Source organism: Myotis lucifugus, unplaced genomic scaffold, assembly GCF_000147115.1.
Source record: "Myotis lucifugus unplaced genomic scaffold, Myoluc2.0 scaffold_4, whole genome shotgun sequence".
Classification (NCBI taxonomy): Eukaryota; Metazoa; Chordata; class Mammalia; order Chiroptera; family Vespertilionidae; genus Myotis; species Myotis lucifugus.
In genome coordinates this window covers 19,148,456-19,220,544 of record NW_005871052.1, presented here as the reverse complement: position 1 = coordinate 19,220,544, position 72,089 = coordinate 19,148,456, and the positions used below count along the sequence as shown (strand labels likewise).

The window sequence follows — 72,089 nt, the reverse complement described above, 5'->3', positions numbered from 1 at the left end:
GGAGGAATTGACCTCCAGGCTAATTGGCAGTGAGAATCAGCTGTGTCTGCAGTGGGAGAACTTCTGTGTTGAAGACACCCTTCTGGGGAAAGGCTTGCTTCAGTGGGGCTTTGGTGCTCACTGAGTCTTCCCCCTGAGTGTGTCCCTTATGGATCTGAGGAGTTGTAATCTGGATGGTCCCACTCTGACCACTGGGTACACTGGTTCTTGGATCTAAGGAGGTGCTAATGAAGCCTCTTCCTGAGGTTACCCAGCAGGAGCTAGGAAGAGATATGCAGATTCCCCTTCCTTTTTTGGGGGGTTTGGGGGTGCCCAGATGAGGCCCAGCTGTGAAGCAATGCAAGCTGCTGTGGGGCCTTGGGCCTTTTCTTGGAAGTTCTGGGTCTGTCTGGCCCAGCTGCAATTTGTTAGGTAATTGTCAGGTTGCAAAGGACCCGGGCATTCATATGCAAAAGCCTTTGCAGCAGTGTGGATGGGGCGGGGTCTCGGAATCAACAGGGCTGAGCAAGCAGCTATGGCTGTTTCTCAGCCCTGCCCTAAGGGGCCGCGTGTCTCAGTGTCCCGGTAATTGCTGCCAGCACCTCTGAGGGAAAGCCGTCCTCAAGTTCCAAGTTCTGCCTGCTGACAGACCGTCCAGTTTCTCCCCCTATGAGCCCTGGGACCCCAGAGATTTCCCGGAACCGGAGTTCAGAGCAGTCGGGAGCTTGTGACTCCCTCCCGATTCAAAAAGACAGCCGCATCCTCAGGTGCCAGCCCCTTTCCCCACGCGCTGGAGCCTCCGTACCTCTGCATTTTACTTTCGTAGCTCCTCTGAGTCTGTGTGCTCTTCTCTTTCCTTCTAGTTGTAGAATTTCCACTCAGCCAGCCTTCCTGTGGTTCTGGATGATGACCGTTCTGTCTTTTAGTTGTATTTTTGAAGTTGTCGGAGGCAGCAATTTCCGGTGTTTACCTATGCCGCCATCTTCCTCTCTTTGTTTCTTGATGAGTCTGGCTAAGGTTCATCAATCTTGTTTATCTTTTCAAGAATCAGCTCTTGGTTTAACTTTGGTTTTTATTTTTATTTTTTGTTCTTTTAAGTCACTATGTCATTTATTTCCACTCTGAAATAAATTATTATTTCCTTCCTTCTACTTACTCTGGGCTTTTCTTGTTCTCTTTCTAATTCTTTAAGTTGTAGCATTAGATAGTTTCTTAGAAATTTTTCTTGTTTCTTGAGGTAGGTTTGTAGTGCTCTGAACTTCCCTCTTAGGGGTGCTTTCACTCTATATTTAGGTTTTAAGTTCTTTTGTGTTCATTTTTTCCAGAAAGTTTTTGATTTCTTCCTTGATCTCACTAGTAACCCATTCATTGTTTAATGTACATGTTTTTTAGCCTCTGTGTGTTTGTATGTTTTTATCATAGTAGATTTCTAGTTTCATGCTATTGTGATCTGAGATATTTGATATGATTTCAATCATCTTGAATTTGCAGAAATTTCGTTTGTATCCTATATGTGGTCTATCTTTGAGACTGTCCTATGTGCTCTTGAGAAGAATGTATGTTTTGCAGCTTTGGGGTGAAATGTTCTGTAAATGTTAGCTAAATCCATTTGATCTATTGTGTTGTTTAGGGTTGCTGTTTCCTTGTTGAGTTTTTTGTCTATAAGATCTAATCAGTGATGTCAGTGGGTATTGAAGTCCCTATTATGATTGTATTGCTGTAAATCTCTCCCTTTAAATCCTCTGGAAGTTTTTTTTTTCTAAATATGTTTTTATTGATTTCAGAGAGGAAGGGAGAGGGAGAGAGAGATATAAACATCAATGATGAGAGAGAATCATTGATTGGCTGCCTCCTGCACGCCCCACACTGGGGATCAAGCCCACAACCCGGGATGTGCCCCCACTGGGAATTGAACCATTACCTCCTGGTTCATAGGTCAATGCTCAACCACTGAGCCATGCCAGCTGGGCCTCCAGAAGTTTTCTTAATATGTTTGGGTGCTGCTATATTAGGTACATATATGTTTACCAGGATTATATCCTTTATTGTATCGATCTCTTTAGTATTATGAAATGGCCTTCATTGTCTCTTGTTATGGCCTACATTTTGAAGTCTATTTCGTCAGATATGTGTATTGCTATCCCAGCTTTCTTTTTTTCATTTCTATTTGCATGAACATTTTTTTTATATCCCTTCACTTTCATCATGCGTGAGTCATTAGTTATGTGGGTCTCTTGTAGACAACATACATATGGGTCAGGTATTTTTATTTCATTCAGATACCTTATGTCTTTTGATTGGAGCACTTAAATAATTTACATTTATCGTTATTATTGATGGGTACTATTTGTTGCCATTTTTATTTTTTACCTCCCACTTCCCTCTTTCCTCTATTTCTTCTTCTTACCACAGTCCCTTTAGCATTTCTTGAAGTGCTGGTTTGGTGGTAATAAACTGATTTAGCCTTTTTTTTGTCTGCAAAGTTCTTTATTTTACCTTCAAATTTAAGTGCTAGCCTTGCTGGATAGAGTAGTCTTAAATTCAGTCCTTTACTTTAAAAAAAATAATTAATTTATTCTTAATTTTGTGAATCTTTATTGTTGAAAGTATTATATATGTACCCATTTTCCCCCATTGTCTTCTCCCACCCCTCCTCTGCTCCCAACTCTAGGCCTTCACCACCCTATTGTCTGTGTCCATGAGTTATGCACATACACATATGAGTTCATTAGTTGATCTCACCCCCCACCACCATAACCACTATCTCCTGCCTTTCCTCTGAGGTTTGACAGTCTGTTCAATGCTTCTATGTCTCTGGGTCTATTTTTGTTCATAAGTTTATGTTGTTCATTAGATTACACATATGAGTGAGATCATGTGATACATATCTTCTCTGATTGGCTTATTTTGCTTATCATATTGCTCTCCAAGTCCATCTATGCTGTGGCAAATGGTAAGAGTTCTTTTTTTTTTCACAGTATCGTAGTATTCCATTGTATAGATGTACCACAATTACTTTTTTAAAAAAATATATATTTTATTGATTTTTTACAGAGAGGAGGGGAGAGGGATAGAGAGTTAGAAACATCGATGAGAGAGAAACATCGATCAGCTGCCTCCTGCATGCTCCCTACTGGGGATGTGCCTGCAACCAAGGTACATGCCCTTGACCAGAAAGGAACCTGGGACCCTGGAGTCCACAGGCCTACGCTCTATCCGCTGAGCCAAATCAGTTAGGGCAGAATTTCTTAATCCATTCATTGGCTGATGGGCACTTAGGCTGTTTCCAAATCTTACCTATTGTAGATTGTGCTGCTATGAACACAAGGGTGTGTATATTCTTTATGATTTCTTGGAACAGTGGTCGGCAAACCACGGCTCGCGAGCCACATGTGGCTCTTTGGCCCCTTGAGTGTGGCTCTTCCACAAAATACCACGTGCATGCGTGCACGTACAGTGCGACTGAAACTTCGTGGCCCATGCGCAGAAGTCGGTTTTCGGCCTGGGCAAGTCTATTTTGAAAAAGTGGTGTTAGAAGAAGTGGGGGGGTGTCGGTCGGTTGGGCTATGGGAGACGCAGCGCAGGCAGGCCGCGGGATATGCAGCGCGGGGGAGGTACATTGTTTTGAGGTACTTCTGCTGAAGTCGACCCCTTCCAACTCTCCCATCCACACTCCTCTATCTGAAACAAGTATACAAGACGAGTGTGGATGGGAGAATTGGAAGGGGTCGACCTCAGCAAACGTACCTCAATCAGATTGAGGACGTTTTTAGCAAAGGCCAGCTTAGGAGTACCCTAATTAAGTTAATAACAATGTACCTACCTATATAGTTTAAGTTTAAAAAATTTGGCTCTCAAAAAAATTTCAATCGTTGTACTGTTGATATTTGGCTCTGTTGACTAATGAGTTTGCCGACCACTGTCTTAGAATATATTCCTAGAAGTGTGTTCACTGGGTCAAATGGGAGTTTCATTTTCGACAAAAATATATAGATATCTGTACAGAAAAATCTGTAGGAATGTGTGCCAAAGTAAAAATACTTGTCTCTAAGACATTGGAACTGTAGAGATTTTTTTTGGCCTTGCTTCTATGTTTTTTTTTTTAATTTTTCAATTGTGAAAATATATAGCATCTAACAAGTAAAAAACGGTTGTCCTGGCTCAGTTGGAGAATCATCCCATACACCAAAAAGTTTACGGGTTCAATTCCCAGTCAGGGCACATACCTAGGTTGCAGGTTTTATCCCTCGTTGTGAAGCAACTGAATGATCTCTCTCTCTCTCTCTCTCTCTCTCTCTCTCTGTCTTGTTTTCTCCTTCCCGCCATTCCTTTCTCTTTGTAAATCAGTAAACATATCATCAGGTAAGGATTTAAAAAGTAGGAAAATGTTATTATATTTTTAAACAGCTTTATTGCGATATGATTGACATACAATAAACATCCCATACCAGTATTTAAAGTGAAAAAATGTGATTTTTAAAAATAATTTAAATTATATATTATTTAAAGTATTACATTAGCCTCCTTTTCCCCTCATTGACCTCTCCTCAGCCACCCCCACCCCTCAGGACATGCCCCTCCCCCTCCCCCCCCATCTGTGTCCATTGGGTATGCTCATCTGCATGCATAAAAGTCCTTTGATTGATCCTCTTATCCTCTCACCCCCGCCTTCCCTCATAGGTTGGACAGTCTGATTGATGCTTCTCTGTCTCTGGATATGTTTTTGCTCACCAGTTTATGTTGTTCATTATATTCCACAAATGAGTGAGATCATGTGATATTTATCTTTCTCTGACTGGCTTATTTCACTTAGCATAATGCTTTCCAGTTCCATCAATGCTATTGCAAATGGTAACAATTCCTTCTTTTTCTCAGCAGTGTAGTATCCCATTGTGTAGATGTACCACAGCTTTCTAATCCACTCATCTGCTGATGGGCATTTAAGCTGTTTCCAAATCTTAGCTATTGTAAATTGTGCTGCTATGAACATAGGGGTGCATATATCCTTTCTGATTGATATTTCTAGTTTCTTGGGATTACTAGGTCAAATGAAAGTTCCATTTTTAATTTTTTGAGGAAACTCCATACTGTTCTCCACAGTGGCTGCACCAGTCTGCATTCCCACCAGCAGTGCACGAGGATTCCTTTTTCTCCACATTCTCGCCAACACTTGTCGTTTGTTGATTTGTTGATGATAGCCATTCTGACAGATGTGAGATGGTACCTCATTGTTGTTTTGATTTGCAACTCTCTGATGATTAGTGACTTTGAGCATGTTTTCATATGCCTCTTGGCCTTCTCTATGTCTTCTTTCAAAAAGTGTCTATTTAGGTCCTTTGCCCATTTTTTGATTGGATTGTTTATCTTCCTTTTGTTAAGTTGTATGAGTTCCCTATAAATTTTGGAGATTAAACCTTTATCGGAGATAACATTGGCAAATAGGTTCTCCCATTCAGTGGGCTTTCTTGTTGTTTTGTTGATGGTTTCTTTTTTTATTTTTTTAAAAATATATTTTATTGATTTCAGAGAAGAAGGGAGAGAGAGAGAGAGATAGAAACATCAATAATGAGAGAGAATCATTGACTGGCTGCCTCCTGCACACCCCCTACTGGGGATCGAGCCCACAACCTGGGCATGTGCCCTTCACCAGAATCGATCCTGGGACTCTTCAGTCCCCAGGCCGACCCTCTATCCACTGAGCCAAACCAGCTGGGGCGTTGATGGTTTCTTTTGCTGTGAAGAATCTTTTTATTATGATATAGTCCCATTTGTTTATTTTCTCCTTAGTTTCCATTGCTCTAGGAGCTATATCGGTAAAGATATTGCTACGAAAAATGTCTGCTATACCCCAATAATGAAGTCACAGAAAAGAAACAAAACAAAACAATCTCATTTATTATTGGAACAAATTCTCCAATAATTCATCTGGAATAAAAATAGACCCTGAATAGCTGCAGCAATCCTGAGAAAGAAGAACAAAGTTGGAAGGATCACAATACCAGATATCAAGCTATACTACAAAGCCATTGTTCTCAAAACTGCCTGGTACTGGCATGAGAACAGATATACAGACCAATGGAACAAAACAGAGAACCCAGAAAATCAACCCAAGCCATTAGGCTCAATTAATATTTGACAAAGGAGGCAAGAGCATACAATGGAGACAAGACAGTCTCTTCAATAAGTGGTGTTGGGAAAATTGGACAGATACATGCAAAAAATGAAACTAGACCACCAACTTACACCATACACAAAAATAAACTCAAAATGAATAAAGGTCTTAAACGTAAGGTGGGAAACCATAAAAATCCTAAAAGAAGCTATAAGCAGCAAAATAGCAGACATTTGTGATGTTCTGATATATGTATATCATGAAGCCATCACTGTATTCAAGATAATGAACATATCTATCATCCTCAAATGTCCTCTCTCTATCCACAGGCAACCATTGCTCTTCTTTCTGTTTCTACAGATTACTTTTCATTTTTAGAATTTTATGTAAATGAAATAATAGGTAGCTATTTTTTAGTCTGGTTCTTTCCCTTACCATATTTTTTTTAGATGCATCCAAATTGTTGCATATATCAATAGTTTTTTTTATTGCTGAGCACTATTTCTTGGCATCAGTGTGCCAGAATGTGTTCACCCATTTACATATTGATGAACACTTCTGTTGTTTCTATTTTTTAACTTACAAATATAGTTGCTATAAAATTCATGTACACGTCTTGACATATACTTTCATTTCTTCTTGGATTGCTGAGTAATTGTAAATGTGCACACCTGTCAGAATATCTACCATTAATAAATCACCAAAAAGTCATGGCAAGCATGTGGAGAAAAAGGAACCCTAGTACACTGCTGGTGTGAGGGCAGATTGGTGCAACCACTATGAAAAACAATGTGGAGAGTGATCAAAAATATTTAAATGGAACTGCATTTGACCCAGTGATTCCACTTCCAGAATAAGTCCTAAGTAACCTGAAACACAAATCAGAAAGAATATATGTACACCTATGTTCATATCAGCATTAGTTACAAGATCTAAGATTTGGAAACAGCCCAAGTGCCCATCAGTAGATGAGTGGATTAAAAAGCAGTGGTACATTTGCACCACATGGAATACTATACAGCTATAAAAAGAAGGATCTATTACCCATTGTGACAGCATGGAGGGCCCTGGAGATGATTATGCTAAGTGAAATAAGCCATTCAGATAAAGACAAGTATCACATAATCTCACTTATATGTGGAATCTAATGAACAAAATAAACTGATGAATAAAATAGAACCAGTGGCATGGAAACATGGAACAGAATGAAAAATCTCAGAGGGAAGGGGGGAGGGGGTGTGGAAGAGATTACCCAAAGAACTTATATACATATATGCATTGCCCATGAACACAGACAATAGAGTGAAGTTCAGGGGTGGGGCGGGAACTGGGTGGTGGTGGCAGGGGGAGGAAGGGGGAGAAAGGGGAAGACATTTGTAATACTCTCAACAATAAAAATTAAAAAAAATAAAGCTGAGCAATAAAGTTAATTATCCTCTTTAAAAAGATAATTAAAACACCAGCCCCCTAGCCTGGTAGATCATTTGGTTAGGGTCTCACCTTATATGCCAATCTTCTGGGTTCGATCTCCTGTCAGGGCACATTCAAGAAGCAAACAAATGAATGCATAAATAAGTGAAAAAACAAAATTCTCTCTCTCTCTCTCTCTCTCTCTCTCTCTCTCTCTCTCTCTCTCTCATAAATAAAAATGTAAAAACCCACAAGCTACAGACTGGGGGATATATTTTTCAATCATCTATATAATAAAAGCCTAAGCGACCGTTATGACAGAATGACCAGTCACTATGATGTGCACTGACCACCAGGGGAAGACGCTTAATGCAGGAGCTGCCCCCTGGTAGTCAGTGCACTCCCACGGGGGAGCAGCCGCTCAGCCAGAAGCCGGGCTCATGGCTGGCAAGCACAGTGGCAGTGGTGGGAGCCCCTCTGCCGCAGCACTAAGGAGCAGTGAGCCAAGCAGTAAGAAGCCAGGGGTCCCAGATTGGAACCCGGCAATTGGACATCCCCTGAGCAGTCCCAGACTGCAAGAGAGTGCAGGCCCGGCTGAGGGATCCCCCCCCCCCCGCAACCCGAGTGCATGAATTTCATGCACCAGGCCTCTAGTGTATCTTATAAAGGAGAACTGATATACTCTGTGTATGTGTTTGTATTCTCAAAACTCAAAAATAAGAAAATGAAGAAGCAGTTGAAAACAGACCAAAGGTTTAAACTGATGTTTCACCAAAGAAATTATATAAATTGTAAACAAATATATGAAAAGATATTTATCATCAATAGTCATTAGGGAAAGTTAAATCCCAATGAGATGTCACTACCCACATATTTTAATAAACATTTAATATTTTAAAAATTGACCAACTATAGTTGAGAGTTTGGAACAACTGGGACCCTAAGTTCCAGTTTCACACCTCCTGCGATTGTAAAATGGTGCAGTCACATTGGAAAACACTTTGGAAGTTCCTCAAATGGTTAAACAAGAAGAACTGTGCATAGTCCTTTTAGGATCATGGAACTCTGTTTATGAGGTAATGGTTTAAATACAGTCAAGTTGCAGGATACAAAATCAAGGCTCAATAATCCATTGCCTCCCTGTATACTAACAACAAAACTTCAGAAAACGAAATGAGAAAAAAATACACACAACAATTCCTTTTGCAATTGTAACCAAAATAATAAAATACCTAGGGATAAACTTAAAGAACGTGAAAGACCTATATAATGAAAATTACAAAGCATTATTAAAAGAGATTGGAAAAGACACAATAAAATGGGAAAATATCCTGTGCTCATGGATTGGAAAAATCAACATAGTTAAAATGGCCATATTACCCAAAACAATATACAGATTCAATGCAATCCCCATCAAAATCCCAATGTCATTTTTAAAAATAAATAGAATGAAAAAGCATTGGATTTGTATGAAACCACATAAGGCCCTGAATAGCCAAAGCAATCCTGAGGGAGGGGCGAGGATGGGAGAAGGCTGGAAGAGGTTTATGGGGGTGGGAGGAAGGAGGACCTATGTAACACTTTCAACAATAAAGATTTAAAAAAAAAAGAATGAAGCTGGAGGTATCACACTACTTAACCTCAAGTTATACTACAGAGCTACGATAATCAGAATAGTATGGTATTGGCAGAGAAACAGACACACATATCAATGGAACAGAATAGGGAGCCAGCTATAAAACCACATGTATATGGAAAGATAATTTTCAACAAAAGAGCCAGAAATACACAACGGAGTCTCTTTAATAAATGGTGCTGGGATAACTGGAAAGCCACATGCAATTGAATGAAACTGGGTAACAATTTGTCCCATGTACAAAAATTAATTCAAAGTGGATCAAAGACCTAAATATAAGACTGTAAACAATAAGTTACATAGAAGAAAATATACGTATCAAACTTATGGACCTTGGCCATAGAGAACATTTTTATGAACTTGGCCCCAAAGGCAAAGGAAGTAAAGACAAAAATAAATGAATGGGACTATATCTAAAAAGCTTCTGCACAGCAAAAGGAACTGACAACAAAACAGACAGCCAACCAGATGGGAGATGATATTTGCAAACATTAGCTTCAACAAAGGTTTAATTTCCAAAATATATATAAAAAAAACTCATAAAACTCAGCAACAAACAAACAACCCAATCGAAAAGTGGGCAGAGGACCTGAAAATACACCCCTCTCCCAAGAAGACATATGAATAGCTGATAGATAGATGAAAAGATGTTAAACCTCATTGTCAATTATGGAAATGCAAATCAAAACTATAATGAGATACCACCCCATACCTATTAGAGTGGCCATTATCAACAAGACAAGCAATAACAAGTGTTGGAGAGATTATGGAAAAAAGGGAACCCTCATTCACTGCTGTTTCGAATGTAGACTGGTACAACCACTATGAAAAGCAGTCTGGAAATTCCTCAAAAAATTGAGAATAGAGCTACCATATGACCCCGCAATTCTTTTCCTGGGTATATACCAGAAAACATTGAAATTATGTATTTGCAAAGATATATACACCCCTATATTCATTGCAGTTTTATTCATGGTGGCCAAAACATGGAAACAACCAAAGTGTCCTGCAATAGAGGACTGGATAAAGGAGATGTAGTACATATATACACAATGGGATACTACTCAGCCATAAGACAGGATGAAATAGTGCTATTTGCAACAACATGGATAGATCTTGAAAACATTATGCTAAGTGAAATAAGTCAGACAGAAAAAGCTAAGAATCATATGATTTCACTCATATATGGGATGTAAAACTGAATCTCATGAACACAAACAGCAGTGTGGTGGTTGCCAGAGGGAAACAGGTGGGGCAGAGAATGGGATCCTAAGATATGGTGACAGGAGAAGATTTGACTTTGGGGGTGGGCGCATGGTGAAATATACAGCTCTTGTAACATAGAAACCCACACCTGAAACCTATATGATCATGTCACCCCAATAAATTCAATAAAAATATAAAACAAAATAAAAAAGAGGTAGTGGTTTAGAACAGAAAATTTTCTAATATATCTGTAACTCAGATGAGAAGATAAATATCATAAACAATTAAAAAACATAGCCCAATGGGCACAGACACCAGGCGGGTGAGGGCATGAGTGGGGAGGGATGGAGGGGCAATGGCGGGATAAGGACACATATGTAATACCTTAATCATTAAAGGAAAAAATAAAATAAAGTAAACAAAGGAAAAAAAAACATAGAAGGAGAGCTTGGGTAGAGCCCAGATTTCTTGGGTGACAATTCAGTGAATCTCACTACTGTACTTTATCCACTGACAAGAAACACATTTCCTTGCTGTACTCACGGAGCAAAGACACACCAGCCAGATGAGGGGCCTTGGTTCTTTGAAAGTAGAAGATTAAACATGGTATCCTATCTAATAAAAGAGTAATATGCAAATTAACTGTCACTCTGGGACAAAGATGGTGGCGCCCATAGCAGCTGGGCAGGACGCTGGCAGCATCACCCCGGCAAAGTGAGCCCAGCAGGCAAGGGGGGCCACAGGCAGCACCCAGCAGGGCCTGCTGGGCAGTGGCGGCGGAAACTGGGAAGCAGGCAATCAGGCCACAGGCAGCACCCAGCAGGGCCTGCTGGGTGGTTGCCACAGCAACCGGAGAGCAGGCAATTGCACCTGCAGGCAGCACCCAGCAGGGCCTACTGGGCGGTGGTGGCTGCAACCAGGGAGCAGGCAAGCGGGGCCTGCAGGCAGCACCCAACAGGACCTGCTTGGCAGTGGAGGCAGCAACCCGTTGGCAGCACCCAGCAAGGCCTGCTGGGCGGTTGCCACGGTGACCCGCGAGCAAGCAAGGGGGGCCCATAGGCAGCACCCAGCAGGGCCTACTTGCCCATCCCCATGGTGTGGAGCAGGCAGGCCCTGCAGAGAGCAGAGAACCACGGGGAGTGGGCCCAAGCTGTCAGTAGCACATCCCCTGAGGGCTCCCAAATTGGAGAGGGTGCAGGTCAGGCTGAGGGACCTCCCCGCCCGCCCTACCACTACCACCCCCGTGCATGAATTTCATGCACTGGGCCTCTAGTTTTGATATATTTCTGTTTATTGGCTAATATAAAATATTTCCAGAGCATCAGAAACAAAGCATGTCTATCAGTAGCCACACATGCATAAGGATCAATATTTAACCAAGTCTTTATAAATAGTCAACTTACAAAGGAAGAGTAATTAAGATTTATGTAAAATTCCAAAGATCTTGTTAGTGAGGCTGGAAGGGATTTAGAGGCATGAGAGATTATCTTCCCAGTATAGTACAGTATAGTAGTGTGGTATGTTGGGGAGAGAGTGCTGCAGTATTGACACTCTTACCTAGCCTGGGTCTGAGAACATTGGAGGGGAAAGTTGCTCTCCCAGACTTATCCCTGCAAAGATTCAAATCAAGGTGTATAGACCGGCGGGGGGCGGGGGCGGGGGAGGAAGAAACCAAAAAAACAAACTCATCCCCAGGAAACACTTCCACTCTCTCACAAACAAAAACAACTTTCTTTTGCTAGTTCAAATATAGACAACTCAACTATTATCTAGGCTCCGGGCTATGTTGAAAACATTTCTATTAAGTGTCTTTTGTGTTTCCACTGACCAATAACTTCTAAGTAGAAAAGACACATAAAACCAAGATGCTGAAACAAATGGAAAGAAAATCTTTTAAAGCACTCTCCAGGAGCAACCTCCTAAGTGTGACGTTTGCCATGCCAAACAACAATTTTAAAGGAGAAATACATGCTTTACCTCATCTCTAGCTAAGATACCTTAAAAAGCAAATAAAACTTGATTCCCATATTCTAATTGCAAACTCCAGTTTTTGAGCTTCAGAAATAAAGTTAGAACCACAGTGATTCTCGGTATGGTTTGAGATGGGCATACAATGTTCATAACATAAGGACCTTGCTCCTGGCTGACATAACTGCAAACTGAGGTAGTCCCAGCAAACAAGGCTGGTGTCTTCATTGCTACAGCAAAAGTAAGTGCTAAGAAGCTATTTTGGTCTGGGTATTCCAGCCAGGAAGTTTGTTGTCTTGAGTGGGATTCATACTGAACTGTGCAGTGATTGTGCTTATGGACTTTCCATTGGGGGATTTTGCTACATGTCTGCTGGCATTTCTGTAATGATGCTCTGTGAGACCCTGTTTAAGTATACACCGGATGATTCATGGCCGCTCTAAGCATGAGCTAATCAGGGGTGCTCAAGGTTAGATACTTTATGCTGGTGCAAGGTAGCCATAAGCCTCACAGTGTGCAGATGCGCCTTTCTGTAGCAAAATACTGATATTATTGTTTGACAAAATGCCTTCTTTGTTTGAGCATGTACTAGTATATAAGCTGTCACTGACCAGACTGCTATGGCTGCTTTTGTATGGAATTAAGCATGTCCCATTTGCCTGTCTGTACATGCCTGTTTTTCTGATTTCCCTTACCGAGGAGGGTCAAGCCCCTGGTTGAAGAGCTAGCACCCAACTGTTGGCGTAGTCGGAGTTGGCAAGATTCTGGGAGCTTAGGGAGTTAGGAAAGCAGAGCCAGCAGAGGCCTGGGGAGCCACTTCCAGAGTGGCTCTTAAGGCTTTGAAATGATGATACAGAGAGCCTGCAGCTGTCTCCAGCCCGAGAAGTTAGCCTCCATAACAACCCACCCCTCCTTGTGGCAGCGACTGCAAATTAGTCACCGTTTGGGAGTAGGACAGGGAGATCACTCCCTGATGGACTGGTTAATGGCAGCGTCTCCAAGCATTTGGCAGGATGCAGGAGAATTGCCTGAGACTGTGAGTAAATGGACTACATATGTATATATTGTGCAAGTGATATGGAAATGGGCATGAGACAAGCCATATTTAACTTGAATACTTGTGGCCCTGATGACGAGCATCTTACAACGCATATGACAGACTTGATTCTTGTTGCCACTCCTCCGGTGGCATTTGGCTCGCTGGCAGCTATTCTGACCCTTTTTGTAGACCACTGTATACATGAGGTCACTATAGCCATGGCCAGCTTGGAGGACATGGAGGTCAAGTGACGAGAAAAGGGAGTAGCAAGACCCGTGACTGTGCAGAAGCCTAAGGTACAGTGGTCTTGGGATCTGGAAGAGCAGAGGGGGCGGAGCCTGTGAAAATATCCCACAAGCAAATGTGGGTAGACTTGCTGGCTGCAGGAGTTCAGAAAGAAAAGATAGATCAGCAGCCTAATGATGTGCTACTGGCTTTTGGAAACAATTATCAGTAGGACAGTGTTTCCAGAAGCTGCTGATCAGAGGCAGTTCCCTGAGACCGGTGGGCTTCCAAGATTACTTAGACTCCCCCAGGTAGGAGGAATATAATCTTCTAGACTGAGAAAAAGGCCAAGAGACCCAGTTAGGGGGATACCTGGAGGACCGGAGGCCTCATGTTGAAAATATTTACTGATCCCAGTGCAACGTGTGTTGGCACTGGTGGACATGGGTGCTGGCTGCAGCTTGTTGTACAGCAATCTGGACAGATATATGCCCGATGACCTATATAGACGGGTACAGAGCAGGACTGTCCATATATGGCAGGCAACTTTGACACTGGGTATTGGTCGCCTCCCCCCGAAGGCCTACACTGTGTATATCTCTCCCATACCTGAATACATCTTGGGGATGGATGTATTTACTAGGTGAAGGGTTAACTATTGCAATGATCCAGGGCGAGTTTTGCCTGTGGGTGCATGTGGTAAAGCCCACCACAAGAGGGCACCCGCATCACGCAGCTATGGCTCTGCCTAACACCCCCCTCCCTCCCCCCACCCTGCACCCCCCAACTCCCAGTGGTGCGAGTATGGCAGTATGGCAGTAATGGCAGTATAGCCTCCTGGGAGGGCATAAGGAGATCAGACGATTTTGCAGCTGGAGAAGGCAAAGATCATCCGGCCCACACACAGCCCCTACAATGCTTCAATATGGCCTGTAAAGAAACCAGTGGGCACCTGGCAAATGACTGTGGGTTACAGAGAACTGAATAAAGTGACTCCCCCATTACATTCCACAGTACCAACTGTAACGGACTCGATGGACTATTTGACTTTGTTGTTAGTGCAATATCACTATGTGGTGGATTTGGCTAATGCTTTCTTTTCCATAGATATAGCCTTGGAGAGCCAGTAGCAGTTTGCCTTACGTGGAAGGCCTACAGTGGACTTTTATTGTTCTCTCTCAAGGATATGTGCACAGCCCCACTATCTGTCATGGTCTGGTGGCCCAAGAGTTAGCCTCCTGGGGCAAGCCTCCCACAGTGACAATGTTTCACTATATTGATGACATCATGCTAACTTCTAATTCTCTTGCAGATTTGAATGCAGCTTCCAGTACTCTTGGGGATGGGTGGTGAATGACTGCAAGGTCCAGGGACCTGGCTTGTCTATCAAATTCTTGGGAGTTGTCTGGTCGGGTAAGACCAAGGTGATACCCGAAGCAGTCATTGACAAAATGCAGGCTTTTCCCCATCCTACAACAGTGAAAGTTACAGATGTCTTTTGGGGTATTGGAGATTATTAATTCCCCACCTGACACAATTGTTGTCACCCTTGTACCAGTTGTGTAGGAAGGGAGCTATGTGGGACTGAACTCCAGAAGATAAGGAGGCCTTTCTCGCTGCTAAGAGGGTGGTGGCCCAAGCCCAGATATTACAGGTTGTAGACCCAACACAACCATTCCAGCTGGACATGATTGTGGTCTGTGGCAACAGCATGGGCAGAGAAGGGTGCCCATTGGGTTCTGGTATCAGCTGTGGAAGGGGGCTGAGAGTCAGTACTCCCTCATTGAGAAGCAGTTGACAGCCACTTATGCGGCCTTGCAGGCCTGTGAGGTAATCACGGCACAAAGTAAGGTGCTCGTAAAGATTGCCTATCCTATAGCTAGTTGGCTTAGGTCCTAGGTGACCATGCCCATGTTGGGAGTGGTACACACCCCAACTTTAGCAAAGAGGGGTGCCTATTTAGAACAGAGGCAGCATTGAGTACCAGCCCTCTGTCACAGGAATTGCAAACCCTGTTGGGCCCTATGACATATGAGACCCTGTCAAGGGAGGAGGCTCTTATGGAGGAGAAGCTACTCCTTAGCCTGTTCCATGAGGGGGGACCACCCTTCCCAGAGATCATGTGGTACATGAATGGGTCATGTAGGGGGAATCCTGCTACATGGATGGCAGTGGCTGTCCATTTGGATACAGATGAACTGTGGTTTGACTCTGATATTGGGTAAAGTAGCCAATGGGCTGAACTAAGAGCAGTCTGGATGGTTTTGACAAAGGAACCTGGCCATTAGGCAATTGGTACAGACATCTGGCCTGTCTTTAAAGGCTTCATTTGATGGTTGCCACAATGGCACAAGCAGCAGTGGCTGATAGTACATTGTCCAGTATGGGGACAGGAAATGTGGAAGGATATATGGGAAGTAGGTACTTCCAAAGAAGCAATAATATATCATTTGAGTGGCCATAGACTGCTGTTAGCTCCTGGGAATGATGAGGCATATGCCTTGGCAAGGGTCTGGGAGGTAGTACCTTCCCCTGAGGATCAGGCTTGGTGGCTCCATCAGAAATTGGAGCATGTGGGACCACAAACAATGATGCAGGTGGCTAAGAAATGGAGCCTGGCCCTATCCATGGGGGAAGCCCTCGCTGCAGTACAAGGTTGTCCCCGCTGTGCTCAGGCACACCCCCGTCAATATGGCCTCCTCAAAGGAGGACCTCCCCCTGCAATATTGGCAGTGAATTTCATTGGGCCTCTCCCTCCAGACCAGGGTTTTAAGTATGTCCTGATGGCTGTGGATACTGCCACTGACCTCCTCTTCGCTTACCCTGCAAAGGAAGCTGCCCAACAGACAGTTGTCCAGGGCTTGGAACACTTGGGGGCCACTTATGGGCCACCCCTTAGCATAGCAACTGATAACGGAACCCATTTCATAGGGAAAGAGGTACAGAGCTGGGCCAAGGCCCAGGACATAGCTTGGCAGTTTCACGTTCCATATTGTCCCCAAGCTGCTGGGATGATTGAGCCTGTTAAAAGACAAGCTCCATCTATGGGTGGACCCACCTAGCCTAAAAGGTTGGGCTAGACCAGTGATGGCGAACCTATGACACGCGTGTCAGAGATGACATGCGAACTCATTTTTTTGGTTGATTTTTCTTTGTTAAATGGCATTTAAATATATAAAATAAATATCAAAAATATAAGTCTTTGTTTTACTATGGTTGCAAATATCAAAAAACTTCTATATGTGACACGGCACCAGAGTTAAGTTAGGGTTTTTCAAAATGCTGACATGCCAAGCTCAAAAGGTTTGCCATCACTGGGCTAGACGTTTGGATACAGCCATCCGATTGCTGAAGGAGTAGCCCAGGAAGACAGGTGCCTCCCCTTTAGAGTTAATGATGCAGAGGTATCCTCAGATGCTGCACATGCAGGTGAAAACAACACATGAACTGTTGCACCCTAAGGTACACCCACCTGGAACTTTGCTGCTGCCTACACCTGCCCACCTGGCAGAGGGGGAAGAGGCAGTGTGGACCTGGCCATGGACTGTTACTGGGGAAGGGCCCTGGGTAGCCCTTCTATCCCCTTGGGGAAGTGAGTATGATTACAAGTTACAGTTGCACCCCTTAATCCAGCCCTGTCCTCTAACTGTGCAAATCCAAACCGGTAAGCACAGGAAAGGAACATTGTTAAAGCGGACTTATGCTATTGCTCTCTGGCCAGTGCCCAGATTTCCCATTGCTTCCCCTGTGATGCCGGGCCCCTATGAAGGGGGAGATCTTGTTTGGTATCACCAGCCAGGTTGTCCTCTGATTCTAGCCACAGTGCCATCTAGAGGAGACACAGTTGCTTGTATCTTGCCAGAAGGCCCTGATCTCCATATGATGGTCTCAGTTTCTCTTTTGTCTCTTCGACCAGGGTGAACTTGGCTAACAGCGTAGTGTTGTGGGCACACACCTATGCTCGAGTACACAATGTCTCCCATTGTTGGGTGTACACAGAAATTCCCCCAGGATCAGCCGGAGGATTCCCATGGCGCATCCACCCTGCTACCACTGCCAATTGGACATGGCTAGCTGACCAGGACTTCGGCAACGCCTCCTGGGACCCAGTGCACCAAGTTACAGAGACTCTGATCCAGCAGGACCACGGCAATACCCGCCCCTTTATTGGTTATGCAGTGTGGAATGTTTGGGGGTGGCTGTTAGGAGAGCAAATAGAATTAAGAGAGCTTGCAGACAGGTGTGTGGAGCAGCAGCAATGCAGTAAGGATCACACTGTTGGCTGGCTGCCTCCAGACTTGTGCCGTAATGTAGCTACTAATGTCGAGGTCCAGAAACCCTGGAATGGAAAGCATTATAATGGCACAAAGCTTGTAGATATGATAATGCCAGGATACTTATGGAAGGTATGGCTGGCCCTACCTTCTAGAAAATTGGTCAGGTCGATATACCTGGGGAAGGCCCTACATCCGTGGGTAAATTCTTAAGACTTTAGGAAAGATTCCCCATAACTGGGGCTCAGTTTGCCACCAGTGGCATTATGTTAAACAGATTCCCTGGTGGTTTGCCCCTTAGTTGTGTTCCTTCCTATAGGAGAAACAATTAGGGTAGAATTAGAAGTGATAGTTTTAGCCAAGCATACAGCTAAAACTTTGAATCAGACCTGGCAAGCCCTTACTTTAATGATGGATGAAACCACGCAGATGCGTGGTACTGCAGAATAGAGTGGCACTAGATTTGTTAACTGCTGCACGGGGTGGGGGGTAGGGGCGGTAGGGACTTGTGCTGTCCTACGTGTAGAATGCTGTACATATATACCTAACAATCAAGAGAATGTAACCAGTGCCCTGGAAGAGATAGACAAGGAAGTACAGGCTACACAAGCCCTGTCCCATGACCCCCTCCAAGCTTGGTGGGATGGACTGTCAGAAGCATGGCACTGGGCATTTGTGAGTATTGCTATTGGAGCCAGAGTACTGCTTATATCATGCTGTAGTTTGTATTGCTGTTGTGGGCTCTGTACCCAAGGTGCTAGCATATGGACTAGCACCCCCATAGTAACCATAGAAACCATCCAGTGTAAGGGGCGGAGTGTGGGGCCCTGTCTAAGTATACACCAGATGATTCAAGGCCGCTCTAAGCATGAGCTAATCAGGGGCACTCAAGGTTAGATACTTTATGCTGGTGCAAGGTTGCCGCAAGTCTTACACTGCGCAGACACACCTTTCTGTAGTTATTGTTTGGCAAAGTGCCTTCTTTGTTTGAGCTTGTTTGAGCATATATATAAGCTGTCACTGACCAGCTTGCTATGGCTGCTTTTGTGTGGAATAAAGCATGTCCCATTTGCCTGCCTGTACATGCCTGTTTTTCCAATTTCCCTCACCGAGGAGGGTCAAGTCCCTGGCTGAAGAGCTAGCACCCGACATGCCCCCAGTTCCACTATTATAACTCTACCATCTTAACATAGTTGTTAGGGGAGGTCTTGAGCAATGGAGAAAGCTCTGTGCTAGGAATCAGGACACCTGGGCCAGACTGACCTCTGGCCTGACAAGCCATGTATCTAATATGAGCTGGATTCCTCTTCTTTAAAAGGGATATAGTAACCCTTGATTCCAGGGATTGTGTGTATGAAATGAGACTATGTGTATAAGAGAGCTTTTAAATTATAAAGTCTAGAGCAGGCAGTGAAAAGGGAAGGCTGACTGTGTCATTTTATCATTATATTATTGTTATTATTACTGTGTTACAATCACTATTTTTTCCCATAGAGCAGCAGTATTAGATTTGGGCTTGAACCACTGCCAGGAACATTGTGATATTTGAACACCTAGGCCTGCTCAAGTTGAATCATCTGTTTGGATACTAGTTTTTACCCTATCAGAAGGTGTATACATGACTAATTAAAACCAGTGACATAAGAATAAACCCTTGGCTGACACATATTTGCTAATACATATGTGAGACCAGGCTGCTTGATGCAGACTTGTAATTCAGTTGTTTCTAATCCCCAGTCAAGTACAATGGGCATTTCAACTTTCTCTTGGGGTGTTTTTATCACCCTGAACAATGGGTTGCCCCAAGGATCCCTAATCAGCATTTATAGAGAAACCGTCCCCAAAGATGCATTTAATATGATCATTAAAGCAGAGGTCTTGCTTAGAGAGCATTTCTTTTCCAGGGCCAGGACCTTGTGATGGCCCATGTACTTAATTAACCAATGGGTAACTTGTGGGAAAGGAACTAGCTATACAGGCTTCAGAAAATCAACCAAATAATAAAAAGAATACAGCCTCCATAGAGCTTGTTTTTCCCTGGTATTGGGATGTATAGGTAGGAGCTAAAGCCAAAACACTTCAGAAATAATAAAATAGAAAGTGGTAGTGGAGAACTGGGATCCAATTAACATGTCAATATAAATAAGAAGTGGAGCTCCTTTCTTCACCCCACTCACTGCCCCTAAATGGATTAGGGGGTATCTTTGGGGGACGGTGAAAAGGTAGTTTGCAGAAATCATGCCCTGGTGGGAAGGTCACCTTGGCTCAGAATTGTTCTGTAAGGTTCCAAGAGAGCAAAATCAGCCCTGTTCCCTGCTGGAGGTAGAGAGTTATAGCACTTCAAAGAAAGGGTTGAGGTCCAGGAGATCCACAAGGAAGTTGATTGCCCTGCCCTATGCTGCAGTGCAGGACCATTGCTCTTTAAACATGCATAAGACCTTCTAGCTGACCCAGGGAGTACAGTGTGTCTAGACCAGGGGTGGTCAAAGTTTTTGACTCGAGGGCCACAATGGGTTCTTAAACTGGACTGGAGGGCCGGAACAAAAGCATGGATGGAGTGTTTGTGTGAACTAATATAAATTCAAAGTAAACATCATTACATAAAAGGGTACGGTCTTTTTTTTTTTTTAGTTTTATTCATTTCAAACGGGCCGGATCCGGCCTGTGGGCCGTAGTTTGCCCACGGCTGGTCTAGACTCTAGAGGGACCTGAAAGAAGACAGAGGAAACCTTATAGGTTATACAAGGTAAGAGATACAGGGAGAGAAAAAGCAAAAACAAAATAAAACAAAACAAAACAAAAAACAGAAACCAAACCAAAACAAAACAAAAAACAAAGAAAGCAAAGTCCTTTCCATCCCGCAGGTGACATGATGTGCTATCTTTCAATGGAAGACTTCCTCATCAACACTTAACTATGGGTCAGCTGCTTTTCCTGGTAGTGGGGATTAACTATCTAATCAATATCCTAAGTCTCTTTCCTATTTTTGTGTGCTCCTCAGTGATGTTTTGAGAGTTATTTAGACAGTAAAGAAAAATAACCAGTGCCCTCCAACACCCCTGCCTATCCCTATGCCATACCAAGAGCAGTGTGTGCTCTACTCTTCCTTCCTAGTCTCTACTATCAGCTATGGAATCCATACTTTTCTCTAGGGGTGGGTATGTGGGGCAGGCTGCCTCTCCCAAATATGAACTGCTTTGCATAAGTTACTATTCATATCTGGACCTCAGTTTCCTGTTCTTTAAAATAGGCAAAATGTATGAATAAACTTTTTAAAAAATATATTTTATTGATTTTTTACAGAGAGGAAGGGAGAGGGATAGAGAGTGAGAAACATCAATGAAAGAGAAACATCGATCAGCTGCCTCCTGCACACCCCCTACTGGGGATGTGCCCGCAACCAAGGTACATGCCCTTTACTGGAATTGAACCTAGGACCTTTCAGTCCGCAGGCCAACACTCTATCCACTGAGCCAAACCGGTCAGGGCTGAATAAAGTTTTACAGATTGTAAAGCACTGAAGTATTATAATTGACAGATTTGCTTAAATAACAGCTGGGAGAGACTTTTAGAGAATGGATAATTTCCCCCTATGTACTTACAAATAAAGTTAAAGTCTCAAGTCTTCCTCAAACCAAGATCGGAGACTCTTAAATTGAATTGAGGAGTGTAGGAGGGTAGGAGTCAAGTTGGATGAATGCTCCTACTGGCTCCAGCCTTTATCTTTTCTTTTCACACCCCAGGGGCAAAGAAGAGAGATAGAAAAGTAGAAAGAGTATTATCTAACCTTGCAGCCCTTCTTTTTGACCTCTTGTGAGTCAGCACTGAACAGAAAGTCTCCTAGCTTCCCACTGGGGTCAGATCTTGCAGAGAATGTACATCCAGGTTGACTGCAAGATGTGTGGGAGAGCTGGTGGGAAAGAGTAAGGATAGGCTTGGTATGATGGGAAAATACATTACTTTATTCCAGTGGTTCTCAACCTTCCTAATGCTGCGACCCTTTAATACAGTTCCTCATGTTGTGGTGACCCCCAACCATAAAATTATTTTCGTTGCTACTTCATAACTGTAATTTTGCTACTGTTATGAATCGTAATGTAAATAGCTAATATGCAGGATGTATTTTCATTGTTCACGATCCACAGGTTGAGAACCGCTGCTTCACATTTAGGCATAACAACCTTATTTGTCTCCACCATCCTTCTTTCCAAAGAGAGTTGTTTTCTGGAACAGATATGCCAGAAAACCAAAATACTCCTACTCCAAAACACTGTCTTCCAGAAAATGAAGATTTCAAGGTATCGGAGATTCCCCTAGCTTTGCTATTTACCCCTACATCACTAAGTAGTTAAGGCCAGTCATTTTTCATCTTTCACCTGTAAACTGGGAATTGTAACCCTTGCCTTGCCCACCTTATTGTCAGTGTAAAGATCTAATAAGATGATGGCTGTGAAGGTACATTGCAAACTGTAAAGTGCAGCATCCATATACATGTAGTAAATTGCAGTCTTCCCATCCCAGGATAACAATCCCCTCTCTCCAGTGATGTTTTCTTACAAATTAAGTCACATCCAGCATTCTGGACTATATAGGCTGCTCCCAAACAACGGAGATGGTTGCTTCATTCAATTGAACACATTTTCCTTCCAAATATGATCCATTGTGAGGGAGTGGGCATCAGTCCAATAACCCATTACAGACATAAGGTTGACTTAGAAAAACAATCCATGGTGCCTACATCTGAGCCCTGAAGTTCTCTATGAAATAAGTCATGGGAAAAGAGTTCCATTATTTTATTCTTAGAAGCATGTAAAACTGGTGATGAGGGATTTGAAATTGATTGTTTTTCTCTAAACCAAGAAAACATTAATGGTCTTTTTAAAAAATTCCTCACTTGAGGATATTTTTTGCATTGCTTTCTAGAGAAAATAGAAGGGAGAGGGGGAGGGGGAGACAGAGAAATATCTATGTGAGAGACACATCCATTGGTTGCCTCCCACACATGCCCCAAGTGGAGCTGGGGATTGAACCTGAAACCCAGGTATGTGCCCTTAACTGGGAATTGAACCTATGACCATTTGGTGTGCAGGCTGACACTCCAACCACTTGACCACATCAGCCAGGGCACCCTACAATCAGGCTTCATTGAGAGGCTTAGGTTCTCAGTGTCCCCCCTAGATCTCAGGAACTTCACTGTAACCCCCCAAATTAAAGCTCTGAGCTCTGAATTTGGCCCAGGGAATCAAGAAACTCAACCTTAACCTTTAAAAGACCAGTCACCAGGAAGGAACAAAAGAGGCAAGAGTTGAAGATAAGTAAAAATAAAAGGAACTACTATTTTAAAGATAAAAAAGACACTTAGTTGAGTTAACTCCCCACTAAAGAAGAGTAGATACCTATATATGGGATGGAAGACTCTGGCAAATGAGCTAACTCCAAAGCTGTCACAGTAACAGAAATCTAGAAGATGAATGGGGAATCAAAATGCCAGGCCTCTCCCAAGATACATGTAGGTGTGTGTGTGTGTGTGTGTGTGTGTGTGTGTGTGTGTGTGTGTGTTAGGGAGAGGGTCAGTGCAGAGGATCTAAAAGGGGAAGGATTTGATTTTTGTCCATAAAGTGCTAGGTAGATGTATCAATAGAGTACTGAGAGGCCATTCCTTCAGGTCCACCTGATCAAAGATGTACTCAGTAAAACTCTACACCATTAATTCTCAACACCTTCCCTCTTCTCTATAATCAAGCTGAGCTAGGAACATGTTTGGTAGACCCATGGCTGTGGAATCCAGCTCTCCAGTCTAGCTAGAATAGTTAAGCAAGAAATGCTGTAGATCAGTCTTGGGAAAATGGTGAAGAATCAATTCTCTGGTAGGAGGGGATAAGATATACCCCATCTGTAGAGTACTAGCTGTTGAGGACACCACATTCCAGGCCCTGCTGCTGTGGTATAGAAATAAGGCAGGAGAGTCCAGGGAGAATGACTGGGCAAGGCTGCCAGGAGCCCAAGAGACCTAGGGAAGGAGCAGAGCAAGTTAGAAAACTGTGGGTGCAATCTTGCTAGCTTCCTCCCCAAATAAAAACTATCTAGCATGGTTTAGGCCAATAGTTTAGGCTTCAATAACAGAAATACGTCACCTAGCTGGGAGATGATAGTCTATTCTACACTGGTGAGACCATTCCTTTTGAAACTGGGTTCAGCTCTAAGTTGCACATACTTTAGAGGAACCCAAAGTGGTACTTTCCAGAGAGGAGATGTTATCTCCAGACTTTATCAGGGCTATCACAAGGCAGAGAAAGCAAATGAGTTCTGTGCAGTCCAAGGAACAGAACCAGGACCCAATAGTGGTTACTACAGGAGACAGAAAGTTTTTCTTCCTGTTGAGTTCAAATCCACCAATCATAGTTGCAATACACATTGAGCAGTGAGTGGTACTCTTACTGACACTGAAAATATGTGAGTAAGGATGACAAAGAAACTTGGTGGAATATTATAAAAGGGACTCATGCATGGATTGGAGGTCTTGAAGGATAGGTTGGACTTGACTGTTTTGATAGTAGTTTTGGCATTCATTCACATATCGTTCACATTTTCTCAGGTAGGATGTAGGGAGGAGCATGTGATTGAAGGACCTGGACAATATCTTAGGTGGAGAAATGTGGAATGGGTAGTGAAAGGTAGCTAGTTAGTTGAAAAGTAGGAATATACCCACCATCCTGCCTCACACTGCCTCATGCTCCTTAAGCCTTTGAGAAAGCAACATTGTTTATGGAATAGTTGCATTGACAGAGTTGGAAAAGCTCTGTATTGTAGCCCCAAAACAGGGCTTAAGTTTAGTTCTGCAACAGATTTGCTCTATGACTGATTTTGAGCAAATCACTTTCCCTTTCTGTGTCTCAGTCACTGCTTCTATAAAATAAGGCTAACAAACCCCAACCTGCTTACAATAAAGGGATGTTTTAAATATGAGTTTAGTGGATATGAATGACTGTGTAGATTGTGGCTGGGAGTGGGGAAAGGAAAGAAAAACTAACATAGTTTAAACATCTCTAATGCATCAAATACTATAAAAGGCACTTGCACATGCATTTCTCATTCAACACTCACAGAAGATATGAGGTGACTGATCTAAATTTTACAGATTAAGGACCTGCAGCTCAGAAAGGTAAAGAGATTTATACAGGTTCACATAGCTATTAGTGGATGTAGGTAGATTTGAAATATAGGGCTCCCAGATGTCAGGCCTGTATATTTTTCTACTGTGTCATGGTTCTTGTTTACATGGAGGAAGATCACTGAATCACTATTAGATAGTGGGACCTAAGAATCCTTGCAACAGGCCAGAATAAAGAGACAGGTGTCACATCAACCTAGTCAGTTCCTTGAAGGCCCAGAAATGTGATATCTGATTTGCTCAAATGATTAGTATTATCACTGTTGCTCTAACATCCATCAGTGATCCTAGCTTGCTGTTCCTCTACTGCTAGCCCTACTGAACAATAGTATTCAAGAGGATAATTCTTCTGGGGTGGTCCCAAACTTCTGGTCTTTCTTCCCCATCTTTCCAGCTCACCTCAGTAGAGAGTTAAGGGCTGGGAACTTCAAGAGGCACATTGAGTTCCAGCCTCTCTCCAGAGCTTTCAGCTGTGTCCCCCTGCCAAGGTCTCAGCTCCAGTATAGGAGGCAGAGCTGGAAAACTTTTGCAGGTCCAGCTCTGTGCATTCGATGGGAGTGTGGACCCAGTGGGAGTGTCTTTCTGAGGCGCAGGAGGCCATGGTAAAAGATTCCTGGGTGGGGAAGCCACGAGTTGAGCTGCGGTCATCATCCAGGATGGGGTTAAATAGCTGGGTCTCAAAGATGCTTTCACTCAGTGGGGACTCAGGATTGGTCTCTTGGCCAGGTGGCATAGGGAAGAGAGATTCCTCCTCCGCTGCCTCGTCAGCCTCAAACTGCAGCGAACCTCCTGTAACTCGAAGCAGAAAGCCACTGGGTCACCCAAAGGCAGGAGCTCCTTTCAGAAGGCACCTGGTCCTGAATACAAGATAAAAAGGGTCTGGGAGCTAGCACTCTCCTTCCTCTTCCTGGGGACCAGATCACCTAACACCAGTCTGAGGTGACATTTGAGAAACATACTTAAATTGGGGTATCATATTGAGGCTACCTGGTAGTGAAGCAGGGTATATTATAATACTATAGTGAGTGAAATAAGTCAGTCAGAAAAAGACAAATATCACAGGATCTCACTTATTTGTGGAATCTAATGAACAAAATAAACAGATCAACAAAATAGGTCCAGAGGCATGGAGGCATGGAACGACTGACATATCTCAGAGGGAAGGGGGGGTGGGTCAAGAAAAGATAAACTAAATAATTCATATACATTGCCCATGGACACAGACAATAGTGTGGTGAAGGGGTAGAGGAGTAGGGGCTTGGTGGAGGGGGAAAGAGGGGGAGAAGGGGGATGTCTGCAATACTGTCAACAATAAAAAATATATATATTTGATAAAAGACTCATTTATCCAGAGAAAGAGTAAACCTTTGTGGGAAGCAGGGTTTTGACACCCAACACCATGATCTTCACCCTCTGGTGTTATGCCTGTGTGTATGTTATATGGCAAAGGCACTTAAGATAGCATTAAGAACATGGGCCTTAAAATAGGGACATTACCCTGGATTACCCAAGTGGACCAAAAGTAATTACATGTGTCCTTAAAAGTAGAAGAGGGGGCCAGAAGAAACAGAGAGAATATCAGAAAGATGAGTCATCCAAAGAACTCAACTCGTCATTGCTAGTTTTGAAAATGGAACAGGGTCATAATGGAGAGAATGTGGGTGACCTCTAGAAACTTGGAATGACTCTCAGCTGACAGTCAACATATAAATGGGACCTCAGCCTTATAAATGCAAGGAACGGAATTCTTCCATCTTCCTGAATGATCAAGGAAACACAGTCTCCTCTGGAGCTTCCAGAAAGGAACACAGCCCTCCCTACACCTTTATTTCAGTCTTGTGAGATTCTAAGTAGAGATTTAACTGAGCCTGCAAAACTTCTGATCTATGGAAATAGAGAGATAATAAATGGGTATCATTTTAAGCCATCAAATTTGTGGTAATTTGTTATGTCAGTGATGGAAAAGTAATATATCCTTCATACCTAAGTCTGATTTGACATCAGATTACAAACTGTGAGCCTATGTGTATTTTCTTGACCTTCACATTGTAGTTGTGATTTTCACTTTTTATTAGAACTCATTGTCAGAGCTTAAAACTATTTCATTTAAAAAATCCAGATATTTTGCTCTTTTGAAAAATCCAGGAGATCTTGAAATATTGAATATCCCCATATGGTAACAAATAACTGGATCTGAGTAGTAAATTCCCCTTTAGACAGGAGATGAATTCTTCAGTTTGCCACAGTCACTACTACTCTCTACTGCACCTTATATTGGATCTAATTCACATGTTAATCTCACCTATACAACCACAGTATGCTTGTAAGTCAGTGACTCCTGATAAGCACCCATCCCAATCAAAAAATTGTCTAATCCTCTTTTCCATATGGAGACCCTAAGGGAGCTGCCTGCCCTCAGTTCTTCACAGAAGGGTACTACATTATGTTGAGGATAGAGAAAAAGCATAAAAAGTTACCTATTTCTTCTCTCGGAGTCAAGAAAAGGGAGACAGGCAGATCTCAGATGGTGCCTCATCTTTCTGGGCTCTGTGGCCCAAATGCTTCATTGTCTATGTTTTGTGCCCAAGGACTGGGCAACAGCTCCTATTTGAGAAACTAACCTCCAAAGTCAAATACAGAATGGTCTACCCTGAATCACAATTTCCAATGAGTAGAAGAGAGAGAAATAGAGTTTAATAAGGGTTATAAATCGACAACAGTGTTCCTCTTGTGTCCCTGAAGCCCTAGATTAACCTCAATTTAAGCCAGGGGTACAGCAAAACACATCTGTTAGGCTTTTTGAAGATCATATGACAGGCTCTAGAGTCAAACTGACCAAGGTAGGTCTATATAAGAGGGATCTTCTCATACAAATAAAGAGAGGTAAAAGTTGTATTGCTTTGGGCCCTGCATCCAATTGACTAAAGAGGAGTCTTAAGGACCCCAATATCCTGTAAATCTTACTAAATCAATAGCAGTTTGCAGATAGCATTAAGAACATTCAGTAGCCTGTGTTCCTGTTTTAGTATCTCTCCATAGCTTTCAGTTCCCTTGATGACACATAAACTGTACTTAGCCTCAGTATCCTTGGCTGGAGTTTTAATACCCTGCCTGGTCCTGGCCAGCCATCATCCTACATCCCCTATCTTTGCCATCAGTGATCTGGACATTCTTTCTCCATTTTTTTGGCTAATGGTTGAAGTTGTAATGAAAAAATATCACAATGTTACCACTGATTTAAATATGCCCTTCCATTTACAATTTCACATGGCTATCTCCTATGGGCTGCCAGATCTTTTTGGATATCATTATTGTCTGGGGCAAAAACGTCTAGATTTGCCAACTCCTCTGTACTCTGAGCTCTCAGCTACCAACATTTGGGTTATAACTATACTAATAACAGTTATCTGAGACTTCACCCACTCTTATTACAATCATATCTCAAATCCAGCCAGCTTCCCTTCGTTCCTGACATGTTCCCGAGTCTATACCTATTAGTGGAAATGAAAAATTGTAAAATAACTTAAAAAACCAAGTAATCTAATTCTACCTGTCATTTTAAAGATTAGGGAGAAAGAGGCCTAAAGAAGTTAGATGACTTGCCTATAGTTATACAGTGATTCAGACGTAGACTTAGAATCTAGGTCTGCAGAATTGATTTTAATGGTTTTCCCATGCTGTTTTGTTCCTTTATGAAGCTCTGTATCTTAATGAAGCAGGTCCCGTGAATGCTCAGGGTTGGTCTCAGTCATCTCTGAAGTCCCGTGCTTTCTACTGCCAGCCCCCGATAGTCTACCTCTGGGGTTTTCCAGCACAGTATGCAAGGTCTACTAGCTCCCAGTCCCAGTTCCTGGTGATCATAACCTTGATTCATGTAATACTTGAAGCAGCTACACTTACCATTCTGGCGATGTCTGTTGAAGAACTGCTTGCAGTAGAGGAAGAAGAGCCCCAGGAATGCCAGAGTAAACACCATGAGCACACTGCTCACCAGTACAAGTGTGGCCTCCTGAGGGGGCACTGTGGGTACATCTGCCTTCACTAAGCTCAACCGGAAGGCACCTGTGAAACAAGAAATTGGGGGAAGTCAATCAGTGTAGGCAGTCAACAGTCACCCTAACACTGGGCCTGGACTTCCTCAGGCCATCCATCTCTCCCTAAGGCCTTTCCCTTTTAGGGCTGATAAGCTGGTTTTACTCTTTTGTGGATCAGGCAAAAATGTAAAGAATAAAGCAGAGATATTAGCATATACTACTAATATGGTATAAATTAGTACAAATATTTAAAGATGTACATAACCTACGGTCTTTCTATGTCACCTCTAGTTATATAACCTAGGAAAATGGAAACAAAGTGTTCATCCATGGGCACAGGATAAACAAATCATGATATAATCCTATGATATAATATTATATAGTATTTAAAATAACATACATGTATGGATTCATATAAATAATCCAGAGGAGAAAACAAATCAGAGAAAGAAAGTGTGTAACTTGATGTCATTTATATAAAACACTATAAAATAGAAATAACAGCATATATAGTTGATAAATATGTATATACTAGAGGCCTGGTGCACAAAATTTGTGCACTCGGGGGGGGGGGTCCCTCAGCCTGGCCTGTGCCCTCTCGCAGTCCTAGAGCCCCGTGATCAATCACCCCAAGGAGGGAAGCCCTGCCCACCCACCTCAGTGCCATAGGCTGGGTAGCTTGGGCTTCCCTCTGCAGGGCGACTATGGAGAGATAGTAGGAACCCCAACCAATCACATCGCACCTGCCTTGGCTGGCCTGGTGCCAGTGCATGTCATAGCTGGTCGTCCAGACAGTTGTTCTGCTGTTTGACTGTTCAATCGATTTGCATATTACGCCTTTATTATTATAGATGTTACAAAAGAATATAAGTATTAAAACATGGGTAGAGAAATTGGAGCATCATAGTGCTCACCAATTATTCACATGCTTCCCTACATTTCCCATTCACTCTTATACTAAGGCCATCAGAGTACTTCTGGCCAATGAATGTGTGTCACTTGCAGACTGAAGTAATTAAAAGCAAGTATGCCTTCTCAATCTCTTTTCATGTCCCATTAACCTGGAAGTCACATGATGTAGATGATATAGTCACAAGATGGAGGAAGGCCTTTGCATAGTGAAAAACAAACTTTTATTGTATTAAGTCACTCAGATTGTGGAGTTTGTTACTGTAACATAGCCTACCAGCAAGATACATACAATTTCATGATAGTGGTTGCCTCTGGGGAAGTTAGTAGATAATAGAACTCAGAGAGGATGAAAAGGGGAATTCCATTAAACCTGTGGAGTCTTCATTCTTTTAAAAATATCTGAAGTAAATATGCAAAATGTCAAGATTTATGGATGTTGTGTTACTGAGCATTTTATATTTTCTACATTTTAAATATTTCTACATATTTAAACTATTTTATTATTTAAAAAGTCATCAATAATTTAAAAAGAATACATGAGTAGATATATAGATGGTAGATATATGAAAATGATAGGCAGATGGACAGATAAATTGATGGTGATATAAGCATAGACTAGATCCTAGTACTTCATTTAGCCTTTACTAGTCCTAAGCACTAGGGACTATTATAAACCTCATATCATCATCATCCACAAGTATACACATGTTATAATTTATAAGCTACTTTCTAAATCCATTATTTCATTAGATATAGATAGCCATCCAATAAAATATGAAAAATAATGATTGTCCTAACATATTTTTTTTCAGATGAGGGTCAACAAATTTCAATGATTTGCAGAGGGTTACACATATAATACATTGGAAAACCAGGATTCAAATCTGATTCCCTTGCCAATCTACCCTATAGGAAGAAGTATGAGGGGGTAGCAGAAGTCTTTACTACCCTGTCTTACTGCCACCCAATGGGTTGGGGAAGGAAAAAGAGAAGAGAACTGGATACAAACATTGAACCTCAGAGGTGGGGGTCTGCTTCGTGCACGGGATGCACTCTCGGTCCTGCAGGCCTCCAATGCGTGTCTTTTGGTAGAACCTGTGGTCAGAGCAAGAAAGAGTTTCAAGGTGCTCAAACAATCAATGCCCTTGGATTTGTCCTTCCTGAGACCATAGGCAGCTTTTAAGAGTCTTGCGATCCTGAAAGCCAGCACCCACCATCACCCCTCATGAATTATCTGTCTCTATGTCTTATTCAGACTCAGAGTCCCAGATACTCCACTTTTCCCTCCAATTCACCACACCCTATAGCCAAAAAGGGAATTAATATCACAAGAGAGGAGAGCACTGCTTTCACACCAACTGCTTCCTAATTTCTTTTATGTCTACAGTGAGATTTACCTTGAATGTTGGGCCTAAGCTAAACATACCAGCATGATAATAAAGTTGTTAAATACTCATCTGTGGCTGACCATGTGATAGGCACTTTATAGTGGGATCTTGGCAAGACACTGTTTTGCATTAGTGGGTGCTTACACTCGTCATGAAATGGACAGTTAGACTACTTTATCTAGGCTCCGAGAGACCTCCAAGGGCTGGAGAAGGCCCAGAACAACTTCACTTCATAGAGCAGGCTCACCTTGGAAGACAGTCCCCACAGACAGCATTAGAGGTAGCTGTGCAATTGTCCTTTTGGACACGATTGATGACAGCACAGGTGATGCAAATATGACATCTATGATGGCCCCAGCTACTTTTGTATCTGCGTGGAGGGCAGGCTGTGCAGTATGCATCTCCACCCTCTCCATAACCACAATCCTGCAGAGAAATGGGAGTCACTAACATTGCTGTACAGGAACTTGGATAGAGGATCAGCTATGGGACAAGTGGGTATTGTACAGAGTTTACAAACTGCAAGTTGCAACCCATTACCAAGTCATGAAATCAGTTTACTAGGTTACAAACAGCACTAAAAATTTGAAATAAGGCAAAATAAAATAATGATATAAAGTACCACAGTGCATAGCATACACTAAAGCTAGGTACTTATATCAGTCATCATAGGCTATGTCATGCTATGGCAAAAAGCAAACTCCAAATTTCAGTGTCTTAAAAAAAAAAAACACACCACAAAAGTTTATTTTTCACTCACACTATTTGCCTACCAGAAGTTTCCTGGGGCTCTGCTTTACATTATTCTCATTGGGTCACCTGGGTGACAGAGGTTTCATCTTTGTGCTGCCATGATTGGAGCATCAGGGAAAAGAGAACATGATTCTTCCCATGTCATGTTGCTCACATATCCTTGACCACACATATCACCTGATTATTAGTAATTATGAAAGTAAAATAAAGTGAAATTCTACAATATTCTAGAAAGCAAGGAGCTGGAGAGATTTGACGAATAGCTGTAGTCACTATCTACCTCAGTATTGCTTTGTAAAATTTTACAGATAAAATCTATATAAGTATGTGTTGGCTTGTGATGAAAAATTTATTTATTACTCTTGGCAATGGTAAAAAATGTCTGAATGCCAATGGTATAGAGGAGAGATGAGCTTCCCAGCTGGCTCTTGGCTGAGGTCTGGTATTGACTCAGTGTGACTCTGGCTGACCCTTCTCAGTTTTGGGGAGTCATAGGAAATTCAAATAGATGGTCTATGAATGTTCTTCTAGCTATGACATTTTAACCTAGGAACAAGGTTCCAGCCTGATATGCCATATCTCTTTCTCAAAGACACAATTCTAATTATCAATGGATATGAACTATTTGGTAGTTCTGGCAGAAACTGGCTTGTTCACCACTGCAGTTAGATGGGCCATATGCCTAGTTTTTAGCCAATGGATTAAAATGACGTGTGTCTCTCCCAGGCCTGCTCCCCAAATGCTTGATACTTAATATATCCTTCATTTTCTTTATACTTTGATTTTCTGGTACATAGGGATACACAGGGAGATGGTGAAATCGATATATTAAAAATGACAGGATGCCAAGACAGTGGAAGAGGCGGCAGCTCCAAGCTTTCATTCCTTCACAGAAACATAGAAAAGCAAGCAGAAACTGTCAGAATCAATGTTGTCATAACTCTTGGAAACAGTCAAAAGGTTTATGTAATGAAACAAATGCTGAATCAAGAAAAAGGCAACTTATAAATGATAGGAATTTTTTGTGCCATTTTTACTTTCCCTTACCACAGCCCTCTCCACAGAGTATTACCAGTCCTAAGGTGGAGGCAGTCTTTACGTGGCATCAGCCTATGTTCCTAGTGTGAGATATTTATTCCTAGTTTTCAAGTGAGTTCAGCAAAGCTTATTCACAAAGTATTGTGTATGTCTGCTCCAATGTGTCTGGGGGCCACCTGAAGGACTGAGACATGGCGATCACCTCTATTTCACTCAATTCAGAATGCAGACTGACAAAGGGGTGGGCATTTGTTTTAAAAAAGTCACAAAGCAAACTAACAAACCACAGATGCCTGAGGTAACAAATAATGAGTGAACACACACAATAGACTGCCTAATCATAGGAGCTAAAACTAGGGAAGATTCTTTAGGAAATTAAGAAAGTACCCATATATATGGGGTGATTTAGAAAGGCACATGCATGCCTAGGGCAAGACACATGCGTAGAAAAGACCAGAGAAGACCCAAAGTTTATACACTGTTAAGGGCTTCTGGCAAAACACTCCAGCATCTTTAATTATGTCGGCTGAAACTCAGAGCGCAGGCAGAGCCATGCCCTGGGGGCGGACCTAATCAAGAGATTGGAACACCACTCAGTTTGACCTTCCCGCCCAGTGTTAAGGGGGTGGATCTCATGATGTCCCCAGGAACTCAAGGCTCACCCAGATGTGATGTAACTTCCTGTTATTCGAGTATAAATAAATCTGCTTGTGGTGCTGATGCTCTCTGCGTCTGTCCCTCCATCAGAGGGCAGACGCCACACCCAGGCCCAGCTTTCACTCTATTTCTGTCTCAGTCTTATGTTTTTTCATTTTTCCTTAAACCTCGTCGCGTTCTATTCAAGATTCATCAACCCCCGTGTTCTCTCTTTCTGTGCTGGTCTCAGGAAGAGAGAAACCCCCTCCAGTAACACACTGGACTAATCCATAGGGTAAGTGCAAGTTTGGCTAAGTGTTGAAGGAGTGCTTCAGCACAGAGCCAATCTCCAAAAACTGGGAATTGTGTGTGTGTGTTTACGTTGTTGATGTTGTTTAATTTTTTAACTCTTGACACTCATGAAATCTATGTCAAAATATTAGCTGAACATAATCTAAAGGAACAGAGACTTCAGTGACTACATATGGCAGTCTGCAAAAATAGTTTGAAAAACACCTCAGCAATAGACTACTATATTAACAAATAACACTTTTTTAAAAGAGTGTTGTGCTAAGGAAAATAAGCCAGTAACAGAAAGACAAATAACATATGATTTCACTTATATGTGGAATCTAATGAATAAACAAACAGACAAAATAAAAAAAGACTTATAGATAAAAAGAACAGACTGACAGCTTACGGGGGGGGGGTGGGTATTGGGTAAAAAAGGTGAAGAGATTAAGCAAAAAAAAACATATTCATAGACACAGACAACAGTATGATGATTACCGAAGGAAAGGGCGGTGGGGAGAGATAATATCAAAATAGCAGAAATTGGTTTTAACATATCAATAATTACCTTAAATATAAATGGTTTATGTACACCAATTAAAAGTAGAGATTTGCATATTGGGTAAAAATAAATAGTCACAGATTGTCTTCAATAATAATTACTTAAACGAATAGATGAATCATTTCTTAAAAATAAAAAGAAACAAATTACCATAAAATATTATATTGAGAATCCTCTTTCCTAATTAGGAGGTAAAGTAAATTCTTCCAAATAATCAAAGCCCCCAAAATTCTTTAGCTAGTAACTGGTTTTATAACCAGAAAAACATTGATCTTTTTTATTAATTTTACCAAGCTAGCACAATTATGATACACATTTTGATGTTTGTAGTGTTATAAGAGCATTTATTTATTATAAGTAAAATATTAATTTATAAAACATAATAGGGTATTTAAACCAAAATTACAATCAATAATGTTTTTCCTGGGAATGTAAGATATTTTAATTTTTGTAATATGATAATGTATGTCATCAAATTAATATGTCAAATGGAAAATATATGAAATAGTCAAAAGATGATAAAATGAAACAAAATTCAAAACAATTTCTGATTTTTAAATTTTTATACTTTATATAAATTTTTTTTAAAATGCTCTTTATTGTGCTACATGCTTGTCTACTCAGCTGCCTTATATGAGTCAAGAATGAACTATAAAAAATGAGTAAAACAGAAAAGCAATCAATAAGAAACAATTCATAAAATTGGAAGTGCAAATAGATAAATAAATACAACAATGTTTGGATTTTTCTCTAGCAAAGAATGAAAAAAAATTCATAAAGTTCTTATAAATTAGTAATTTAATGTTACAAAGGGAGGCATAAAATTAATAGATGACAAAAACATGCATTATTCATGTGTGATTAAGCATTTGAAATTTAAGAATTCCATGCACTGTTGAAAATAAATGTCATTTCAATGAAAATTAGTAAAAAATAAGAAGTGTTGGCCCTGGCTGAGTAGCTCAGTTGGTTAGAGTGTCATCCCAATACGCCAAGGTTGTGGGTTCAATCCCTGGTCAGGCCACATACAATCATCAGTGTATGAATGCATAAACAAGTGGAACAACAAATCTTTCTCTTTTTCTCCCTCTCTCTCTAAAATAAAAAAAAAATGTTATCTGCTAATATATTTCAAGAATCTTAAAGCTGTATGCATTACATAGCTCAGTAATTATACTTCTAGAAATATGTCCTGAGAAAATAATTTTTATTTTTCTGCAAATAATTATTTGCATTGATGTTTACAATTCATATGAATGCACTTTAAAACAAAATAAAAGTAACTATAAAAACAAAGGTGTGTCAGATTCTGTTAGCTGCTTATTCAAAATTCACTATTCATTTTTTCCTCCCTTACTAACAGAACATTGATTTCATTCTGGGTGACAAGGTGACCAGCCAAAAAATTCGTTCTTCATTGGTCTTAGTCAATCATGGCAATCCCATTTCTATTTGTCAGGTACTCATTTACTAGCTTCCATTGCAGTATAAAGATACTTAAAGCATGCAGTTCTGATCCATAAGATATAAGTGGAAATCTCTGGGAGTTCTAGGAAAATCCTTCTTCCCTAATAAAAGTCAAGCTACTTTTCCCCTGAACTTTCTTCCTGACTTTGACTGTAGTGTGAATATGTGATGTTTTGGGTTGTGGCAACCAAGAGGCCACAAGCATGAGGACAAAACAGCAAGGTGCCCATGATGAAGGATAAAAAGAACCTTCACAAAGTTGTTGATCTGCCCAACTAACCACAAAGCTCTCTGCCTCCAAACTTCATTAAATAAATAAATGTGCTATGGTTCAAGCTGTTAAGTTTTATGTTACTTTTAACTTAGTACATCCAAATTGAGTCAGTGATGAACTAATTTTCCCACAGGAAAGCTGGGACTCAAATCCAGGTGTATCTGGTTTATTTTTACTGAACCATTCTGACTTTGAGAAAGTCACTTATCCTCATCTTTGAATCTTAGTTTCCTCATCTAAAACCTATGAGGTTGATAATGCCATCTTGGTGAGTCTGAGAGCCAAATGAAATGATGCACATGAGAGATCATTACAAGGTATAGACTGCCAAATAAGTATAAGCTATCTACACTAATAAAAGACAAAGATGCTAATTGACCGTACCTTTGTTATGCCCCAAGCCACACCCACCAGCCAATCAGAGCAACTATATGCAAATTAACCCAACCAAGATGGGCAGCCATGGAGCTGGAGCAAGCAGGAGGCTTGGTTGCCCGGGTGATGGAGGAAGCCAAGCTTCCCGCCTGCCCTGAGCTGGCTGTGGCCTCCGCTCATGGCAACAAAGTTTCAATTATAGAAGACAAATAAATCCCAGATACCTGCTTCCAGCCAGCCTCCACTGGGAGTTTGGGTGCCTGGGGGCAGTGGCCAGCCTGCAAACAGCCATCAGCCCCTCACCCAGGCTGGCCAGGCACCCCAGTGGGGACCCCCACCCTGATCCGGGACACCCTTCAGTGCAAACCAGCTGGCCCCCACCCATGCACCAGGCCTCTATCCTATATAATAAAAGGGTAATATGCAAACTGACCCTAACAGCAGAATGACTGGGAATGACTGGTCACTATGACACACACTGACCACCAGGGGGCAGATGCTCAATGCAGGAGCTGCTCCCTGGTGGTCTGTGCACTCCCACAGGGGGAGCACTGCTCAGCCACAAGCCAGGCTGACGGCTGCCAGTACAGCGGTGGTGGTGGGAACCTCTCCCACCTCCTCAGCAGAGCTAAGGATGTCCAACTGCAGCTTAGGCCTGCTCCCCACTGGCAAGTGGACATCCCCTGAGGGCTCCTGCGCTGCCAGAGGGATGTCTGACTGCCACCTTAGGCCCAATCCCCCTGGGAGCAGGCCTAAGCCAGCAGGTGGTCATCCCCCGAGGGGTCCCAGACTGCGAGAGGGCACAGGCCAGGCTGAGGGACCCCCCTGAGTTCACAAATTTTTGTGCACTGGGACTCTAGTCTATCTATATAAAAGCCTAAGCAAGCATCGCAACTGAATGGACTACTGAACAGGCTGAGTGGGGTGACCAGGCTGGCAGGGGGGTTAGTGAGGGACGACCAAATGACCGAGCAGCAGGGTGTGTGGGGCGACCAGGCTGGCAAGGGAGGCAGTTGGGGACAAACAGGCCGGCGGGAACGGGGGGGGGGAGTTGGTGGGATGAAGTTCGCCAGACCAAACAATTAAGGGTAGGGGTAATCAGGCTGGCAGGGGAGCAGTTAGGAGCGAACAGGCAGGTGAGCGGTTAGGAGCCAGTGGTCCAGGATTGTGAGAGGGATGTCCAACTGCTGGTTTAAGCCCGATCCCTGGGATCAGGCCTAAACTGGCAGTCAGATATCCCCAGAGGTCCCAGATTGGAGAGGGTGCAGGCTGGGCTGAAGGGACCCTCCCCCCATGTACAAATTTTGTGCACCAGGCCTCTAGTTTATATATAAAGCTTTTGCCAGAGCACAGTATTGCAATTCATTCACTTTCTCTGAGCTTTCTAGTGGTGAAGAAAAAAGAATGGTACCAGAATGGTGCTTAGACAAATGTACAATGGGCAATTTTTTGAGAGTTTGATAAGCAGTTTGACAGAAACACTTATTTTTCTCCCTTGGAGAAGTTCAGATAGCTTTACAGGTAAAAGCCATGTACATGACAGAAACATTGTAAGAGATCTTTCTTTGGGAGTAACATAATTTTTATCATAAAGATCAATGTGAGCCCTAGCCCATTGGGCTCGGTGGATAGAGCATCGGCCTGTGGACTGAAGGGTCACGGGTTCGATTCCAGTCAAGGGCACATGCCCAGGTTGTGGGCTCGATCCTCCAGTAGGGGGTGTGCAGGAGGCAGCTGATCAATGATTCTCTCTCATCGTTGATGTTTCTATCTCTCTCTCCCTCTTCCTTCCTCTCTGAAATCAATAAAACTATATTAAAAAAGAGATCAATGTGATATTTCAAATAGATTTTGTAGGAGATTAAAGATGGCTGAGAAAAAGGTGGAAGTTACATTCATCTCCTCCCAGAACCAAAGTGGAATTACAACTAAAATATAGAAAAAGCCACGGGAAAAACCAACTGAAGAGTAGCCAGACAGAAGTTTTATAACTAAGGATTTACAGAAGCCACATAGAGACTAGTAGGAAGTGTGGAGATGTGAAAAGGGCTGGCCCCACACTCATGGGGGGAGGGTGTGTGGCTGAGATTCTGGAGGGATATCTCAGCTGCAAAGGTTCCCCCTTAGGAGCATGGGATCTCAACTCTACAACAGGCTCCCTTGCCCAGAGCACCAGAACAAGGAAGAGTAGCCCACATAACATCTGGCTGTGAAAATCAGCAAAAATTCTGTCAACCAGGGAGACAGGAGTCTGCTAGAAAACCAGGCATCCTCTTAAAGGTCCACAGCACAAAATCTCATTCACAGCCACTCACCCTGGGTTTCAGCAGAAAGAGGGTGGCTTGGAGCAGAATAGAGTCCTCTGAGGAAAGACTGAGTTGTGTGGCTCTGAGAAGAGCTGAAGGGACAGCCACCAGGGTCTCTGTGCTTTCTTTTCACATCCCAAAGACACCATATTTCTTTGGTGGAACACTCCCCTCCATTGGGCATCACCCTCAGGGAATGCAATAGCCCCATCCTCTGGACTCCTAGAGCTTACACTCTGTAAGACAGTTAGCTGTTTGGGTCCAAGATGTAGAGTTCAGAAGGACTCAGTGGATGTCAGAGACAGATTTGTGTGGCACTGGGATGGAGATCATTTGCCTCCCCTTCCCGTAAGCCTTCCCAGAACAGTCCCCCCATGGGAGAACCACTAGCCCCACTCTACTGACTCCAGCATCCCTACCCTCGAGAGCTAGGGTTGTCAAGGAGGTCCAGAGGCAGACTGAATTGTGTGGCTCTAAAATGGGGGCATTTTCCCACTCGTGTTCCCCACCTGTGCAGAACCATCCCTTCATACAAATATTGTTCTGTTTAGGCCTGATGAATGCTGCTGCCTCACCCTGACAACTCCCTGAGACACTAGCCCACCATAAAGGTCCGCAGGCATCTGGTGGGTGGTGGCAGGCCTTGGTGTACCCTGGAACTTTTGCTGATTGGACTCAAACCCATAACTGGAACTGAGTTTGAATCTGTATCAGTCTGGTGAACACCACTCACTTTTACCTGGTGAGTCACTGAGAACCTATTTCACACAATTCCAGAGATTTTTTTCATTGACTGACTTAAAAGGCAGCTGGCAGGCAAAGGCAAGTGAAGGTGGAACAGAGGGTGCCTTGAACATTTTTAAGACTTACCACTAGGTTTGGTGATGGTGAAATCCATCCTTGGTGTGCACCTTGGCCTCTCCTATGTACAAACAAGCCCAGTAGAGGCTGCAACAAACTGTGGATCACTTTGTAGCACCAAACATCTCAAGGCCAGTCACAAGTAGTGTCTGACATTGGCCTATATTACAGTCCCTCCTAAGAGGCCCCAGAAACAACACACCCAGTGACAGGTTTCAGATCACATAAGAGCAGGACCCAATTAGCTCCCCATTAGCTCCAAAGGAAGATCTAAGCAGGAAACAGACCCTGCTAGTGCCAATTCCACTTCATGTGGTCAGCACATGCACAATAGCTCATATGCTCTGGCCAAGGATAATTCTCACAGTCAGGCAGCCTGAGGGTTGACTCCACTCACAGAGGAGCCAACAACAATCAAGACTCAACTACAATAATAGGGATAATATAACCTGCCGGAAGCCAGTCCATCCTTGCTGTAGGGAAGAAACATCTGCACAGCATATGTTTCAAGGGACCTGGTGTATATGGCATACTGTTCTTAATATGTTTGCTCCCTTTCTTGGCGCTATGTGTTTTAACCAAGGTCACCTCTCCGAGAAAGGTTGTTTCCCCAGGAAGGGATTTTTCCCTGAAGTTAGAGAGGGAATAAAACCCCTTAACTAAGTGCCAGGCGGGTAGTTAATCACTTTAACTATGAACGCTTAAGCTACATAATCTTTACTCCCTGGAATGGAGATAACAAACGCGCTAACCTTTGGAATAGAAATTGATAGGATTAAAATCAACTCGTATAAATACAGATGTAACAAGACAATAAAACACAGAACTTGGCTGGAGATCCTGGCTAAAGATCCTGGCTAGGCTGCTGATCAACTGAATGCTGTTTCCGTGTCATTCCTTCTTTGCCGACTCTGTCCACACTTTTGGGAACCCCTGGACCTGCTGGGGCTGGACCCCAACAATAACCCACACTTGAGACATTCCTAGATCATCTTGCTTGGGTGATAAGGGAGCCTGTGCTACTGGTACCCACAGGACACCTTGCATAAAGCCACCAAACTAAGACTGGGAGACATAGCATATCTACCTAATACACAGAAACAAATAGAAAAAGGCAGCCAAAAAAGGAAACAAAGAAACATGTCCCAAATAGACAAACAGGAGAAATCCCCAGATAAAAATAATTAAATGAGATAGAGGCAAGCAATTTACCAGATACAGAGTTCAAAGCAATGGTTATAAGGATGCTCAGGAAACTTGAACTTAAACAGAGAGATACTAAGTATAAAAGAAGACATAGAAACAAAAAAGAACCAGCATAAATGAATACAAGATCTGAGATTAAGAATACACTAGAATGAATCAATAGTAAGTTAGATGAAGCCAAGGATCAAATCAGTGATTTGGAAGACAAGGTAGCAGAAAACAACCCCTTCTGACCCTCACCTTGGCAGGCTGACTTCTTGTTGGAGCTATAACAGCTATTGTTATAATCTTTGGATTCCATATTTTGCCCATTGAACTGTATTAAGCACATGTGGGGCTCTCCCAATTTTGGACCCTCTCAATTGCCAGATGGTTCCTAAGATGTAACAGAAGAAATATTCTGACCACCAGGACTTACCTTGGAGAGCTCTTGTCCAGGGCCACACAGTTGGCAAGTGACACACCGTCCCCATTGGTCCCAATATTCATTTTCTTGGCAATCCATGGTGGGAGGGCTGTGGGAATAGAACATAAAAAAACTAGGGAGCTAGTAGAAATTGTAAGTTAAGTAGTAGCTTCTACGTCACTTGATTCATGTGCCCTTTTAATCTTATTTATTTATTTATTTTTAAAATTTCTGTGTACTCTTAAACTTGTCTCAGACTTGGAGATAAAGTTGGAGGAAGCCTGCCTAAAACAGCTAATGCAGGATTCCAAGATGATGGCTGATTAAGTGGAAGCTACACTGACATTTTCTGAGGACCAAACTGGAGTTACAACTAAAATATAGTAAAACCATCCTGAATAACCAACTGAAGACTAGCTGAGGAGAATCCTTATAAACAATGACATAAAGAGTAGACCACATAGAGATTGACTCATCAAGAAGTAAAGAGAGAGAACCTAAATAAATAAAATTAGGAAAGAGAGAAGTGAAGCAGCAACTGACACCACATAAATACAACGGATTGTAAGAAAATATTACAAACAACTATATCCCAACAAATTGAACAAACTGTACAAAAGGATAAATTCCTAGAAGCATACAATCTTCCAAAACTGACTCAGGAAGAATCAGAACATCTGAATGAATCAATAACAACTAATGAAATTGAAGCAGTGATAAAAAACCAAACAAACAACAACAGCAAACAGACAAACAACAATAACTAAAAACCTCCCAGAATACAAAAGTCTTGGACCTGACAGCTTACCAGGGTTTTTTTAACAAACATTTAAAGAAGAACTAACGCCTATCCTCTTCAAAATATTCCAAAAAATTCAAGAGAAAGTAAGACTTCCAAGCACTTTTTATGAGGCCAGCTTTATTCTAATTCTAAAACCAGAAAAACTACAATGAAAGAAAATTACTGGCAAAATTTCCCAGATGGACATACATGCCAAAATCTAAAACAAATTATTAGCAAGTCAGACCCAGAAATATATTAAAAAGATTATCCATCATGACCAAGCAAAATTTATTTTGGTGACGCAAGCCTGTACAATATTCGCAAACCAATAAATATGGTACATCACATAAACAAACTGAAAGATAAAAGTCATATGATCATATCAATAGATGCAGAAAAAGCATTTGACAGAATCCAGCACAGATTTTTATAACAACTCTCAGCAAAGTGGATATAGAGCAATCACACAAATAAAGGCCATATATCACAAAACTACAGCTAATATTACTCAATTGGCAAAAACTAAAAGCATTTCCCTTAAGAACAGGAACAAGACAGGGATGCCCTCTTTCACCACTCTTATTCATCATAGTACTAGAAGTCTTAGCCACAGCAATCAGATAAGAAGAAAAAATAAAATTCATTCAAATTGGAAAGGAGGAAATGAAACTCATTATTCACAGTTTGTCATGATATTGTACATAGAAAACTCTAAAGACTCCACCAAAAATTACTAGATTTAATAAATGAATTTGGAAAAGTAGCAAGATACAAAATTAACATCCAGAAATCTATGGCATTTTTATACACTAGTAATGAACTCTCAGAAAGAGAAACTAAAAAAACAAAAAACCCATTTGTCATTGCAACAACAACAACAACAAAAAAGATATCTTGGAATAAACTTAACCAAGGAGGTAAAAAGCCTATACTCAGAAAGCTACAGGATACTGAGAAAAGCAACAGAGAAATATACAAACAAATGGAAGAATACACTGTGTTCATGGATTGGAATAATTAACATAATTAAAATGCCCATAATACCCAAAGCAATCTATAGATTCAAGTCAATCCCTCTTAAAATGGCAATGGCATCTTTCACAGATATAGAACAAATAATCCAAAAAATTATTTGGAACCAAAAGAGACCCCCAAAAGTCACAGCAATCTTGAGAAAAGAATGCAAAGTTGGAGGGATCACAATACCAGATATCAAATTATACTACAAAGCCATTATAATCAGAACAGTCCGATACTGGCACAAGAAGAGGCATAACGATCAATGGAACAGAACAGAGCACCCAGAAATTGACCCAAGCCATTATGCTCAATTAATACTTGACAAAAGACGTAAGAGCATACAATAGGGTAAAGACAGTCTCTTCATTCCCTCTCATCATTGATGTTTCTATCTCTCTCTCCCTCTCTCTTCCTCTTTGAAATCAATAAAAATATAAAAAAAGACAGTCTCTTCAATAAATGGTTTTGGGAAAATTGGACAAGTAAATGCAAGAAAATGAAACTAGACCATCAAGTTACACCATACAAGAGAATAAACTCAAAATGAATAAAAGACTTAAATGTAGGTTGTGAAACCATAAAAATCCTAGAAGAATGCCGGAAGCCGGTCCATCCTTGCTGCTTGACACAGTCGCTGCAGGAAAGAAACATCTGCACAGCATATGTTTCAAGGGACCTGGCATATATAGCATATTGTTCTTAATATGTTTGCTCTCCTTAACGCCATGTGTTTTAACCAAGGTCACCTCTCCGAGAAAGGTTGTTTCCCCAGGTGGGGATTTTTCCCTGAGGTTAGGGAGGGGATACAACCCCTTAACTAAGTGCCAGGTGGGTAGTTAATCACTTTAACTACAAACAATCATGCTTAAGCTACATAATCTTTACTCCCTGAAATGGAGATAAGAAACACCCTAACCTTTGCAATAGAAATTGACAGGATTAAAATCGACTGGTATAAATACAGATGTAACAAGACAATAAACATCAGATCCTAACCAGAACTTTGGCTGGAGATCCTGGCTAGAGGTCCTGACTAGGCTGCTGATCAACTGAAGGCTGTCTCGGTGTCATTCCTTCTTCGCCGACTCCGTCCACACCTTTGTGGATCCCTGGACCTGTTGGGGTTGGACCCCAGCAGAAGAAACCTTCAGCAGCAAAACCTCAGACATATCTCCTAGCAATATGTTTGCTGTTACATCTCCTAGGGCAGTGATGGAGAACCTATGACACGCATGTCAGAGGTGACACGCGAACTCATTTTTTGGGTTGATTTTTCTTTGTTAATGTTATGCCCAGATTTCAGGATCCCCAAGAAACCACATCAGGGAGCCAGCCATGTCCGATGCAAAAGCATAAGAGTCTTTATTCGAGCTAGCTCGGCTCCCCCACCTTGCCGAAACAGCAGCAGGAAGCAGAGAGAGAGAGAACTCTGTGTGGAGAGGGGTTTTATAGGGGGTTGGAGTAAGGGGAGGAGAAAGGGTTGTGGCCTTGCCGATTGGCCAGGCGCAAGTCGGTGTCTTGTTCCTGGGTGTGGCTAGCAGAGGCTTAGACTTCCGGGAAGAAGCTCCTTGCCAAGCACATGGCCAAGGTAAGATGGAGGGTGTAGCACTTACCCTGGGGCAAGATGGAGGGCCTAGCCCTCGCCCTTTCATTCCCCCCTTTGTCTTGGAACTTCCGGCTCAATCATGAGACGGACTGCATTTCTATTCCACCACTGCTAGAGGCCCGAACTGGGCACACAGAACTATCAACTGAACTATCCCTATATGCTTAACAAATGGTCTTGTGGAAGGGAAAGAAACCATTTTAGCTTTAACAACTTCTATTGAAATAGGATTTTTCTTCTTAAAATTCCTCCATGGCTATCAAAAAAACGAAATCAAGATCCCTGATGTTTGCATAAACACAACAAGAATGGTAACCGATCACCTTTGCTGGAATCTCATGGTTGAATCTTAATGTGCCCCATAGGGCCAGGAAGTCAAGCCATCCAGCTGCCATCAGGCCTGCCTGCAGTATCTGCTGAGTTAGGTGAATTCCTCACCTGTCAACTCCACCTGAGCCCACACTCTAGGCTTTAAGGCCCATCTCAGTAGCCCTCCTACTCGTTGCAGCCCAGAGTGTGTGGGGGTTCCGCAGGGACGCAGAAGCATCCTTATTGTTCCCCTTCTACTCTTACCAACCGCCAGTGATGGTAGGGCATGGGCCTGACGCTCCAGCGCTAGCCATCTTCAGGGCTCCCAAGCAGGATACCAGGCTTTCTTCGTGGCATTCTTACTGGCTTTAAAACATGATACTCCAGTCAAAGTTTTCCATTAATAAAACCACTATTAGGAACCAGTATTATTGAATCTATGCAAAGAAATGTATTGCCATGACTTATTTAGCATTGCCAATATTTCAGAGGAATTATGTAAGGAGAAAAACATACTGATCTGCTCTAAGATTTTCTGATTTTTCCTTGCCAATTCCTTTTCATGGAGTTATAACAAAACAGTAACTGTTGGCATTAAACCTTCTTTCTATGCATAACCATGCCTCAGACCTTCTATTCCAAACAGGCCTTTCCCAGCTTTCTACAGTTGAGGTTTGTACTACCCCTGACATGGGTATGGTTACGCAGGCCTGCAAGACAGTATACAGGCTGCCAACCATCAACTGTCTCTCAACAGAGATCAAAACCTGATGGGCACTCTTCCCTGCCCAGTTGGGTACCTGCCCTCTTGGCAGCTGGACACCCTTTACTTTTGGGGTTCACCCCACACAGTCCCCTTCCAGGATAGCCAACATACATTCAAACCTGCAAGAGAATCAAAGGTCAATATAACATATCAATACAATGAAACATAATATTGGCATCATGGCCGATTCAGGCAGCCAAATCCTACTAAAGTCTATTCTTGACCTTCCTATAAATTGTCCTTGTCTCTTTGGAGCCATGTCCATGAAGATGCAGGCATCATCTAAGTCTATTACACAGTATTGTGGGGGCTCCCGGCAGCAGGAGTGATTGCGAGCAATGTTACCAGCATCAGGCAGGTCAAGCACGCCCTAGCTTGAGCTTGAGCGGGTTGCGTTGATCTTGATCGATGCTCCATTTGGTGACGAAGTCTTCCCGGATCATGGATGGGTCCGCTGACTGGACGTGAGTGTGATGGACCCAGGTCGTGACGCCGTCTACCTTGAGAGCGGTGGGGGTCGTCAGCACCACAGTGTAGGGACCCTTCCAACGTGGCTCGAGGGTCTCCTGGCGGTGCCTTCTGTGCTGGTCTCATACAGATTCTAGGGCCCATTGCCTTCCTTTCACAGGCAGGGGGAAGGGCCCATGAAATCTCTGCCCTGAGGAACTGTGAGCCCCACCCTTAAATGTCCCAATCAGAATAGAAAAGCCACAAATACCTTTTAAATCTACCCCAGAATTCCAAAATTCCAACCCAGCACAGAATATCACATAGCCCCAGCAAACAAACAGACAGAGATGTTTACTAGTTAGGCGGGCCGATTCCACCTCTGACAGAGAGCCAGCGCCCTTGGGGAAAGATCCCTGTGGCCGCTCAGGGAGTTTTGCTATCGGTCAGAGCACTCAGCCTCAAAGAAATCAAGCCTGTGGTTTTTTTTTTAGACACAAACAGAAATTTCACTAGCTAAACAATTTTCAATAAAGACAGATAACATTTCCCATTTCTCACCACAGGAGAAAACAAAACAAAACAGAAATAAACAAAAGCACTTTTACACAGGCGCATGCCACATTTACAGCACAAAATACCAGCAGATAACCTAGTTTGATTAACATATTATCTAGAGCCCTTGGGTAACCTGGGTTAAACTTAGGCATGTTATCTAAATTACAGTCCTGGGTCTCCAGAACACTGAGTTGATAAGTTAACTGGAACCCTCCGATCCTGGGACAGCTGCACTGTCCCTCCCAGGCAAAGGAAAAATGTGCCCTCTAAGCCCAGTATGAAACCACAGTTTCTACCTGAAATAATCGTACTTTACTTTAGAAATTGGATTACTGCTATTAGTCCCTTTTAAAGACTTTGACATATTAAATAAATCTGAGAGGCAAGCACACTTCCTGCCCCATAAAACTCCGCCTTAAAGCTCCACCCTTGACTAAATCAGAGGGAGGGGCCTTTGCTGTTTCAAGATGGTGGCCCCCAGGGGAGTGGCAAGTCATGTGGCTGACATGGCGGCTGCCAAGTCATGCAGCCCAAAATGGTGGCTGTCTACACTTTTTTTTTTTTTGCAAATCAGGACCAATAAGCAAAGGCATTTAGTTACCACAATTACACAATTTTTCCCAATTCAATCCGAACCTTAAACTTTTAGCTGGCAAGTCAAAATATTCAGCATTTCTCAATCAGTAACATCTTTAAGAATAAACTTTAAAAATGCAAGACATACTTAACCAACAGATTTAATTCTGTCCTCTAGATTTTCCATGAGGCAAATTAGAGTAAACTTTACTTTTTACTTTCAAGCGGCTCTGGAAAACCACATTTGAGCCTTGCAAAACAGGTTCTGGCCTACCTGGTCTTTTCAGATGTAAATTGACCACATTATTTCTTGGGAAGCCAGCCTTAACACCCTTAGTTAGCATTTAAAAACTGTTCATTATGGAAATGCCAATCTTTCTGCTAGAATCTAGCTAGCATCTTTTTTTTCTTTGGGTAAATGATCAGTCTTGGGCTCCATCCTGCACATCTGCAAAGAGACTCTAGCTCAAAACTCTATCCAAAATCAGACAGTGCGCGCATTAGTTTTAAGCCAGGTTTTCTCTCTACACGTGCACAGAAATCCCAGATGCATTTACTTGGGGAGGGGGTGACCTGTTTTCACAGATCCTCACTCAGATGCCCACCCGACCAAAGTCGTGGAGCCACACAAAAAAGGGGAGAGGGCAGGCCCCCTCCCTCCACACTCACACACTTTCACCAGACATTCACTCAGAGTTTAAACAATAACAACTTCCCAACTCCTAAGGGAGCTCTACAGCCTCCCCCAATCTCCTTGAAATGATCAATCACAATACCCAAAGGAGCAGTCTGAGTCCATCATAAGTCCGTCCAGCAAGTCCACAAAATAAAACCGAAAAAAAAAACACAAACACAAACAACTAACGGGCTCAAGAATACAGTGTTCCAACTCCATGGAAGCGAAACCAAAACAATCTTCCAACTCCATGGAAGCAAAAACCGAAAGCTAGATGATGGCTGAGTGCCAACCAGCGGGAGCGACCCGCCTGTCTCAGATCGAGGGGGTTCCTACAGACCTTCCGACTGCCCGGAAGCTAAACTACACCCCTCCAGATGGAGGGTCGAGGAGTCCCCCGACTCCTCCCACCCTTGATCCCCCTGTGCGTCCACTTAGATCATTGCGGGCGATTACAGATTTCAGAAGTGAGCTCACACAGAACAGATACAGAACAAGTCCCTGAACAGAGGCAGTAGAAAACTGCCTAGGAATGCTTCTCTTCTACCTTTTTTTTTTTTTTAAAGATAGGCCAGATTTGAACCCTTAGCCAGTCCGAGTTTTGACGGTGAGTACCATCTAGAAGCCATTCCTCCAGATACAGGAAAAGTCCCTTAGAGATAACATATATCACACAGAACAGAATACACAACACACAGACACTTACCTCGGCCAGTCAGACTCTACGGATTGGGGGGTCCCAAAATGGTTTGGGGGATCCTGGACGAGCCCCCAAATGTTATGCCCAGATTTCAGGATCTCCAAGAAACCACACCAGGAAGCCAGCCAGGTCCGATGCAAAAGCATAAGAGTCTTTATTCGAGCTAGCTCGGCTCCCCCACCTTGCCGACACAGCAGCAGGAAGCAGAGAGAGAGAGAACTCTGTGTGGAGAGGGGTTTTATAGGGGGTTGGAGTAAGGGGAGGAGAAAGGGCTGTGGGCCTTGCCGATTGGCCAGGCGCAAGTCGGTGTCTTGTTCCTGGGTGTGGCTAGCAGAGGCTTAGACTTCCGGGAAGAAGCTCCTTGCCAAGCACATGGCCAAGGTAAGATGGAGGGTGTAGCACTTACCCTGGGGCAAGATGGAGGGCCTAGCCCTTACCCTGGGGCAAGATGGAGGGCCTAGCCCTCACCCTTTCAGTAACTGTGGGAATGCAGATGGGTGCAGCCTCTGTGGAAAACAGTATGGAGTTTCTTCAAAAAATTAAAAATGGAATTGCCATTTGACCCAGTGATCCCACTTCTAGGAATATATCCTAAGAATCTCCTAAGAATGATGACACACCAATCAGAAAGAATATATGCACCCCTATAATCATAGCAGCGCTATTTACAATAGTTAAGATCTGGAAACAGCCCAAATGCCCATCAGTAGATGAATGGATAAAAGAGCTGTGGTACGTTTACACAATGGAATGCTATGCAGCTGTAAAAAAGAAAGATATCTGACCGTTTAAAACAGCATGGAGGGAGTTGGAGAGCATTATGCTAAGCAAAATAAGCCAGTCAGAGAAAGATAAGTATCACATGATCTCACTTATGTGTGGAATCTTAAGCACAAAATAAACCAGCAAACATAATAGATCCAGAGACACTGAAGCATGTAACAGACTGACAAATTTCAGAGAGAGAGAGAGAGAGGCACGGGCGGGAAGAGATTAACCAAAGAACTTATATGCATATATGAATAACACATGGGCAGACAATAGTGCGATAAAGGCCTGTGGAGGGGGGTGGGAGTGGGGTATGGGGAGTCTATGTGGGAGAAGGGGGACATTTGTAATACTCTCCACAATAAAGATAAATTTTTAATAAACAAAACAGCTAATGCTTATACCATCCTTGACCATGTGCCAGAAACTCTTTTAAATGCTTTACATATAATAATATTTAAATCCTTAAAACAATCATAGCAGGGATGATTATTAGCCATAGTTGAATATGAAGAAACTGAGGCACAGAGGCCAAGGAATTGGCCAAAGTTCACACAGTTGCTGGCTATAATCGCTGCTTAACTGGAAGAACAAAACACGAAGCTGATTTCTACCAGGGGGTGGGGTAGGTAGAGAATAACCACAATGTTTCACATGTGACCAGCTATTAATAGTTTAAAAAGCACTTTTACATCCAATAGTATTTGTTCTACACACCATCCATGTGAGGTGAGCAATGAGAAAGCTGTGGCTGAGAAAGCTGAAGGACACTTCTTTTTTTGTCAAAATTGTGTGAAGTACCTTTGAGGACACCTAACTGGTATTGCTTCTGTCCTAGGTAGAGTAGAAGTGGAAAATGACCCAGCATGAATAAATGTCCTGGTGCACTAAGATGTAGAGAAGGGAAAACATTCAGATAATAATTCTTGGAATACAGATGGCATAGAGCAGTAGCATTAGCATTGGCATTGGTCTGAGACAGTTGTGAGATATGGGTTCTGATCCTAGATATACGTGTACCCAATCATCCAGGTTTGCTCAGGCATAAAAGGCTACCCTGTGGCATTGGACTTTCAGTGCTAAAACTGGGACAGTATCTGGCAACATTGGATGTTTGGTCAACTTACTTAGCTCTTCTTCTTTCAAGCTATTTCCTTGGATGAGTCACTTAATATTTTCTGGCCCCAGTTAATTAATCTGAAAAAGGGGGACAATATGTTTCTCACATAACATATAGCTCTTGGGAGAATTATAAGATCTAAGGTGCATCAAAACATTCTGAAGGCTTTGAAAAGCTGTGCAAAATAAGAATGAGTTAAGTATGCAGAGAGATAGTGCTGTACAAAGAAGAATTGTAATGAGGGAGAATCAAGTAATTGATACAGTGAGATTGCACTACTCAAGAGAAAGATGGGGTGAGAGTCTTTTTGCTCACTCCTTAACCTCATACCAATGTTAACCTCAAGTGGCTTCTCAAAGAACTGAATGTCCTAAGTGTGTACTTCTAGTCGGAAGAGAGGATAGTGAGCATTTCATCACTCATTCCCTCAAAAGTCACTAATAGCAATGGAATAAGTCATCCTGTCTGGCAAGCCTGCACCTTTTCCCACCATCAACTGGGCCATTCTGGACTACACAATCTATTTTGCACAAGCTGTAGGTGCCCCCTCCTGTGTTATTCTGATTACTGGCCTATAGTTAAAGCCTCAGTAGACATGCTCACCTCCCTAACCACCCTTCACGTTAAGGACCAAAATCATCAGTGGTTTCTTAGCCTTCATGACAAGAGAATTAAATGTCACGGGCAGACGTCCAGCATACTGGTCTAAACAACTCCCTTGTATTTTCTTGCCTACAAATATAGAAAAACATTGACAGAAGCCAAACAGCAATCCTGCCCTTGAAATAAGCTCCTGACATAGCCAACTAAAATCTCCATAGCAGCTGCTTCTGGCCTTTGGGTGTCTGAGACACCCTCTTTTGTTTGGTTTTCAGAGCCCCATCCATCTAATACATCATATGGCATGAATTTTAACACATTCACTCTAAGCCTGGCTTCGAGACCCATGTATAGGCAAGGTAGGCTTATTGCAAAATCCCCATATCATGACCTAGTGAATGAACAGAGGGCTTTACCTGCCCCCCTCTTTTTGTCAAACTGTTTATCAAAAGCAAAAAAATTAAATTGTCTGTCATTATTAGCTTAACAAATTACCTTTATTAAAGAGAGCAAAATCATATAGATGCTGGTTATTCTGAAGAAATCTGAGCATATGGGTAGAATTGTCTAATAATGGTTAAATGTCATTATCCAGGAACAATCTCTCACACCTTATGTCAAATTCTTCCCTGTGGTCAGAAGTGTGCTTTGGCAGATATACTGTCTTTTATTTTAAGAGAATAATTATGGTTTGAGAAAGTAAGAGCTACTCTGGGCTGCCCCATAACTGCAACTAGGTAATCTTCTGCAGTATCATAGAGGATGTGGCTGAATCCTCCAAACTGCTGTATAACTCAGCAATATAAACAGAGGTATAAAATTTTTACATATCTTTACACTCATATAAACATTATCCAGATAAAGATATAGAACCTTTCCATTACCTCAGCAGGACTTCTCATGGCCCCTCCCAGTCAATACCATCACATTCTCCCCAGTAATTTATATTCTGGCTTCTATCACCATTATTAGTTTTACCTGTCCTTAAACTTTATATAAATTGGATTCGTACAAGAGCACTCTTTTGTTTCTGGCTTTCTTTGCTCAAAGTAATGCCTATGAGATTTATTCACTGAATGTGTAGCAACATTTGTTCCTTACTTTTGCTGTGTGGTAACCTATTATATGGATATTCCATAATATACTTATACTAGAGGCCCGGTGCATGAAATTCATTCATGGGTAGGGTCCCTAGGCCTGGCTAGCAATCAGGGTCGATTGGGGCCTTTTGGCTGCCAGCCGAGGCCTTCCTTCCAGCTACCAGCTGGGGCCTTCCTTCATTTCATGCCTCCCCCTGGTGGTCAGCGCGCGTCATAGTGAGTGATCGAACTCCCAGTCTCCCGGTCAAACTCCTGAGGGGACACATTGCATATTAGCCTTTTACATATATACTAGTGGCCTGGTGCACAAAAATTTGTGCACTCGGGGTGGGGGAAGTGTCCCTCAGGCCGGCCTGCACCCTCTCCAATCTGGGACCCCTGGAAGGATGTCTTACTGCCGGTTTACAGGGATTGGGCCTAAACTGGCAGTCAGACATCCCTCTCACAATCTGGGACTGCTGGCTCCTAACCACTCACCTGCCTGCCTGACTGATTGCCCCTAACCACTCTGCCTGCCAGCCTGCTTGCCCCCAACTTCCCCCTGTTGCCAGCCTACTCGCCCCCAAATGCCCCCCTGCCAGCCTGATCACCCCCAACTTCCCCCTGTACCAGTGCACTCACCCCAACTATCCCCCCTGCCAGCCTGCTCGCCCCTAACTGCCCGCCCTGCTGGCCTGCTTGCCCCCAACTGCCCCCCTGCTGGCCTGCTCACTCCAGATGGCTCCATCTTCTATTCCATTTGTGTCCTTTCCACCCCTAAGTTAATGTCGTGTCCTTAATATGTGGTTATGAGATGTCTCTGTGACTGAGCTGAGAAACCTTTCATGTTTCTCTTTCCTTTCCTTTCATCTCAGGATAGCTGAGCTCTGCAGTTTGTGTGGGACCAAAGGCCCTGGGAATACAATGCCAAGCCCTCTGAACTCATCTTATTCTTTATTGTATTATTTGATTCCTGGGGCTGAATTAAACATGAAAACAGAAGAAAATATACCCTTAGATATAGAATCTGAGTCATTACCCGGAGATTTCTGCAGGAGTTGACACTGAGGCATGAGACACGTGTTTATTGGTCAGTTTCCTCAACTATGGAACGAAGGTTGATCCTGCCCCTCGGATCCTTTGGAGGTTGGATATGATGCATCCAGAGGGATTAACTGGCAGCTCTGAGAGTAAGATCAGAAGTCAACAGACACTTGTTTCCTTTACCCAGACAGAGTTAGAAAAACAGAACTCCTTTTATCATAACAGCAGCAAGGGCCATGCCTGTGGGAGGAGGAGCAGGGAACCAGGGCTTCCCCCTTGCCCCTTCCCTGCCCTCCCTCCCTCCATCCCTGCACTGGTCCAGCTGCTATCGCTATGGTGGAACGGCTCAATTCAGGCTCTGGCCCCGCCCATGTCACAGGGAGGAGCATGCGCAGTTTCTTGCAGACACAGAAGCAGCTGTGGAGTAGGGAGGTGGCGGTTATTCCCCTGAGCAGGCTCTGAAGTCCTTGTTGAAGTCTCTACTCCGGAGCCTGTGAGTCCAAGTCCTGGGAGGCTGCGCAGTGGAGGAGCCACATTCCTTTCAGTAGAAACTGAATATTGATAGGAGCCTGCTGGCTGAGGGGAAGGACCAGAAAGTCTGCCTTGCGCCCATTCGCCAATCCCCAGTCCTGCTTTGCTGATCTTGCCTCCTGAGTCCTGCGCCCGGGCCACACACAGGCAGGGCTGCCGCGATGGATCGCCATTGCTCCGCGCCCCGCCTGAGCCCCAAGGAGCCTGGGGCTGCACACGGGGCGGGGTCCCCACGATTGCCATCGCGGTGCCCTGCCTGAGCCCCAACCCGCCCAGGGCCGCACACTGGGGTCCCAGATGGGGGCGGGGCTTAGGCAGTACACGGGGGCCTGAATGGCAGCTCGCGCTGGCCCGCCCTGCCTGCAGTATGCAAATTAGCCTCCATCTTTGTTGGTGGTTAATTTGCATATCGCACTGATTAGCCAATGGGAGACTAGGGAAGGTACAGTCAATTACCATGTTTGTCTATTATTAGATAGGATATATATATATATTTCTTGATTGATGAACATTGGGCTATTTCTAATTTGTGGCTACCATAAATAAAGTTGCTACATTACACTCAATTGATTTTCAAAAAGTGTGCCAATACAATACAATGGGAGAAAATAGGCTTTAAAAAAAAAGATATTGAGACAACTGGCTATCCACATAAAAAAAGTAAACACAAGAATCAAATTGGACCCATATATCACACCATACACACATTAACTCAAAATAGAACAAAACACTAAATGTAAAAGATGAAACTATAAAATTCCAATAAGTTTTCTTATAAGAAAACAAAAATCTTGGCTAAAATATTTTAAAAAATAAAAAACAAAACAAAAATCTTTAAACTGTTTAGATTTTTCCCTATAGGTGTAAATTTTTGTGACCATAGATTAGGCAATGCTTTTTTTTTTAAAGATAAAACATCAAAAGCACAAACAAAAGAAAAAAATAGATAAATTATACTTAATCAAGTTTAAAACTTTTGTGCTTCAAAGGACACTCACAAGAAAATGAAAAGAAAACCCACATAATGGGAGAAAAAATTGTAAACCATAGACATTTGATAACAGACTTATATTTAGAATATATAGAGAAATTTTACAACTCAACAATAAAAAATGCATATAACCCATTTTAAAATGGCCAAAGTATTTGAACACACATTAATATAAGAAGATATATAATTTGTCAATACATGTGAAAGGATGCTCAACATCATTAGTAAACAATAAGGATAATAAAAAATAAAAATCACAATAAAACCCCACTTTACCCCACTAAAGTGGCTATAATTAAAACAGAAGGTGATTAAGTATTAACAAGAATGCTAAGAAATTGAAACCCTCATATATTGCTGGTGAGAATGTAATGTGGTTTACAGTTTGGAAAATGGTTTTGCTGTTCCTCAAAATGTTAAACAGAGTTACCATGTGACCCAGAAATTTTACTTTTAGGTGTACATTTAAAAAGAATTGAAAATTTACATCCACACAAAAATGTACATTAATATTCCTAGCAACATTATTCATAATTGCCAAAAAGTAGAAACAACCCAGTGTCCATGAACTAATAAATGGATAAACAAAATTTGGTCTTTCCATACAATGAAATGTTAATCAACCAGAAAAAGGAATGAAGTATTTGATACATGCTACAACATGGATGATAGTTAAGTGTTACTTGGGTATTCTGATTGGGTTTACCAAAGAGGCTGACAAATGGCAAAATTATTAGTGTCTCTTTATTTCACCTATCTCTGTCATGTGGCAGCTCTCCTGCCCATCCACCTGTCTTGATTAACCCAAAAAATAACTTAGAAGAGTAAGAATGCAAGTAGACAGGAAAGAGGAAAAGCAATGTGGCTGACATCTATACTAATAATAGAGGAATATGCAAATTGGCTAGGATGCCATCATGTAACGACCAATCTGGATGGGGGCAGGGCCGTGGCGGAGAGCTCTCCATACACCTGTGCTGGGGTCTGATGGGCATGAAGAGGAAGGGAGAGCAGATAGGCAGTTAGGGGAATCAGGTCAGGAGGGGAGCGCAGATAGGCAGTTAAGGCGATGAGGCCAGTAGGGGAGAGCAGTTGGGGGGATCAGGCTGACAGGGGAGAGCAGTTAGTTAGTTAGAGGGATCAGGCCAGGAAAGGAGAGCAGTTAGGGGCATCAGGCAGGCAGGTAGGTGAGCGGTTAGGAGCCAGTGGTTTGTCAGAGGGATCCCAGATTGGAGAGGGTGCAGGCCGGGCTGAGGGACCCGCCCCCTCCATGCATGAATTTTGTGCACCAGGCCTCTAGTTAATAATAATCCCCACATTAGCTCACTGTGCCCTGAATTATCACTGTTGGCCAAGTTTTTGCTGGATATAAGGTACTCAAGCTGCTCTTGGTGCAGCTGCCTCTTGCCACAGCTTGCGACTGCTGCTCTTCTCAACTTGCACATGCCTGTGAGGTGAAACATGCTCTTTCTATCTAGGACAGGTGGGCTGGACAGGATGACAAGGCTAAATTAAGAATTAGGACTTAAGGGAAGATATTTGCTTTGTCTGGGCAGTGAAAGAGGTGTGGGATTAAAGAAGGTAGAAAGACAGCAGCTGGTCCATACCCTGCCCATTCTTCTTCTATGAGCCTACTCAGTACCCCATGCACAGGACTGGCAAATATTAAGCAATTGCTCAGCCTGGCTTTGAAAATCATTCTTCTAATCTGTATAGCATTGTCATCATTTACAGATGTTTGGCCTGTAATCCAAGTGTTCCTTTTTCATTTGGTACTTATTCTCAGCCTTTGCTTTCCTGGCCTTGTCCAGGGCCACTCCTATCCCAGATTTATCTTGCTCATAACCTGTTTCCAATCTATCAAACATTTCACATTCTTCCTGTCCCCATATTTGTAAATTTTGTATTCTTCAGTGTGGTGTGTGGTCCCAGGCCCAACTCTGCCATCAGAAGCAGATTAGTAGGTTTATTGTTAATAATGGCATGGTTGTAGTAATTCTGAAACAAGCTTACATGTATTGTAGAATTGAGCAAAGGAGTAAATATATTGATTTTTGTTGGAAGCTAGGCTTCTCATGGCAAGAGAAAGGAACTAAAAATATAAAATGGTGAAAGACAAGAATGATATGAAATGGCTATTTTCCCCATCTTTCCACTGAAGGACATGAGCAATGACACCTCAGTAATGATGAGCACACATAGCTTCCAGATCTTGGGTTCTAATACCAGTCCACACTAAAAGAAATCAAGGATCCTTACCAAAATGACTGAGTCCAGGGCTAGGGATGGGAGAGTGATCCTGGACTATCTTGTGCCAGAAGTAAGAATATGCGTAAAGAATGACAGGCATGGAAGCCAGCTTGAAAAAGCTCCCACTGGCCAAACCTGGGACAATTTGAGCATCAAAATAAGTAATGATATTAATTTGTAACCCATTGAATAAAATCATAATCCATGGATCCATATTGACAGAAGTAAAAAAAAATAAGGGAGAAGGAAAGGTCCTTACATAAAATGTTAAGTAATAAATGCAGAAGGAATGATAGAGTTTAAAAATCACTATCTGGCAATCACCATAGTAATTTGACTCAACTATTATAAGGAACAGGGTATTCACATAACATCATTCACATAACATCAAGTAATCTCCCCACAGGTTAGTTATTTATTATAAAAGGGAAATAGTAACTTTACAGTAGAGGACATTCTAACAGAGGACAAAATAAACATAACTTAAATGACTCTAAATTGAGGAGGACTTGGAGGACATTCCCAAGCCAATCAAAGTTAACAATATGGGAACATGTCACAATTGACTGCCACCCAATAGTATCAATGAGAATGACACAGTCTCACTTCTGGGGTATTCCTGCCACCCAGTGCATAACCTGAATCTAATGAAGTATCAGACAACCCCAACTCAAAGGACATTCTACAAACTAACTGGCCCTACTCTTCAAAGTGTCAAAGTTGAAAAGACAAAGAAAGACTAAGACTGATCCAGATGAAGGAAGGCTAAAGGGACATGATAGCTGAAATGCAACAGGTGATCTTGGTTTGGATCCTAAACTTGAAAAATTCTTGCTACAGAGGACAAGTAGGACAATGAGTGAAATCTGAATAATGTCTGTCTGTTGGATAACAGTGTTTTATCAATGTTAATTTCCTGATTTTGTCACATTTGCATTGTGGTTACATAAGAGAATGTTCTTGATTTAAAAAAAGAATTAAGGGGTGAGCAATATTGTCAGTTGTTGGTACATGGAGGTGGAGGAGCATCAGGATTTGGGATGCATTATTTTTATTTTATTTTATAAGCATACGATGTTCAAGTATATTATATGTGATGGAATAGAAACAATTCAGAAACCACAGATGGTTATTACAGTTTATAACAAGCTTCTCTTTCCAGTCCCAAAGTGACTAAATAATTTCAACTGATAGTGATAGCAACATCTGCTCCAGGAATGTCAGGATTAATAAATCAACAGAGGAGAATGAAGGAAGCTGTGCAAAATTAAAGAAGCTTCACCTATTTACCTTGTTCTTTATTTGAGTATATAGAGCAACAGATAATGATAAAAACATTGGGGTAGAAAAAGAAAAAAAATTATTAAAAGCAGTTGTCACTGTACAAATGCAATTAATAACCAATTGAACTGGGCCATTTCCATTCAGCCAAAAATAAATGCTAACCATATGAGTTAAATTCTTTCTCCTTCAAAACATGTGTGAGCACACACATTCCTATCAAATAAGTACAAACCTAAAATAATAAACATAACTTAAAAGACTCTAAATTGAGGAGGACAAAGAGCTAAAAAGTATATAAATATTTGGTAAATGTCTGGCAATGGCTGAGGAATAATTGTGCAAGGGAGGAGAAAAAAATACTGTGTAGCCAAGACTATAGTGATATCACAATGAAAGCAACCTTTGGGCTGAATATGATGGGAAACTATCATTTTAATGATTTGTTGAAACAGTTTTCCTAAGTTGGAGCAAAGGAACAGAAATTCCCCTGGATGATGTTCAAGAGAAAATGAGATAATGTATGTGAGAGTGCTCTGGAAACTCTGGGTTGTGCTACACATGGAAGAGGTTGCTATGATTGTTGGTAGTATCCCACTCAGACCTGGTGAGCAAAGGACATCGGAGACAATACACAGGTCAGATGAACACTCAGCTAATACCTGAATCCCTTGCTTTGCTTTGGTTGGCCCTAGCCAAACTGATTAACTTATTGATGTACCAATCATGACAAGATACTATGAAATTATGGTATCATCAAAAATTAGTTAGCACTGGGGGTGAATATTAATTGACTTCCCAAGATAGTAATGTTTTTGGCTAAGTTGTCTCAGCTGGAAGTTGAGTTCATGGTATGATTTTTCTTTTGCAGGGCACAGGACTGAATAAAACTCAGTCATGTACACTAATTTCTGACTTCTGTTAATTTTTTTTGGTCCTGCCCCACCTTCTCTCCACCCTGTCCAATTTACCAAGCAATCTGGAATAGCTGCATCTTTTTGAAGATGTCAATAATAATAGTGCTTTTCCTCCTATAGCAGTCTAAATTCTATCAAGTACACTCTCCCTTCCTCATAGGCCAGGAAATGAAATATGCTAAAGAAGCAGACATACAAACGGATGGGCATTTGCCATTTATCCTTCCAATTGTAATTGGAGAATCAGTCCATAGCATGAAGCTTGCCTGTACATGATGGGAAACTGATACTAAAATATTCCTTGCATTTTTTTAGGATGCCCAAGTTAAAAAAAAAAAAAAGGTATAAGACCTGGCAGAGTAGTGGCGGAAAGATGAAACTGATATAATATGAAGCCTACAATCTCATATGTAAGTGCACATATACAGAATTTTACAATCTTGTAGTTAGAAGGGAGTTTAAACTCATCTTAGTTCCACTTCCAGTTGCCAAATAAAAATACCACCCAGATCTACTTGAACTCTTTCAGTAACAGCCACATCAGACTTACAACACAGCACATTTCATTATGGTTTATTTTTTCTTCTCTTTGGGAACTAATTAAAACTTCAAACCATCAGATAATTGGAAACATGTTGTCATGGAATCCCAAAAGGATTCTTCAAGATAAATAATCTAATCATATTCCATGATGATCCAGATGGGAAAACTGAGGCCTAGAGAAGGGCTAAAAATTTCCCAAGGTAACATAGTTGGTTAGTGGCAGAGCCAGGACAAGAATCCAAATCTACAAAACCAGGGCCCAGAAGCTTGTCTATTTCCCATAATTAAAGAGAAGGGTAGGCCCAAGTTCAGGACTGATTGGTTTTTACTCAGTGAATATATTACCAAGGCTCTAGCTTCTCTCTCTCTCTCTTTTTTTTTTTGTACTTCCAAAGCCTAATCTTGGCTTATTTTAACCTCAACAGGAACAATTCCAAAGGGAGGGTTAGGTCAGGAGAGGTGGCCCATGGAAAGAAATGGTGCTGCCCACTCCCCTTGGCTTATCCACATGGTGACTAACAACATACGAAAAATGAAAACGTTTTACTCTTTGATTCCACCAATTCATTTTTTTGGAGAATATTATGAAGTATTTTTGGTGCATTTGAGAGATATCATAATTGTAGTCACCCAGGGATAGGAAGAATGGCTATCTGACAGTCAAAAATACTTGGCAAGAACCTTTTATTGTAGTCATTCTATTAGGACGTGGTGACAAGAGGAAAAATCCGAGCTAGATAAAACATCTTCTTTACCTTTAGGAAATGATAGTCTTGTCAGAAAACAATTACAGCTAATTCTAATCCAATATAAACTTTAGCCATCCTAATATCTCACATGAGCACAGAATAATATTTCTTCCATTTTACAGACTGATGGTAAAACTGATTCACAACCCTCATATTAAGAACCTGAAGGGAGAACTGATGAATGGGGCTAGCTTCCAGAAAAAGCAGAGAAAAATTGCGTCTCTTTTAATACCAAGCTTCTGTTCTGAGGAATGGTTATAAAAGACCTTTCCCTCTCTGCAGGAGGAATTCAGCTGGAGCATCTCAAGAAGACATCTAAAGTAGGGTTTTTTTTTTGTTTTGTTTTGTTTTGTTTTGTTTTTCGCCTGGCTTGTGTTCTCAGGGAGAGAGGAAGTGCTTGACTCTTCTCTGGGAACAGGGACTTTTGTCTCCCATAAAGAGCTTCTCTAAATCAGTTCCTTCAAAGAAGGAAAAATTCATTTAGGTAATTAGAGGATCCCTTCTGCACTGCCAAAGTTATCCTAATTTCCCAGCCTGCACCTTAAATCCAATGAGCCATAAGAAATAAAATACATACATACATACATACATACATACATACATACATAAAAACACAGGCCTGGGAGTAAAAAAAATATGGCTTCTAGTTTTGGCTCAGACCCTGACTAAACTAAACAATTTCTAGCAAGTTTCATTTTCTCTGGGCCTGTTTGGCCACTGGTAAAATTAAGACAAAAACAGCTGGGGTGAGGTGTCATTTGGATGATGGATTTAAGTCAACTGGCATATAGTAGTAACTTAAGAAATAGCATATTACAAAAAAAATAGTATATTACAAAGCAACTTGTCATATTCACCTACCCTGTTCCTTTTGCAATGTTTCCCATCATTTCAAAATCGTGACCATTGCCCCAGTTTATATAGCTCAAAACATCAGAGTCTTATTTGACTTGACACCATGCCATATTGAGAAATGGTGGAAGAGCTGGGCTGTTTGACCTTGGAATAGAGGATGCAGAAAGATCTGGTTTCTGGTCATGAGTGGCCCCAGGGTGAATGAGGATTTCTGGGTAAAAGCCACAAGAAGACTATGTTCCACTTAACAAAAGGAATACTTTTTGAAGAGTCAAGGCTTTCCATGAAGGGAATGCATTACTTCAGAGATCAGTAAGTACACTCCCTCTGGAAATATACAAAGCAGAGACTATCATGGATGTTTTAAAAAGGGTGCAAAAACATGATTTTTGAAAGCCTAGGTGTAAGATATTGTTCTAGGTACTTTGCAGGGATTATCTCTTTTAATTCTCCCATCAAAACTATAACATGGGCCCTAGCCGGTTTGACTCAGTGGCTAGAGCATCGACCTGTGAACTGAAAGGTCCCAGGTTCGATTCTGGTCAAGGGCACATGCCCGGGTTGTGGGGTCGATCCCCAGTGGGGAGCGTGCAGGAGGCAGCCAATCAATGATTCTCTCTCATCATTGATGTTTCTATCTCTCTCTCCCTCTCCCTTCCTCTCTGAAAACAATAAAAAATATTTAAAAAAAAACTGTAACATGGGTATTATTAACCATGTCTTTCAGCATAGAAAACTGAGGATCAGAGAAGTTTAGCATTTCTCACTGGGCTTACTACTGGTATTATAAGTGTGTGGAAAGAACAGTTCTTTGTTGCATCAAACTGGTTGGCACTAAATGCAGTAGTACCTCAGTATTTGTAAAACAAAAACAAAAACAAAAAACACACAAAAACCACACTCCTTACACATATTTCTAAATGCCCTATGGTCATGAATGACAGATAAATAATATGTTTAGGATCACAAACAGCAGGTAAGCAGAAGACCCAGGATTTATACAGAGCTGTGTCTAGTTCAGAAAGCATATATCCTTTCTATTATGCTATTCACAGAAACAGATGAAAGTGGGATTGCAATGCATAATGTTTTAAAGTCTAAACTAATCCCAAGAGATTCTGATTCTCTCATTCATTCTTTTTCAATTTCATATAATTTGTCAACTTCTAAGTTTGGTAAATTCAAGTTTTATAATGCCTTGTTAAATTCATTCTCTTCTTTCTATTCCCACTGCCACCACTTCAGTTGCAGAGACTTATTCCCTTGCTGCATCTGGTTTATCCACTTCCCATGTTTCCCGGTTTCAATCCAGTTAATTCACGTTATTTTTCCTGAAACACAGATTTGACTTTTTTTCTTTAGCTCAGATACTTACAATGCCTTTCCAATGTCTGTCGAATCAAACAGGAAGTATAGCACCCAAAATCTTCCACAGTTTGCCCAATCGGACCATGGCAACTTGGACTTCCACTTTTCTCCTAACTGTACTTTAAAATCCAGTCAGGCAGTGTTCTTTTCACATGCTCCCAGCTTCCCTGCCTCCAAACAGTTGTTCTAGCTGTTTTATCTGCTTAGACTGCTTTTTGTCCTATCTCCACCTGTTGAAATCCTATCTGTGCTTCATGCTTCATCTTAAATAATAATAATAGTTAACACTTATTGAGTGCTTATTTTGGTTCAGCCACTGTGCTAAGTGTGTACAAGTATTTTACATGGATTTCTCACTGGGCTTACTAATTTAATCCTCAAAAAATGTGATGAAGTAAGCTCTATTATTATATCTATTTTAGCCTACAGTAAATCAGAGTTCAGAGAGGGGGAAGTAATTCTACTCATCCAATGTCACACAAGTTTATAAATGGTGGCATTGGGATTTGAGTTCAAGTAGCCAGGCTCTGGAGTCCTGAGGTGTTACAATTAAAAAAAAAAAAACAACAAAAACAAACAAACAAAAACAAAAGCCAAAAACCAGAAAACCCCACACAATTAAAAAGCCATTTCTGATTTCCCCTGCCTCAATTTGATATGACCTTTACTTGACAACCTCAAAACATTTTGACTGAACCTTTAAAGCCTATTTTGTGTTATATTTATTTGTTCTTATACCCATGTTGAAACTGTCAGATCTCAGTTAGCACAACCTATGTCTTAAACATTTCTCTGTCTCACATAATGGTGATACAGAGTGGGTACTCAATGGATCTGTTATGTTGAATTAAAGTTATGTTGGGGTGAATGAGGGATCAGGAGAACTATGTAGGAAAAGATGGCCCCCACTCTCCTGCTTTAGCCACCCTGCACGACATCCTAACACCTGTTCAATCCAGACTTTGATATCTTTACTTTCCCAGCCTGGTTTCTGGCAGGTCTCTTCTTGTCCCTTAGTTCTCACAGCTGCCTCTGCCTTGGCCAGTGTTTGGGGTAAGACAGGATCAAAATATCACTGCCCTGGGCTTAGATTCCAGGACTGAGGGATCAAGTGAAACTTAGCTGGCTGCATGAAGGGGCAGACTGAAAGCCACCAAACAGAGTTTGTGTGTTCTTTACACAAGCCCTGACTTGCCCAAGGACCACATGGGTGGACTGGCAGCTCAACTTCCCTCTGGATGCTTCACATATCTGATCCAACCCCTCCCTCCCCTAAACTTTCAACCTTCCTCTCTTCCTTATCTCCCAACTTCAGATGCTCAGGGTGGTTGGGCACAGCCAGGCATGTTCCCAGAGGCCATAGGAATCCAGTAAAAGCCCACACAGGAAGGAACTTGCTTCCAAGGCCATCAGAGCACTAGCCCAGGTCCCTGTCACCTGAAACAGCACTCTCTGGATACAGATGGATGGACTGACAGATGGCCACAGGATGCCTTCCCAGCCATTCTGATTTTGTAGTGCTAAAACAAGGTAAACCTAATCTGATCCTGAATTTCCACCCCTATTTCCCACATATCTGAGCTGTCTTGCCATGCATTTACACCCCATATTTACCCTGTAAATGAATTGATAGATGGATTTTTCTCTAGCAACAGAATTCCTGAACAATTGTACCTCAGTGCAGGCCAGACATTCTACTAAACCCCAACCACTCAGCTCCCAGTCTCCATACCATACTCACAGTAGATGAAATCCATTGCAATCAAAGCTCCTCTTTGACTCAGTTCACATCCACGTGTGAGAACAACAGCCCAAATCCATCCTCTTTCCTTTTCATGTTACGCCCACTTCTCTACTCTGGGAGGCCCAGGAGGCAGTTATTGGACTACTAGAGTGTGTAGGCATGGCTACACAAAGAAGTGCCAGCCCTGACAGGGAAACTGTGGGGAGGGCAAAAAAGGGGGGGCAGTAAATAGCGACCAAACCACTCCTATTGCAGAAACTGAAAAGCTCCAGGACTGAAGCAGGGGTGAGAAGGAAGATGGGCATAGAGTCAGGTCTATAGAGCCTAGTGGAAACAGAGGGAAGGTCAAGTGGTTGGAGGCACCTTGCAGATTCCATTTCTTGTGGCTATTTTATAGTGGTATGCAGCTCAACTCCTTAAAGTTCTGTATATGAGTGTTAGCAGGCCTGGAGTTTGACATGAAACATCGCGTTGGAAAAGTAAGTTCTCAGACTCCTGGAAAAAAACACTTCCCAGCTCTGGCCCTGAATTTTAAAAACAAACAAAACAAAAACCACCCACTCTTCCTTTTAGAAGGGTAGGTAGGATTTGGACAGGAGGAGGAGAGGAGACATAAAGCAGGGGGAAAACCATTAAAATCAAGGAGAATTGTATTGGAATCACTTTCTCTGGGCTCCAGAGTGCCTATGCAAAGAACAAATAGGACTAGATAGCCTCTAAGGGCTCTTCTAGCAATGACACTATGTGAGTATATAAGTCTATGATCTCAGAGGCAGCAGTGAAGAAGTTCTGGAATATTACTAGGCCCTGATCTTGAAGAAATGACAGAGGAGTTGGGGATATAAGACAGACTAGATAGTTAAAGAATAGCATACAGTATAGAATGAAGGCCAAACTGTGAGGTACAGGGTAGAAGGAGAGAGAGAGAGAGAGGCAAATGCTGTTGGATAGTTGGATATATGGGGGGCATAAAAACATGAAGAAGCGAATAGCATTATAGAGAGAAAGGAAAGTTCCAGCCAAGGCATGGGAGAGGAAGACCAAGCAATGTGCCATGATCAGACTTCCTACCTGGCATGGGCAAAAGCTGTATGCTAGGAATTTAAGGTGGAGTCTCAGTACAAGGGCAGCAAAGTCTTTGGTAGACAAACAGGCTGAATAGGCCCTGAGGTGACTTTGACTAGGTCCTAAGTGAATTAGACATATGGACCATGGTTAGATCTGGGGAAAGATTGTGGCCTCTTACACTGCTACTGTGAATTGAGTCTTAGAAGGAGGGAAACTCCCTAAGCTGGAATCCTGGTTCTGCCCCTGCTAGCTGTGTGACCTTGGGCAAGTTACTTAACTGCTCTGTAATTCAGTAATCTCATGTGTAAAGTGAGAACAATAATGATCCCTTACTTATAAGGCTGTTTTGAGGACTACATGAGTTAGTATATAAAATAGTGTTACTATGTATAAGGAGCTTAAAACAGTGTCTGATGCTATCATATAAGTGTTTATTGAATTTAAATAAATTCTAAGCACACAGGAGTCAGAGAGCCTAATTTCAAATCCTGGTTGTGCCACTTCCCTGAGCCCCTTGTGGAACCTTAGGGAATTTTTTTAACTTTTTACTTCGACTTCTTCATGTCTAAAATGGAGATTAAAGTAGTACCTATTACATAGAGTTGCTCTGAGGATTGAATGAATTAATGCATGTAACATATGGCATATGACAAGTGTTATATAAGTATCTGCTATCATTATTTATTGGGTCCATAGTCATCACATGATGAGTAAAATAAATGTTCATGGAGGCAGTTGGAAGGAATATAGACTCTAGAATCCAGAGACCTCTATTCCAACTCTGGCTGTAACATCTACTATGTATTGGCTCTTCAGCAGAAGATTTCTCTTCTCTGAGACTCAGTTGTCCCATCTGCAGATAGAAGCTAATAATATTTTTCATGATGTTGTGAATGTGGAATGAGACAATGTTAATAAAGCAAGTAGAATACAGTACATGCTCAAAGGATACTCTAGGTCCTATCTCTGATGATCAGTCCTTTATTTGTTTATAAACAAAAGGAATTACTTACAGATGATGAAAAGGGATAATGGAAGCAAGAGAGATTGTGCAATTAAAATTGTGAAGTTACAGTATGTGGTGTCAAGGGAGAATTTGAGTCTTTGTGGCAGAGTCACTTTCTTATATAAGCCTCACTAATCTAGTCCTCCCACTTTTCACTGTACCCTGTTTATTTCCTTACTAGCATTCAATTACTATCTGTAATCATTTAATTAATTTTCTTACTTGTTTAATGTCTATACTTTCCCTTCTACTAATTGGCAAACATAATGAGCTAATAATTAATAGATAAAATTTATAAAGCACTTGCTATCTGCCAGGCACTTTTCTCAACATTTCCATATAATAACTTATTTAATCCTTGTAACTACCCTAATATTCACAATTTAGGGATGAGAAAATGGAGGCACAGACTAAATTGCTCAATGTAAAACAGGTAGGAAGTGGCAGGGCTGAGAAGGAGTCTCTGGTATACAGCCAAAGGAATAAACTAATGAGTATACCAGGGTGCAAAGAACAAAATGGCAAATATCAGGAAGACTTCAAATATGTTGAACTTGAGTTGCCAAGAAAGCCCCTATGCTGAAATGTCTTGCAGGGAAAGAAATGTAAGCTGGGGCAAGAAGAATCCTTTAATCTAGGGACACTCTCCCACCTGGAACAACCACACTGATTTTTATTTTTTAAACCCAGTTCATTTCCAACTGAGCTGGGAACATCCTTCAAGGCCAAGATTAAGGGCCTTTCCACAAACCCAGCCTCAAGGGCTCATCCAACCTTTGTGCTCTCAAATACACTGTTTTACCTCTTTTGATCCTGCTCAGGAAACAGAGTGCAAGAACAGAGAACCATGCCATGACACTGGCAACACTTCTGTGACTAAACTAAATTGGAAGGGCATTGCTAGTGCATTGGCTAGGGACAGAACCATCAGAATTCTTATTTGAAGAGAAAGTAGGAAGGAACAATATTTACTGAGCATTTATAAATCAGTCAAATGTTTCCCTTCATAGTTTACAACAGTCATATAAGATAGGACTTACTATCTGCACCTTACACATGAAAGAGCTCCTTGTACTTCATGATGTTTCCTGGAGAATAGGAGGAATCCTGAGGTAATGATACTAGGGAAGCTTCAGGGTCCATAGGTCCCTCCTTAGCTAGAGATACTGAGATACTAATACTTCTGAGTATGGCCTGAATGTTTCTCTTCTAGAAAAAACATTTACCCCCAATATCTCCTACCTTGACCATTTTCCCTTGGCCAAATATACATTTGACAATGAAAAAGATAAATGAACTGGATTCCACAAAACACAGAAGGTACAGTGTGTTGTTGTTTTTAACACACTGTAGCCCGTTTCCTTGCTACACTCAGTGGGGAGAACACTTAAATTTAGGTCTTCAAACACATGCTTCAAGCAGACATTCCTTATCTTCTGATCTCACTTCCTCTCTAATCTTTCTCCTCCTACTGCTCTTAGAGTCCTCTTGTTCAATATTCTTTCTGGTTCCCCACCCACTCCATAGCGCCTGCCCTTGAATTGTTCTGAAAATTCTAGGTCCTCAGGCTTTGACTGGTTTATAATGAAAACAATTTTCTGCCCTGTGACTACCCTAAAGGAAAAGGAGTAGGTTCTGGTCCTGTGTGTGAGTGATGGGTATTATGATTCCAATTCATTCACACCACCAGTTAAAGCCACAGATAATGTCATTAACAGTTTCCTAAGAACAGTGGTTCTCAACCTTCTGGCCCTTTAAATACAGTTCCTCATATTGTGACCCAACCATAAAATTATTTTCGTTGCTACTTCATAACTGTAATGTTGCTACTGTTATGAATCTTAATGTAAATATCTGATATGCAGGATGGTCTTAGGCGACCCCTGTGAAAGGGTCGTTTGACCGCCAAAGGGGTCGCGACTCACAGGTTGAGAACCGCTGCCTAAGAAGCACTTTACCAATCAGAGCATTAATTTTTTCCCAGGACAGAATCTAGTCCCACACGAGGAAAACATGTATTCTTTGTTAACATGGGTTTATCCCTTCAGTTTTTGCTAAATAGTAATTCTGTAACTTTATTTCCTCTGAGTCTAGCTTATAAGAATCATAAAGAGCTCTATTTCAGACACATTCAATGTGCGTCACTGGCTTCAAATAGTTGTTTTTTGGGTCCCCAAATATTTCCCCTGATAGGAGAGAACTTAGTGGAGCCTAATCTCAACTTGAGATCTATCATATATCTCTGGTAGATCTAAGGATACCTATTATTATTGTGAATAGATATAAAAATAAACAAATGACAAATATATAACATAATTTCAAGTGTTGATAAGCACCAGGAATAAAAAGAAAATTAAAAAAAGGGAATACATTATGGGGAGGGGCTATTTCACATAAGATTGTTAGGGAAAGCCTCTCTGAGCCAGTGCCATCTGAGCAGAGACTTGAATGATGTGGGAAATGAAACAACATAAAGGTCTGGGGAAAGAGTATTCCAGGATAAGCGAAAAGTGAGAGTATAGGAATAAAGATGTTAAAAAAAATTGAGATTTGCTGGTGACAGATCATTTAGGGCAGGGGTCCTCAAACTTTTTAAACAGGGGGACAGTTCACTGTCCCTCAGACTGTTGGAGGGCCGGACTATAGTTTAAAAAAAAAACTATGAACAAATTCCTATGCACACTGCACATATCTTATTTTGAAGTAAAAAAACAAAATGGGAACAAATACAATATTTGTATTTGCATGTGGCCCGTGGGCCGTAGTTTGAGGACCCCTAATTTAGGGCCTTGTATAGTTCATAGTAAGGGGTTTGGTTTTATTGTGTGATGAGAAGCCACTGGGGGGTATTTGTGTGAGAAGAGACATGATGTGAATTCCAGGTTAAAAGGATAATTTCGGTTTCTCTGTGAAAAACAGACTTTAGGGGGCAATAGTAGATATGAGGACAAAAGATGGGTGGCTATATTATTAGCCCAGGCAACAGAAAATGTTAATTTGGATTAAAGTGTTAAAAAATAATTGGATTCTATATTTCCTTTGGATGTAATTTGGTGATGTAGTTTCTTTCTTTCTTTTTTAAGTACCTGTAAATTCTCCCAACACCATTTATTGAAGACATTGCATTTATTTAATTTATTTTATTGATTAAGGTATTACATATGTGTCCTTAAATCCCCATTGCCCCGCAAAACCCTCCCACTCATGCCCTCACTCCCCTCCTGTCTGTGTTCATTGATTAGACTTATATGCATGCATACAAGTCCTTTAGTTGATCTTTCCCCCTTACCCCCAGCCTCCCCTACCTTCCCTCTGAGGTTTGACAGTCTGATTGATGCTTCTCTGTCTCTGGATATGTTTTTGCTCATCAGTTTATGTTGTTCATTATATTCCATAAATGAGTAAGATCATGTGATCTCTTTCTCTGACTGGCTTATTTCACTTAGCATAATGCTCTCCAGTTCCATCCATGCAGTTGCAAATGGTAAGAATTACTTCTTTTTTATAGCAGAGTAGTATTCTGCTGTGTAGATGTACCACAGTTTTTTAATCCACTCATCTGCTGATGGGCACTTAGGCTGTTTCCAAATCTTAGCTATGGTGAATTGTGCTGCTAGGAACATAGGGGTGCATATATCCTTTCTGATTGGTGTTTCTAGTTTCTTGGGATATATTCCTACAAGTGGGATCACTGGGTCAAATGGGAGTTCCAATTTTAGTGTTTTGAGGAAGCTCCAAACTCTTGTCCACAGTGGCTGCACCAGACTGCATTCCCACCAGCGGTGCACCAGGGTTCCTTTTTCTCCACATCCACACCAGCGTTTGTTGTTTGTTGATTTGTTGATGATAGCCATTCTGACAGGTGTGAAATGGTACTGCATTGTCGTTTTGATTTGCATCTCTCGGATGATTGTGACTTTGAGCATGTTTTCATATGTCTCTTGGAGTTCCTTCTGTCTTCTTTCAAAAAGTATCTATTTAGGTCCTTTGCCCATTTTTTGATTGGATTGTTTATCTTCCTTTTGTTAAGTTGTATGAGTTCCCTGTAAATGTTGGAGATTAAACCCTTATCGGGGATAACATTGGCAAATATGTTCTCCCATGCAGTGGGCCTTCTTGTTGTTTTGTTGATGGTTTCTTTTGCTGTGCAAAAGCTTTTTATTTTGATGTAGTCCCATTTGTTTATTTTCTCTTTAGTTTCCATTGCCCTAGGAGCGGTATTGGTGAAGAAATTGCTTCGGCATATATCTGAGATTTTGCTGCCTGTGGATTCCTCTAGAATTTTTATGGTTTCCCATCTTATGTTTACGTGCTTTATCCATTTTGAGTTTATTTTTGTGTATGGTGTAAGTTGGTGGTCTAGTTTCATTTTTTTTTGCCTGTATCTGTGCAATTTTCCCACCACCATTTATTGAAGAGACTCTCTTGACTCCATTGTATGTTTATGCATAATTTGTCAAATATTAATTGAGCATAGTTGTTTTGGTCAATTTCTGGGTTCTCTATTCTATTCCATTGATTTATATGTCTGTTCTTGTGCCAGTACCAGGCAGTTTTGCGAACAGTGGCTTTGTAATACAGCTTGATATCTGGTATTGAGATTCCACCTACTTTGTTCTTCTTTCTCAGAATTGCTGCAGCTATTTGGGGTCTTTTTTTTATTCCAGATGAATTTTTGGAGAGTTTATTCTAGGTCTTTGAAACATGCCATTGGTATTTTAGTGTGGAGTGCATTGAATCTATAGATTGCTTTGGGTAGTATGGACATTTTAATGATGTGGATTCTACCAATCCATGAACATGGTATGTTCTTCCATTTGTTTATGTCTTCCTCTATCTCTTTTGTTAATGTCCTGTAGTTTTCTGAGTACAGGTCTTTTACGTCCTTGGTTAAGTTTATTCCTAGGTATCTTAATTTTTATGGTGCAATTGTAAATGGGATAGCTTTTTTAGTCTCTCTTTCTGTAAGTTCATTATTGGTGTATGGAAATGCCATAGATTTCTTGGCATTAATTTTGTATCCTGCTACATTGCCAAATTAATTATTAAGTCTAATAATTTTTGATAGAGTCTTTAGGGTTTTGTATGTACAGTATCATGTCATCTGCAAATAAGGACAGTTTTACTTCTTCTTTTCCAATTTGGATGCCTTTTATTTTTTCTTCTTGTCTGATCGCAATGGCTAGTACTTCCAGTACTATAGC

At 41.8% G+C, this 72,089-nt stretch overlaps 2 protein-coding genes across 5 annotated transcripts in view; one reads left to right on the top strand and one right to left on the bottom strand.

The window, feature by feature from the left end:
- The window catches only part of LOC111828238, a 158,656-nt gene extending 140,330 nt beyond the window's left edge, over positions 1 to 18,326 (top strand). Inside the window, exon 2 of the mRNA XM_023763909.1 lies at positions 17,492 to 18,326. Coding sequence (XP_023619677.1) covers positions 17,492 to 18,062 — 571 coding nt within the window. The 3' untranslated portion in view covers positions 18,063 to 18,326. The remainder of the gene's footprint in view (positions 1 to 17,491) is intronic.
- Positions 18,327 to 25,431: 7,105 nt separating this feature from the next.
- EDA2R (ectodysplasin A2 receptor) lies at positions 25,432 to 64,875 on the bottom strand. Of its 4 annotated transcripts, none has more exons than XM_006082936.2 (6): positions 64,809 to 64,875; positions 41,542 to 41,638; positions 31,602 to 31,780; positions 30,976 to 31,061; positions 28,921 to 29,082; positions 25,432 to 25,809 (listed from the first exon to the last, which is right to left on the bottom strand). In XM_006082936.2, the coding sequence occupies exons 2-6, from the start codon at positions 41,626 to 41,628 to the stop codon at positions 25,487 to 25,489; spliced, it is 837 nt and encodes a 278-aa protein (XP_006082998.2). In that variant the 5' UTR covers positions 41,629 to 41,638; positions 64,809 to 64,875; the 3' UTR covers positions 25,432 to 25,486. The 4 variants fall into 4 exon arrangements, with proteins under 4 accessions (XP_006082998.2, XP_023619665.1, XP_014321547.1 ...); XM_014466061.1 differs by lacking the exon at positions 64,809 to 64,875 and adding an exon at positions 25,980 to 26,036 and having other exon boundaries at positions 25,487 to 25,832; positions 28,917 to 29,082; positions 41,542 to 41,628; XM_023763897.1 differs by lacking the exon at positions 64,809 to 64,875 and having other exon boundaries at positions 25,432 to 25,815; positions 41,542 to 41,628.
- Between the last annotated feature and the right edge of the window lie 7,214 nt (positions 64,876 to 72,089).

Excerpts from the sequence above, each read along its gene's own strand:
- EDA2R (XM_014466061.1), bottom strand. The coding sequence starts at position 41,628 with ATGGATTGCCAAGAAAATGAATATTGGGACCAATGGGGACGGTGTGTC. Across the intron at positions 29,083-30,975 it reads CCCCACCTCTGAGGTTCAAT|GTGCCTTCCGGTTGAGCTTA; the intron begins GTTTGTATCCAG and ends CTTGTTTCACAG. Across the intron at positions 25,833-25,979 it reads AATATGATACCCCAATTTAA|TGGCTTTCTGCTTCGAGTTA; the intron begins GTATGTTTCTCA and ends TGGGTGACCCAG.